We start from the raw sequence: 60,948 nt of genomic DNA, 5'->3' as shown, positions 1-60,948 counted from the left end.
TGCGGTTGTGGTCCCCATTTCCACCTGATTGGCTGCGGTGGTCTTATGCTCCGCCTTCTTCACCGTGTTGGTCTTCTCCTCTGCCGGCTCTATCCTGGTTCTCTGAATCTCCTCAATCTCCAGTTCCACCACATTGGCCTGGCCCTCTATCCCTCCTCCAGGTCTGCCTCCGTTCCTCCTCCCTACTGGACTTATGTGTCTGTTAGTTGAGGAGCATCTGGAATCCACTCTTTAAAGGGGGGGAACCAGATTTGGGATCCTCTGTAATGATCCCTGCCTATGTTCCCCTGGTCTTGTCTGAACTTTTATGTTTCCTGTTCTTTTATATTTTTCATTTTTCATGTTTTGTAGTCGTGGCAAACAGGACGAGGCGGAGGGCCATTAAAGAACGGCACAAGGCTGGTGGCGTGATAGAAAATGAGCATCACCTGCGCACTGCACTGGTCTTGTATCTCTTACGGAGGAGCTATGTGAGCATAAAAGGAGGCGTGACGACAGTGAAGGGCGAGAGGCCTGGACTTTACGCTATGTTTTGTTTATGTGTGTGCGGAAGCCATCCGTGAGGGGCTGCCTGTTCTACTTTCATTTTGTGTTTATTTATAATTAAAGTTGTAAAACGGTCGCCGGTTCCTGCCTCCTTCTTCCCGTAACAACATACCGTGTTACGGGAAGGTGCCGAAACCCGGGAGGAAGGAGGGACATGCTGTCTGAGAGCCCTCGCTGCTGAGGGGGATCACAGTGCTGAGAAGGTCGGGCTCGCTGCCGTGCTCCTGGGTGGAGTTGGGGTGGCTGTCGTCCAAGAGGGAGTGGAGGAGTCGCCCCCATTCACCGTGGGCCGGAGCCTGCTGCCGTCCGCCATGTTTGGGGAAGAGCAGGGAACTCGCTGCCGGCTGCCCTCAACCGGAGGAGCCATCGCCGGCCACCAGGAGGTGGAGGAGTATCAAGCCGTCCACCATGCGTCCAGTACCATCCCATCGAGCCGTCCACCGTGTGTCAGTATCATCACATGGCACAGCGAGTGAGAGCCTCTCGGCTGGTTGAGGACCGAGCGGCAATGAGTCTGGGAACCGGACCAAGAATATTTTTTTCCTCTCTCCCCTCTCATATCGCTGTCACTCCTCATGCTTCCGGCTTCTTTCCTCTCGCCTCTACTGTCCTTACCGCCAGCGAGGGGAAATAGGGGCATGTGGCAAGCAGGACAAGGCTGAGGGTCGTGAGAGATCATCGCGATGCTGGTGGCATGATTGATAATGAGCATCACCTGCGCACTGCACCGGTCTCATATCTCTCATGGAGGGGCTACGGAGGTGCACAACTTTACGTTGTGTTTTGTTTGTTTTGTTTATGTGTGTGCGGCAGCCATCCGTAAGGGGTTTTACTTTCATTTTGTGTTTATTTATAATTAAAGTTGTTTGATCCTTCTTCCCATTATTTCCATGTGTCTTGTTTACCTATTACCCCTTTGTATTTAAATCCCAGTGTTTCTTGTGTTCCTTGTCGAGTGTTGTCCTTCTTGGATGTAATGTTTGGTGAGCTCAATCTGTTCCTGGTTCTCTGTTCTCTGTGTTTGATTTGTTGTTATTTATTCGGTCAATAATATTCACTGCGTTTTGATCCAGCTCTCCTTAGTTTTTGAGCTCCCCCTACGTTACAACTATACACCCAGGCTTTTTTCATTCAGCCAAGTAATTGTCAGAAGGGTCTTAGGTTTTGAAGTTATGTTCATAAACCTTATGTTGTTCAATCAGAATTAAAAAATAATGTCCATTATTAAGAAACCATTGATTTTAGGGGCCTTTTAAACATTAAAGTCCATAAATAATTGAAGGCTACCTGTGCTTTCCAAGAGGTTGTTTGTCAAAAATTTTATAAAATATTTATGAACAATAATAAACCACATATTTGTAACGCCTTGGCCTTTGGTTTTCCATTACTCCCTTAAAACTTTGTACAGTAAATAATAAGTGAAGTGACGTGAAGGACAAGTATGGTAACCCATACTTGGAATTTGTCATCTGCATTTAACCCATCCAAGTTAAAGCACACACAGAGCAGTGAGTAGTAAACACATACACAAAACTGTGGACACACACCCGGAGCAGTGGGCAGCCATTCACTGCAGAGCCTGGGGAGCGATTGGGGGTTAGGTGCCTTGCTCAAGGGCATCTCAGTCATGACCTTCGGTTAAGTCCAGCTCTCTAACCATTAGGCCACAACTGCCCCCCTAGATATATTATTAGTTATTTTCTGATAACATAACCATACAGTATCACCCTTTTATTGAGCTTTTGGCTGAGTTGATTAATGTAGATGTACATTAGTCAACTCATGGACTTTGTTTTGTTTGGGTAGATTAACTTAGTTTCACATGTCCTCTATATTGGGCCATTGCAAAGCAATCTGCTTTACTACTGGAATATTTTGTAGACTAAATATTTTTGTTTTTGACAAATTATGTTTTCAGCTATGTACTGTACATGCATTTAATTGCATAAATATTATTGTTTAATATATATAAATAGAAATACATAACAACTGATATACCAACATCCCAATCTTCCTCTGATATGGCTATTTAAGGTCAAATAGCTTGGCTAAAGATGCCATCTCACTTTTTAAGACCAGGCAGTACCAGAGATGACTGGGTTGTTATATTTTTCTCAGTAGCATTTGTGCTTACATAGTTTGCATGACCATGGGACTAATGTGGTCTTTCTAGTCCTTGCCAAACTGCAATCAGAGCCCCCATTTCCAGGAGGTGGCAGTACTAGCTCAGAAACACCTCTGAAGTGTCAAGTCTGCAATCTGCATAAAGCAGCGGGTCAACATTAACTTTCCTTTTTCATCGTTTTCCTTTTATAATTTAAACGACACGTTTAGTTATACCTTGCGTGGTTAGTAAGAAGCCTATCTTCAGAAAAGCTGTTTCACGAGTTCACACTTACATCAAATTAAATAGAGTAAATATTATGCGTATTTGGCGTGCTGTCCGGGGGAGGGCTCCGGGCTCGGAATTTTGCCCGAACCCAGAGTACCCCCCCGTGATGGAATAGTCTAGAACTAGACTACATATATTAATTTGATGTCTTATGTGAGTTTAATTAAGTGAGGAGAAGGGGTGGTGGAGTGATGCTAAGAAACAGTCAACGACAGGAAGGTAAATCGGCTGTCTATATACACCTCCTATCGTTGATTTTTTAATGAGCTCCTCTTGTGTTCAATTAGGTTTAATTATCTGGGTCTGCTCCACTTAACAGTTTTAATTTCCTGAATGTGCTCCTCCCGAAATTTGTTTATAAAACATCAATTCTTTATTGCATTAAAACTTTTGTTTAGTGTTATCAATATCTAAAAATCAAATATCTACAAAGACTCGACTCTAGATTTTCTGTGTTAATTCGTTTTTTAATGTTAAGATGTACTTAGGCTGTTGTGGTGGTGGTGGTGGTGGTGGTGGGAGCCGTTTAAAATGAATGCATTTGCACTACAAGGGAAGATTATGACTTCATTTAGCTGCTGTGGCCATGGGGCGCCGCGGTTTACAAGGCAATGAGACTCGGAAGCACTTTTAACTGCTGTGGCTTTGTGTTCAATGTAGTACATTTACATATATTTATTTAACAGGCGCTTTTAAGCGACTTACAAACAGCATAATATTATATCGTATATACAATCAAACCAGTCCCACCTCATACTCAGGATATTTTTATAAATACAATATAAAATTATAAATAAATATATGTGTATATGCCACTTTTTTTGCAATAACTAACTTACATGATGCGACTGATTAGTTTATTCGCTAAATGCCACCATAAAGCTTTATGGTTGCATTTAGCGTAGCAATAAAGCATGATCATATTTTTTGTGCCTATAATGTTTAATACCTTACAGTATTTCCGTAGACATCGATACAGGCGCTAAATTGAGTCTCAATCAGGACTGCAGAGGCACCTTTCGTCTCAGACCACGCTGTTTTATTCCTCATATCGTTGCTATATCACATTATAGGCTTGTGGATACAACTAAACACGTGCGTGTACACTGCAAGACTACTGTCATGTCATGTTACTGGCATCGACTGCCGTGATAAATTGCTTTTGGGTGGAAAAACAGGAGCTAGATGTTCAAGCAGGAATAACGAGAAGCGTTTTCGTCCCAGCCCTCTTTTCTCCCTCCCACACAGACACACGACCCCCTCCTTCTCACCCACCCGCCCGCCCGTCCGTCTCTCCTTTCCATCTACTCTCTTTTCTACAACAAACATGGCCGCGAAATCAGACGGTACAGCCGTTTCTTTGCAGAATGACATTCCGCCGACGTGCCTCCCCGGGCTGGAGAAGCGCTCGCCCCAGTGGCGTCCCGTCGGGAAGGAGTATTCGCTCCTGGACTGCTGCTGGACCCTCTGCGCCCTCTTGATCTTTTTCTCGTACGGGGCTTCAGACCTGTGGCTGGCTGCCGACTACTATCTCAGGCGGGACTACTTGTGGTTCGCTCTGACACTCGTTTTTATCATCATTCCGTCTGTGGTGGTGCAGGTGCTCAGCTTCCGATGGTTCGCGTACGATTACTTGGACGCCAACGGGAGCGACACGGCCGCGGCTGCCATGGTAGCGGCGTTCAATGCGGAGAGCCACTTCAGCACCAAGGACAGCGATCAGCGGGGCGCTGGCCGCTCCGCTGCGGTCACCGGAACCCGGAGCAGCGCTCAGAGCTTCTGCAGAGCCTGCGTGTGGTTCTTCCAAAGCATCGTGCACGTTCTTCAGCTGGCTCTGGTCTGGAGGTACGTGAGTGTGTAGAACTCAATATAATGCAATAGTAGAGTCCTTTAACGTGTCACATCAGCAGTTCATTCAGCATCATTGTTCTGTCATCCTGTGCTTACCCTCTCTACAGCAAATCCACACCCACGTCTAGAGGCATTCAGGGTCATATGCTTAAACTACTGAGATAGCAAGGCTTATATAAAGAAAATATTAGGGGTGACTTTTTCTGCAGTTACTATTTATTTAAATTCATCTTTGAAAGCACATATTTGGATTTGAGGGGACCAGATATATAAGATGGAAAATACATTTCATTGGCCACTATTATAAACAGTGGTGTCTATGATGTGGAAAAGCTATTAGAACTCATGCAACATATCACAGTAAGTATTCGACCTCACTGCTGTTAGTTTGCATTGCCAGTGAATGTCCTGCAGTGATGGTGAGGAAAAGGGATCCTCCTTGTATTTCCTGCTGTCCCATGCCAGTTCATCATTATCTCCGATCCATTTGGTTGTAAGCCCCTCCTCCTCTTCCTCCTCCACCTCTCATGAGCTTCTGGGTCAATAATCTCCCGGAGAGACTCCTCCACTCATCCAGTCATTCAATCTGTCCACCAGAAATCGCCTTATGCACACACTCTGAAATCCCTTTGTCTTAAGAGCAGAGCAAAAGAGTTTTCTTTTTCATATTACTTATGAAATATGATGAATGAAAAAGGCTCTTTTTCTTCATCATTCTTTCATTCTGCTTGATGGGGCATGCAGTGTTTATATGCAGCAGATTTTACCTAAAGTTGCCGTAAAGCCATAAAGATGCCATTAGCGCCATCAGATTTCGCTTCTTGACACTCCTTTTGCTCAGTGTGTGCTAAATGTGCAAGTGCTAAGCGTCTTCATTTCTGACAGACAGTGTGCTGCAACACACAAAGCAATTTCCATAATAATGCAGAGAAGAAAATTTGCAGCCCACAATCACGTCCAAAAGTTTAATCCACTCACATATAAATCAATAGAAACCCACCCACACATATTAGAGGCATGTGTAGTGAGTGAGTGCCGTGTAATTGTGGTTGTAAACACAGAGGCGGTGACGTGCTCGTCTTTCAATGCCGGTGCTGATCAGCAGTGACAGGACCGAGCTTCTGTGTGACTGGACACTGCTGCCGGCTGACCTGCAGGGTAACGCGGGGTTGATGCTGTTTGCTGCCATTGATATCACAAAGCTGCCAGTCATTTCCATCAAGCTTCATTTATGCTTCTGTCACAACACACGCGCTGCTCTTCTCATGCCGCCCGTGTCATTCTCTGTTTGTCACTCATGCTTTTCCTCCTGACCTTTTTATTAGAGGATTTCCTCTATTTTTTTATGATAGCATGTTTTTCCAGAAAGAGAAGGTGGATATTTGTAATTCAAAACAAGCCAGCCAACCAGCAAATAAGGCAGAATTGGGAAATAATTTCCATCTCATTTGAATACATTGAACCATTATATTCACAAATTAGCCCTGATAATTTTAGCCTAATCCTTTCCGAGCTACATTCCCATTAATTTATAATCCACTCAAAATATTTTCAGAAAGGAAAACATAATTGGCACTGCAGGATGATGTCTAATCAAATATGTAATGCTTCATCTCTTTCTGTCAGTATTGCTAAGAATAGCACCTTTTAAGAAGTACATTTTGCCATTTTCATGTTACCTCTATTTGACCTGCAATAAACCCACACAGATTTCTTTCTGTTCTTCACTTTTCAGTCTTACTCTCCGACTGAGTCTTTGCTTAAAAGCTTCCGAGCAGAGCTTTCCAGGCTCTCTGTCTTTGTTTGATTGGAATTAGCAGTAATGCCATTAAAGCTGCCACTGGCACTGAGCTTGTCACATCTCTGCATCACAGGGATTATAGCTGTAGTGTTTACACGTCCTTACCTGCAGACAGCCAGAGAGTGAGAGAGCAGTGAGCTGTTGCAAAGAAGAACAGGTGAGGAGTGATAGCTGGAGAGAAGACGAGAAAATAAAGAGAGAATGATTGGGAGGGGAGAGAATATGAGAAAACTGGGCTGTTTGATATGAAAACGAGCTATTATAAAGCGATTTCCCCTCGTGGCTTGTAATTACATCAGAAATAAAATAATGTGATATGCAATAAAATATTCATTTTCTCTCCGTCTCTTACATTTTCTACGCGTTGTGTAAAAGAGTGTCCTATTCGAGAGTCTCCTCTCTGACCTGGTTCACTGAACACGTTCAAAGACGGTTTTCGATTCCATGTTCCCTGCAGCAAAAGATGAGCAGGATCAATCAGGATCAGTCACCACCATTGGAGAAGAAAAGGCACCTTTACACAGGCTGTGTCGAGAGAAAGGACTTCATGCATTTCAGAAGTGTTCGTTGAACCTAAAAAATGAATTCATTCATTTCCGTATATTAGTTTAATTTAATCATTTTAATACATATCTTGACAACATTTATTAAATCATGGACATTTATATTAAATAACTCTACTCTAAGTTGCATCAGCATAATTGGTAAAAAGTAATGATATTGAAAGTAGCCTATTGAATGCTCAGTAAAGAGCTGATTCAACGGTCGTTCCTGAATCTTTCTGAATGATTCATTAAAAGGACCGGCGCGTAAGAGTAATTGGTTTGTGAATCTGTTTTTGCTGGGTTTTTTTAGGTTCACTAAAACTATTTGTGAATGGGACAACACGCTGTATGTCATTGGCTCACTAAAAAAACAAACACGAGTCATTTGTGTACTTCTCTGTTCTTCTCTCTTATGTTATTGGGCGAAGCTCGATGACAGCTCAATAGATATGTTTTCTTGATAATATTTTGTGGTATACGGACTATGTCATCACATGCAATCCAGACTGCAAACTCAGGTAAAATATGACTTATTCTGCCATGGCAGTTTAGATTTGAAAATAAGTGGCGAAAACGCTGTGGCGAGTATAAGGGACCGTTTTAGACGAGACAGTTTTCAACTAATTTGTGTTTACTCAGTTTGGCGATTCATTTACAGGACAACAGCATTTTGGGCGCAAATTTTGTAAACGGAAAAGTGCACGTTTTTGAAAATGATACATCGTCTCCGTGTAAACGGTGAATTTGTGAAAACGGTGACGTCATGCGCATGTGTATTACGTGTTCAGTCTGTAGAGGATATGCATTGACGTCACTTTCCCGCTGGGACACGCCCCTTCATTCGGACTGAGTGGCAGAAAAGCTGCTGCATGACTGGATTTAAAAGGGGAAAACACGAGTAAAACAAACGGTTATCAGTTTAAACTAAAAGTTGGACTCATCTTTGAAAGCAATCATCTGTTAGGTCTGCGTTTCGCATAAAGACTCTGCATGTCTTCCTCTGAAAAGCACTTTCTAATAAAAAAGATATGCCTGTGTTCCTTACACTTCCTTACAACTTACCAACGATCCTATTATCCATGGATTTGGACGCCGGGGAAATACATGAAGCAAATTTGCCCGTGAACACTTTATATAAACACAATATAGGTAGGTCTCGATCCGGGTGATCACTTACACTCACCTAAAGGCTTATTAGGAACACCATACTAATACTGTGTTTGACCCCCTTTCGCCTTCAGAACTGCCTTAATTCTACGTGGCATTGATTCAACAAGGTGCTGAAAGCATTCTTTAGAAATGTTGGCCCATATTGATAGGATAGCATCTTGCAGTTGATGGAGATTTTTGGGATGCACATCCAGGGTACGAAGCTCCCGTTCCACCACATCCCAAAGATGCTCTATTGGGTTGAGATCTGGTGACTGTGGGGGCCATTTTAGTACAGTGAACTCATTGTCATGTTCAAGAAACCAATTTGAAATGATTCGAGGTTTGTGACATGGTGCATTATCCTGCTGGAAGTAGCCATCAGAGGATGGGTACATGGTGGTCATAAAGGGATGGACATGGTCAGAAACAATGCTCAGGTAGGCCGTGGCATTTAAACGATGCCCAATTGGCACTAAAGGGCCCTAAAGTGTGCCAAGAAAACATCCCCCACACCATTACACCACAACCAGCAGCAGCCTGCACAGTGGTAACAAGGCATGATGGATCCATGTTCTCATTCTGTTTACGCCAAATTCTGACTCTACCATCTGAATGTCTCAACAGAAATCGAGACTCATCAGACCAGGCAACATTTTTCCAGTCTTCAACTGTCCAATTTTGGTGAGCTTGTGCAAATTGTAGCCTCTTTTTCCTATTTGTAGTGGAGATGAGTGGTACCCGGTGGGGTCTTCTGCTATTGTAGCCCATCCGCCTCAAGGTTGTGCGTGTTGTGGCTTCACAAAGGCTTTGCTGCATACCTCGGTTGTAACGAGTGGTTATTTCAGTCAAAGTTGCTCTTCTATCAGCTTGAATCAGTCGTCCCATTCTCCTCTGACCTCTAGCATCAACAAGGCATTTTCGCCCACAGGACTGCCACATACTGGATGTTTTTCCCTTTTCACACCATTCTTTGTAAACCCTAGAAATGGTTGTGTGTGAAAATCCCAGTAACTGAGCAGATTGTGAAATACAACTACCAACAACTATGCCATGCTCAAAATTGCTTAAATCACCTTTCTTTCCCATTCTGAAATTCAGTTTGGAGTTCAGGAGATTGTCTTGACCAGGACCACACCCCTAAATGCATTGAAGCAACTGCCATGTGATTGGTTGATTAGATAATTGCATTAATGAGAAATTGAACAGGTGTTCCTAATAATCCTTTAGGTGAGTGTATATCAATGTTATATATAGTTTCATATCGTCCAGCCCTATAGTTTTTTTTCTGTGTTTATTTAAAAACATCCAATTATGCAGAATATAAGATGGTAAATATTTAATTGATGAGTTGTCAATACTATATATAACAATACAATATATAGGGTATGATTTTACCCTAAAAGTCAACATATTGACACAAAATGATAACTGCAAATCCACGTTTCACTGCCTGGAGTCCAGTTGTTTCGGTGAATTGCAGCGATCCATTTGTTTCTCTTTTCTGTAGCTTTTGGCAGTCTGTAAAAATAAACCTCAGATTTTGTTGTCAAATCTATTTGTACCGTTAATCTCAAAGCTCTTTCCTGTTTTAGCTGTTTTGTGTGTTTTTCGCAGCATTCACGCTGAAAACCAATGCTGCCACTCAGTCTTTTTGCCACTCAGTGGGCGTAACCGCAGTCACTCCGTCCGACAGTGATGTCAAGTGCATACCCTCTATAGGCATGTAGTGTTTCATTGAAAAGTGACGTTGCCAACTACCCCGCAAGCAATTTGGAGTTTAAAAGACGTCTAATAGGCGTCAAAACACAGTGCTCTAGGTTTAAACAAGGCAAAATTTGGGCTGTCAGTAAAAATGTAATAGACGTCTAACCATAGCCCAAGAATAGACTAGTCATCAATTAGCATCATCGCACAAGCTAGACAAAGAAATGAAACCAAACACCTTGTAATCACTGTTGACTTTGCTTACATGGTGGAATATCATACAGCTCGCAAGTTATTTTGGCTAGAAGTGGGTCACTCATAGCCGGACAATATATCGGGTCTATAGATAACTGAGACTGTGAAATGACAGCTATTGCTTGCTGGGTCCTAGCCTGGCAGCATAATACAGTGTTTTTAGTATTTTTTCGCAGATCCGTGTGGTCATTTTTGTGGATCTGTGTGAATGGTCATCGTTTTGACTGTACCTGAAAAGAGCAAAGAAAAAACATTTCTGTTTTTAGTATATTTTTGTATAAACACCCTCAGATCAATGAAATTTTAAGAATCAAGATTAAGTTATCAAGATAAGTTTGTGATTAATTGTAAAAATGTATGTGTTTACACAGCCCCAGTGTTGTTGAAGTGAAGTGACGTCACACGTGAAGGCCAAGTATGGTAACCCATACTTGGAATTTGTCCTCTGCATTTAACCCATCCAAGTTAGTGCACACACATTAGGAGCAGTGAGTAGTGAACTCACACACACACCCGGAGCAGTGGGCAGCCATTTACTGCGGAGCCTGGGGAGCGAATGGGGGGTAGGTGCCTTGCTCAAGGGCATCTCAGAGAATAAAACCTGCCTCTCTAACCAACTGCCCCAATTCTTCACACTATTTAATATGTTACTGTTAAATTTCTCTATTACAGGATGTTTTAATGTTGATTTGAGGGTTGATTATTATTATTGTAGTCACTGTCACACAATAGTCATTATTGTATAAATCGCTCCATCAGTGGAACGTTTTTTTGTTTTATTTTTTTAGATGCGATGCCCTATTGAGCATGTCAAGAGTGTGCTTAAAACTCTGGCTCTCTTTCAAAAGATAATACACGAGACATTTTCAGCTGGGACTCAAACAGAAATAAAGTGCGAGTGAGGCAGAAAGAGGGAAGGCTAAACAGCCTCATCTGTGACAATGGGATAATTTGCAAGCCCTGCGTGATTGATTCACCCCCTGGATATCAAAGTAAAAACCCTGCCAAGGAGGACCGAGGACACATTCTAGAGGAGAGATAGGGGATGTCTGTTGCTGTTGGCCAAACAGCTTAATGCCTATATTCCTGAGAGAGGGTGCACTTGGATTAACTGTGACGAGAAAAGGAACCTAATAAAACCTAAGCTGTGGTTACTGTGCGTTTGATAAACTGCGGGAAGCTGTAGGCAGTGTGTGTTTTAGTGTGATTTAGGTTTGTGCTTGTTTGAAGGTATGTCTGATATGAAGGCATGAGCAATGCAAGTACTAATGGGTTTTTCTCTATTATGCAGTGACGAAATATCAAGCTTTAATTATTACATCACCATATGTCTAAATTGATTTTTTGTACTCAACATAAAAAACTTTTTCTGGAGATGACAGAGCCTTCAACCATTAGTTAATATTTTTGCATATGCTAAATATTAATTGCACAGCTGTGTGTTCATTGAATACATTAACTGATTCAGTTATTGAATATGTAATATTTAAACTATAAGGATATTAAGCATTAGTTTAAGGAGTGATGCAGGTAGTGCACTTTTGCGTTCTCTCTGGCTGGTAGTTGGTCCTACATTGATTTATAGTCAGCATGGTCATAAAGCTTTTTCAAATTTAAAAGGACCCAGGCAAAGACAAAAGGATTACAAAAAGAAAGAAATGTACTGTATATGACAACAGGAAATAGAAAGCACTTCCATTTTCCTAATTCTGTTACATGATGACATGATCCAGTGTCTCATAACCACCTCAGCAGGGCTTTGATATTCAATAAAAATAATGACAGTCTGATTCTTGCCAGCTGGAAATCTGATATAGAACATTCGACATTGATTTTCTTTCTTTCTGCTGCCATTTTCAATGGTGTAATTTAGCGGGGTGGGGGCGAGGGAAATGTAAATCCCCAGGAACCCTTACAGGAACCCTGCCAGTTAATAGCTGAGGGCTGATTTGCTAGCAGTGCCATCTGAGTAACCGAGTAGGTCAGTTAGCCATTCTGAATATTGCTGAATTCAAAAGGAGTTTAATGGCAAGTGAACAGAAACATTATCAAGGTATTGAGCCTGTTCTGCCGGAGAGGCATATTTTTATTTGAAAGTCCTTTTCAGAGGAAGTCTTTATGCGAAACGCAGACCTAACAGATGATTGTCTCCAATTGGGTTATGTTAAGTTAAGTAATGGGCCAAGCTTGTCAGCTGCAATGTTTGCCAGTCGTCACCATGGAGACTGATGCATTGCCTGCCGATGGAGGCTGTTTGTGAGATGTCATAGAGCTGCCTGTTTTTGAACCTTTTCTCATTTTTCTTGAAGAAAAAACAGTTTCATGGTTAAGGTTTAAGGTTTGATATTGTTTGATGGCATCCGGTGTGCCCAGAGGGCTGAATTTTACAAGCGAAGAGAGCTTTTCTGTGTTATTGAAAACCCACCCTTTATTTAGAGAAAGAAAGACTGTGTGTTTCTTGTCAAATTTGAGGCCCGCTCGCTGACAGCCATTCTCCCAGGCTCTCTATTGCTTGATTTTTCTTTTCTTTTAGAGGCTGTTTTTTTTCTCGCACAGCAAGTTGTGAGAAGGATGTGGAGCAATTTTATAGACCTCATCAAGTCAGGGTGATTCATTCTGCCAATCTCCTGACATCCTGCGAACGCTCCTATTACTCTCGATACCCTTGAGACAGACTGAAATATCATGGCACTTCCTGTCAAAAGAAACAAATTAAGTCCAGTGAAAGACAGATTTTTCAAGGACTCTCACAAATATGTTTCGAATGCACAGCTGCAGTTTTGCTTCATATCTTCCAAAAGGCACTCTCTTTCATAGAGGAATGATTCCTCTGGCACTTATATCCATCTCAAAGGATAAACAGTGGAGTTCTGGGGTCGTAAATCAGGAAATCTGAAGTAACGAAAGTAAGAGACATTGATCCCTCACATGAAAACATGCTCTCTCTGACATCTCTGTAATCTGAAGAGCGACCTTGGTGTGTCTCACAAGACATCTGCAACAGCCTATAGACCGGGGTGCTGAGGACAGAAAATGACACGCTGGAGCACTCTATAGTGCGCTGGCAGTCTGCCCAGACAAGTCTACTGCCTTTTTCAGCTGGTTGCAGTCACATTATAGGCAGACTCCAGGTCTTTTCAATGTCTGCAGACTGGCATCGAGGTTAACTATGGAATTACCAATTTCAAAATGTTTTTTAAAGTTCCCATTTATGGTCATTTACAAGTTCATAATTTTAGAATTGATTTGCATGATTTAAGTTTAAAAAAGTGTTATTTATCTGGACATTGCGGCAGCACTTCTTTTCACACATTTTGCCTTAAAGTTCCTGTCGCATTAAAGTCATTCCCTATTGTGACGAAAACGACTGGACTTGATTTTGTCAGACGGGGGGATAGATTGTATGGTTGGATTGTTGTGGTCCAACCATACATTGCTGTGATCTCATGTGAGTGACAGGTTGTCCCGCCTTCACACTGAAAAACATGTTGAAGAGAGGTTTGTGTTCAGGGAAGGAGGATGTCCCAGGCCTGGTCCTCTCTCGTCTTGCACTGTCGTCACTCCTCCTTTTATTAATCCGGATCTCCTTCCGGGAGACTCAAGGCCTCACTCTTTCCCACGGCTCTCGGCCTGTCCAGCTTGCCACACACGTCAAGAGTATGCGCATGTGGAGTGCTGTCCAAGGGAAGAGCTTTGAGCTTGGAATTTGGCCTGAACTAGTCGGGTGGCGGCAGGATGTAGAAAAACTGTTGAGGAACATAGGTGTATCGACTATATACATATATAGAGGCTTCCTCTTATGTTGGTTGGATAGATCATTTGAACGTGTTCCTCCCAACCTGTTAATAAAATGTAATTTAGAGAAAAGTTGTTGTTGCAAGTTATTTTGATTACAAGGGCACATTTTTTTTCACCTTAACGAAAAGCATGTTTCGGAAATGTAACTTACCGTAATTGTGTTTAAGCTCCAAAGGCTTCATAAGCATGATAACTATGCTGTCCGTTGGAAGTCCATACAAAGTTTTTTTTCTGCCGTCACAGCGAAACTCCACGTCATTGTGAAATCACTCACCCTACTTTTCTTTGAGGGCGGGCCAAAGCAGCCAGTAGACAGGCATTATACACTTTATGGAATGGACATTGCAGATTGTTTAAATAGACACAGACATTACACACTAAAGGAAAGGTCAAATAATAATAAAAAAGCATAAGAGGTGCCCTTTAAAATAATTAGTATTTTCTGATACAAGTTTTGGTGATCTGTTTAGAAATGATCTAGAGTTCTTATCCTATGTTTTTTGCCCCAGGTGTGTCCATGTCTTATATCTGGGCGTTCAAAGCCGCTGGCGTGGCGACCACGAGCACAAACACTTCTACTGGCGTACAATGTTCCAGAACGCTGACATCAGCATGCTGGGGTTGCTGATGTCCTTCCTAAAGAGCGCACCTCAGCTCGTTCTGCAACTCAGCATTATGGTCAAGACCGACCAGGTCCTCCCTTTGCAGGGTAAGTTGATGACACCTATGATTAAAACCGCTTCACTATGCTAGAAATAGTTGGTCTGGGTCATATTCATTATATTCATACATCAGTAGTCTCAAGCAGCCAGACTTTTGACAGGAAGTCTGCCCCAAATTAGGCCAGGTTAGCTTAGCAAGGCTATTTAATATAAATTATACCACAATAATAAACCATTGTGGAAACAAAAATCATTCAAATAATGGAATGGCAGTGTATCAAATTCATGATTTATACAATGTAAAAAAAAATTGCTCCCTTAATTTTAAGAACAATCAACTTTTCAAATTACATTAAACTGACTTCAAAAGTTAGTTGAATCTTGACACATGTATATAAAACATATGTTGTCATACCTTATTGATCATATATAAGAAGAAAATAATTGAGGTGAAGAATTCACCATGACTGCATTTATTTAATTAAAAATACAGTAAAAACTAAGTTATATTGTGAATTTTATTACAATTTCAAATAACTGTTTTCTATTTGAATATATTTAAAGTTTTAATTTATTTCTGTGATGGCAAAGCGGAATTTTCAGCATCATTACTCCAGTCTTCAGTGTCTTATAATCCTTCAGAAATCATTCTAATATGCTGATTTGGTGCTCAAGAAACATTTCTTATTATTACCAATGTTGAAAACAGTTGTGCTGCTTAATATATTTGTGAAAACTGTGATGCATTGTTTTCAGGATTCTAATTGAAAGTTCAAAAGAACAGCATTTTTTAACACTTTCTTTGAAAGATATTTAATCTCTTTGATTCCACAAACTTATAAATCCACAGATTACCTCTTCTTCAACACAAAGCATTCATTGTAAAAAAAAAAAATAAAAAAAAATTCCCCCTAAAATTTTGGTAAAAAAACGACAGATGTGGTTGCTAGAACTGAACCGTTAAAAATATGGTAGCAACATTTTATGTTTTACAGATTTAGGTGAAATTTACAGTAATTAACCGTATTTCATTAACTGATATAATGTTAAATGACCAACCTATTGAAATACTAGTATCTGTTATATACCTTTTATATATACTGACAATCACTAATCACAGTGGTGATGAAAGTCACATGATGAATAAAAGCTCATCACAAGCAGCTTTTAGGAGGACAATGCTAATATATAGAAGGTGCACAGTGTCATTCACACAAACACTAAACACCATGATGGTAACACACATGAAATTTAAAAAATGCGATAAACATTAATTTAACAACATTAAATGTTACATTAAACCCTAAAGTACATAACTGATTCGGGGGAAAAAACGTTGACAAACTAAGAAGAAACGGAAATACTTCAAATGTGAAGTGTCACGCAGGGAATTCTGGGAATGTCAATTTATGTCAGTTTCTTTCACTGTAAATTACACAACGACTTGTTCTTTTTCACTTCCAAAAACTGTAAATTTAACAGTATTTTACTGTAAAATTACAACAAATGTAATTCACTGTATATTACGGAAACTTTCTGTTAACTGTTTTTAACCGTAGCATTTTCACAGTCTTTTACCGTTAAAATCCCAATCCAGATGAACAAACCTACAGTATGTGCCTTTACTCCCAGAATTTGCATAAAGCCAGCCAGTCAGATTGTAACAGGCGATTTCAGACCATTTTTTGTGCGGTATACATGAGACGGTCAGTAAACACACTGTGGGCGGTCTGTGGGCGTTCTGTCTGAAGCACAGACTACATCTGCCTTGCTATCCACCAGGTCACTGAGTATAAAGTTTGATTCAGTGCCTTCTTGCAGTGTGATTTCTGTGTTGCAATTTCACAGCATGCGTTTGCATAGTATCTCATTACCAATCCAACTGCAAATGAGCTGGTAAATCACTGAGGATGTGATAATTGTGACTGAATATGGAAGACAGTGGGTTATACATATTTCAGGTCATTGTGCATGAGACTGACCATTTTGTCAGATGAATCTTTAAGTAGTTTCATTAATGATTAAACTATCCAGCAGCAGATAAGACACAATTTGTTTCATTGTCCCCTGGAAGAGCACTCTCCAAATATGCAATGAATAATCTTAAAGAGATATGTAATTTAACATGAAAATTACAGCAATCAAATGATCATTTAGAATATTACCTCATTAGATGTTCATGTCATGGTGACATTTTAAAATCGTCTTTAATTGTAGTTTCGTTGCTCCAGTCTATCTTTGGCTCAGTAAGGAGGGAACAGGACACGATAGTTACAAACCCACCCGACAGGTGCCTTTGATTACAGAGCTGCGAGAGCTCGCCGTTGCATTGGTTCAGCTCCATGGGAACAATTGTAGCCACTGTCAGATATTCCCTGAGGAATTTTATCCAAATGTCAAACCACAAACTGTGACTTTTAAATAAAGCCCAGGGCACGTTATCTACAGGATGTCATTTTTGCTTAAAATCTGTCATTTGACGTGATCTCCTTCTGAATAAAAGTTAGAGAGGTGCAGTATTTACAATGTGACAGCCCTACTCATATTACATTTATTCACACTGCTGAAGGCATCTTTTTCCAGAAGGATAAAAATGAACCTGAGGAGAGCCAAAATGTGATTCCATAACAAAGCATAATCCAGTTCTCAGGAGATGACCAGGGCACTCATCCACCTTCCAGTCAGCGGTGTAGAGAATACAGGCATCGGTGCATCAGTGTTTCCTCTTGGTCCGTCCTGACCTGCACTTTTCCAGACTGATATTATGATTTAGCTGCTTTGCTGGGTCTGTCATAATCGCTCATAATCATATTCGGTGCAATGCGAGACGGCTGGAGAACTAGCTAATGATTATGTTTTTGCTGATTAGGAGAGATTTTCCGTTTTGACTGCTCCTGACTAAATGGGTGAGCTGATGAATGGCCAGACAGGAACCTGATTAAATATTCATGAGAGCTTCTAGAGAGCTTACAGCACTCAAAAGAATTTCATTTTTTTCTGTGAGGGATGGTGGGGTGTACTGTCATTCTTTATATACAGAATCATTTTATACATATTGATTTGAAATATTTTACATCTCTGATTTATCTTCTAAAATTACTCAGTAGAAATAAAAAGAAAAACAAATGTGACAATTTTTGACATATAAATAAGAGTATAAAGCTATAAAATTCATCAAAATTATTCATTTAAAAATAATATTGTTTTTCTTTTGGCAGCCCATGTTTCAACAGTAGGAAATCAAGCTAAATCTGTTTTTATAGGTTAACATTGTTATAATAATAGTGGGCTAAAAAAGATACACTAAAAAAATAATAGAAAATAAATATTGTCCACAAAAAAATGTGTTGCCATGTATTTTGGCTTCAGTACAGTGAAAATATAAAAATTTTAATTAAAAAAAAACATTGTTTTTTTAACCAGATATAATAGGCTTAAATATTTGTTATATTCGTCTTATTTTCCTCATTATAATTTGAATATAATTAATTGTTTTATTATTTATATTTTTATACACTCTAAAAAAAAAGGCTCGAAATCATAGGGGAACCTTTTTTAGTGCTATATAGCACCAATTTTGGTGCTTCAGTAGTTCTTCAGTGGTTCTTCAGAGGTGCTATATAGCACCTTAGTCAAAGAACCGGTGAAGAACCTCTGAAGAACCGCTGAAGAACCTCTGAAGAACCGCTGAAGAACCACTGAAGCACCAAAAATGGTGCTATATAGCACTAAAAAAGGTTCCCCTATGATTACGAGCCAAGAACTATTTTTGGTGCCATATAGAACCTTTTTTTTTTTAGAGTGTATTTATCAACCTAATGTTAACCAATAGCCAAGTAGTTCACCCAAAAATAAAAATTCTGTCATCATTTACTCACCCTCAAGTTGTCCCAAACCTGTATGAGTTTCTTTCTTCTGTTGAAGACCAAAGAAGATATTTTGAAGAATCAGACAGTTGACGGTAGCCATTGACTTCCATAGTATTTTTTTCCCTATTACAGAATAGCTCAATAGCTACCATCAACTCTCTGGTTACCAACATTCTTTAAAATATCTTCTTTTTTTTTTCGTTTGTCTGAAGAAAGAAACTCATACTTACTCATACTACATTTACTCAACTTGAGGGTGAGTAAATGATGACAGAATTTTCATTTTTGGGTGAACTAACCCTTTTAAGCCATTCTTCCTAATACGCTGAAACACCATCTCAATTTTTACTTTTATTCTGGCAGCGTAATTCATTTGAATTAATTTACCTCGTTAATTGACTCATTTGTTTCCATTTTCTGTTTGTTACTCTTACTCATTGTGATCCAGGTCTGTCTGCGTCGGCCTCTCTGGTGTTTCTGGGCTTGATGATGGCGTCTTATCAGAAGGTATTACGGGACTCTCGTGATGACAAGATTCCCATGTCGTATAAAGCAATGGTGGTGCACATGCTGTGGCACCTGTTCACAGTGGGAGCCCGTGCCATGGCCTTCGCCCTCTTCGTTTCCATCTTCCAGCTCTACTTCGGCATTTTCATCGTGGCCCACTGGTGTGCCATGACCTTCTGGATCATCCAAGGTGAGACGGACTTCTGCATGTCCAAGTGGGAGGAAATCATCTACAACATGATGGTGGGCATTGTGTACATATTCTGCTGGTTAAGCGTCCGTGAGGGTCCCACGCGGTGCCGTCTGATGCTCTACAGCCTCATAGTGCTGGCCGAAAATGTGGCCCTTACTGCCGTGTGGTACATATACCGCAGCCCGCACACTTCAGATTTTTACGCTGTTGTGGTGGTGTGTGTAGTGGCCTGTAGCTACGCTCTGGGCACATTTTTTATGTTTGTCTACTACTGCCTGTTGCACCCTGACGGCCCTGTGTCTGGAGCCTATCTTGGGTGTTGTGGCGTCCAGGTGGGAGCCGTTTCAGATCCTTGTATCTCGTCACCCACTTCCGTTCCTAATCTGGACGCGGTGAGCAGCCCGCCACGGACCCTGCAGAGGACTAAAGGAGGCGAGTCAGTTCAGAGAGAAGACATTGGAGATGTGTTTAAGATGCGGACCCTTAAGGCGTCACGAAACACCGCGCCTCGCCTCACCCCAAGGACAGAGGGGCCGGTAATCCGTATCGACCTTCCCAGAAAGCAGTACCCAGCTTGGGACGCCCACTTCATTGATCGCAGACTACGAAAGACAATTTTGGTTCTGGAAGATGCTGCTCCGGTCACACCAAGAATCCAGTACCAATGTCTAGGCACACCCAAGGAAGTGATGGAATATGAGACGACAGTCTGAAACTTTCTTACCTTCTAAAAAGATGTAATGTATTAGTGTGCAAAAAAGCCAGTTCTCTCCAGCTTTATTTGGTCAAATCTCCACATGACCTCTTATTGACTCTTGTTGTCTGAGGAGGAACATTATGCACTAGCGTCGAAAAGAGCCACCCTGTGGTGACATTAGACATTACCACAGGTTATTGGGTTAGGAGGCTAGGCAGGGGTCCGTTTCAAACAAGTTTGTGAAAAAGCAGTGAGGCCACAGTAAATGTATCATGAATAAAACAACATATCAGTGTGGTACATTAACAGCAATGGTGCTTAAACACTTCCTAAATACAGTTTCAAAACCATTCTGGGTGTTTTTAAATCTCTTGTGGCAGCTGCTGTAAACCACGATTACTGAATCCACTTGGTCACAGTTTGTTGGCTATTGAGTTTGTAATAGGTACAAGTGCAACGAGTGAGTTGTCTCATTAAAGGCCTTAATCGACTTTCTTACGTTTGGCATTTCAGCATCTAAAAGGTGCATTTCTCCCTTCTTCAGCAGCTAATGTTTAACATTTTAGAGTCTACGGTCTATAAAGAAAGATGGAAGGGTTGAGCTTCTGATAACATCATGAGGCTTTTTATTAAGCACAGAATTGTTGCCTTCAAGAACAGGAATTATACTTTGCTTGCAACAAAGACTCTTTATGTTTAAAAAAAGAAAAGAAAAAGAAACTCTTCACAATTATCAAGGTCTCTTTTCTCTTTCCGCTTACTTTTCAAGGACAATTATATCACTGAATTTTTTTTTTAAATGTTCTCAAAGGACGGAAATAATGGGTCTGATGCTGAAAATGTCTGAGTGCACCTTTAAAGAGAATTGAATGTTCTTCTCAAGGACAAGAACCCTGATCAAGCTGGTTTACATGCCTGTAATATGAACGTATGGTAACACCGCAGTATTTCAAACATGTCTAAGCTAACAAAGATTTCAAATTTTAAAGTAGATATATGACAGTTGAAGAAAATCATATAGCATATGTTTCAAAATTGTTCTCTTTTGTGGATTAATGAAAAGTTATCTGCATTATGATTATGCCATTTCATGCCATTTACATAATTTGGTGCAATAATACTCATAAATGTGTGAATAGTGAATTTGAACATTTTGTATGCCTATGAACAAAACCATGCAGTCTCTTTATCTCATTTAAATTCAGTTGATAACTTTTCTGTGGTTGTTTCTTACATTTGGTCATACATAAGAGCAGAGATCCTGCTTGCATTGATTGACTATTGGGGCTTTTGAATAGAGAGAAGGTGAATAATCCATGGGTTTGTGCTGTTTACACTGATATCATGTTATTGCTATAGTAAGTCCATTGTAACTAATTCACATCTTGGCATAACCATGTCCATTTGTGCCACCATGTTGGTGCTAGCTGGAACACCTCAGCACAGCCTCTGTATGCTGTCCTTTATCAATGTGGATCATACTCGCTCACTCTGGTTAATGCTGGATTTTACCACAGAAACGCTGAAAGACGTCAAGCCTTACACTGCACCTGCAAGACTGTTGCTGTCGACTATAAAAAGGATGTTGATCTTCAGCTATGTGTTTTTATTTGTTTTAATAAAGCAAGCAAAATTGTGTGTTTACTGACCTGACCAAAGCATCAACTGAAAGAGTGTCTTTTCTGTTGCTTGTCCTTTTAAGTTAAATGAAAACTAAGATATTGAAGCACCACGCAGCAGTGTTTTTCATTCAAGAACTCATTCCAAAAATAAGTACAGCCACTAATGGTCCCAGCCAATGATTTATATTTGATGTATACTGCACTCATGTGGAAACCAGCTGAATAGCAACGAGGAAGATAAAAACATTCACATCACAGCTTTTACTGTCACTTGGAAGAAGTTTAACTACAACAAACTTACAAGTAAGAAAATTAGGCATTTTTAAAAAAGAAAATTTTTAAACTGTATACAGATCTACTGCCAAATTCAGAGAAAATGAATTTGTCTGAATTAGAAAATAAAAATATAATCAAATAAAACAAAACTTTTTGAAAAAGTATTTTGAGCAGACTGATTAGTTAATTCCCCACTAACAGTGGACCAGTAGATTATGAAATATAAACTCAATGAGTATTACATCACATGATGTGGAATTGCAAGTTTATTGCAACTAATATTCTCATATTTGTATTCTCAAGCCATTGCCTAAACAATCTTTAAAAAATGCATTTGGATATGTATTTAAACAATATAAAGGTAATTCTTTATTACGTTTTCTTTATTACATTTTATCAAACTGAAGAATCCAGAAATGCACTTTTCCCCTTCCTTTTCTTGATCCTCTTTCCTATGAGCTGTTGCAGATGTCACACTGCATATTTACATAACAGAATAGACTGTATAGATAAGACATTTAACCCCTGTGATGAGCTGTGCTAAAACTTAGAGCTTAGAAAGGCTTATGCTGACCAACATGTTCATTGAATTTTACAGCATCATAGAGCAGACGTGTTAGTCAAACATTACAGTGTGAATACAACTAGAAATTGCATACATGGAAATCCATATTCCCTAGTAATAAAATATAGGGTGAATACAGTGGGGCACTTTCTGATAATTAGCTGAGGGTCAACTTTATGCTTCATTTTAGAAATAAACATTTCATAATTACATATAATATACAAATGTATAAAATGAAATGAGTCTCATTAAAAATATATAATGGATCGAATAAAGCAACAGATGTCTTTCAGATTCCTAGTGTACTCCTGTACATTTGAATCCAAATTATTGTACAAATGTATGAACTAAGAACTCTCGTCCAATCCGCTGTGACAACGTCTCATTTATTATGGAAGTGTCAGGAATTTGAACCAATAAGGTGTCAGAGGGCGTGGCCAAATCCTCAGCCGCTCTAATAGCTCTGTGTCTGCTTTTAGCTTACTCACAGTAGAATGGCGGCTGCTGCCTGCGGTCCTCGCGTCTGTCCGAGGACTAATTCAGCCAAACCACACAAAGAATACCTGCGAAAAAGCCGGGATTCCCGTCGCAGACAAGCAGCACTATTGTTTCTCACCAATATATCTTTAGACGGACGACCGGTTTACAACCTAAGCAATGGAATCGTTGGCCCCAGGGAAGCCGATAGCCGGTGCGTAGATGTCGGTGCGTCGGCGGTGACGGGTCCCCCTCTGTCGACAACCAACAGCTACGGAACCTTCACCCAAGTGTCATCCTCCATCAGCGGAGGAGCTGCGACCCCAATACCGAGGACTAACACGTACCCTGCTCCCCTGAGCCCTCCTCCAGCATTTAACCAAGGGAGCAGCGACGTTTTCACGGAGGATGGACGAGCGGATCCTTTGTCAGTCCAGGCACCCCCTCTTTCACCGACATCTGGACCGCTGAATCCGGTTTTAGGATCAAGTAAACCACCCAGCCAACTCCCGCTCTCCAACCCTGTGCCTGATCCCCGTCAAAGGTGAGTTTTGTTTTTGCACGCAGGTTGAAAACAATGGCACGCGTTCTTTTTCTCTTGGCTGGGTTTGTATGCATAAATTAGACCATAACAACCGTGGAGTACATGTGTGATGTAACCTTTTCTACAGGTGTTATCTGTCCTAAACAACTCTGAATATATATTCCATTTGTTTATGAAAATGCTATGTGTACTTCCAAATCATAGCACGCGTTTGATTTCATGAGGATAGGCCAGATGCAGTAATGACTGTCCGTGTTTACATTCGTGTATGACTTTTGAAGCAGTATTATAAACAGTGCATATTACAGTACGAGGGGGAAAAAACTAAACAAAAACTCATCTATAAGCGGAATTTAGGGGAACTTCCGCCTTATTGTTCAACTTTCATTTTCATCTTTGTCTTGTTGTTGTGTAGGCAAGAGTTTGACAGCATTTTTCTGCGACATTTTTGAGACCTTTTAAAATGAAGGGAATCGAAATATTGGTCCTATCTTTATATTAAATAATATACTTAGCTATAGCATTTTCTAAACTAATTGATATAAATATAGATTACCATTTAATACAACAAAATCCACAATGTCTATCTGTAACTATATTTTGAAAATCAACTATTATGATCTGCATTTCAACATAACATAAAATAAATTATTGGTTAATTTCGAGTCGGACACGAGGAAAGTAATAACTTGCAGTTCAGAAAGTGTCAAATTAAAGGCACGATTGTACGATTTTTGGATTAAAATATCTAAAAACCACTGGAACAATGTTCTATATTTTGTTGACTTGTGTACTTTATACTTACATTATCCCAAATGTTTCCAAGAATGCTTAAATCCAGAGAAATAGGCTATTTTAACTAGGACACGGACCGTGTTCGTGCGTCGCCTATCAATGACATCATACCCGCCTTACCCTCGATTTCCATGGAAACACCAAAGACGCTTTAATATATTATGTGTTTTGTTAGACAGGTGAGCAACTGTGTGGAAACATTCATTGACTGAAAAATAATCATTGTTATATAGCTCAACATTCGACCTCTAGCGGCGAAAAATTACTTATTTTGGCTTTAGTTAAATTACTGCTCTGACTGATTAAGTGTTTTGACTCACTAAAGCGAATCAGCTCAAATGAGTAATTTGTTCTGTAGTCAGCCTCTTCTGTATTGCATATGTTTGACTCCCTAAAAAGAACTGACTCATTAAACCTATTTGTCTGGAAATCAGACTATTTAATTTGCAATCTATATTTTTTTATTAACAGTAAAAAACGATGTATAAGAGCCATTTGTTCGGTAATCAGACTACTCAGCTCACGCCATATGTTTTGTGATTCACCTAAAATAATCGGTTCATAAGAGTCATTCATTCATAATCCTACTCTAGGCAGAATGAAAAGACCTAAACAAAGATGTTTCAGTGATAAAGTGTTTGTTGTCTGATTTAACAAAGTTATTAATTAATCATAAAGATTAACAAATGTGTCACTGTATTCTGTCTAATGAGTGAGTTGTCTGTGAGTTGCTTTTTCATTTGACTAAAAGTAAAGCAAACATTGATTAGGGAAGACCAATAGGACAGAAGTAAGGTTTGTATGGTGATAAGATTTCACTGCTGTCAGTGTTGATAACTGAGGGCAGTTTTAATAAGGAGACTGAGACTGCTGAGTCAGTCAAAGAAGTATAGCATAAAGGCCATCAACCAGTCACAACAAGCTTTATCTGCTTGGGGGATGTTGCTCATGTGAACCGAGCCTCATGATCTCACTGCAGTACATGCACATCATATCCTGTTTGTCTTCTTTGCTGCTTGCCTCTTCTGTTCCCCTCACCCTCTGATCTCTTTATGTAAGATCTGCTGATAGACTGATGCTGGAAGGGCGAGCTTGAAGCCTTAATTTATAGTCAAGGGCCAAAATATTAAGCCTGTAGCCCTGTACTTTAATTTAAAGCTGCTCTAAGCAATGTCACGCAAACAGTGCTCCAGCCAATAGCCGACAAGAATGATTTCCACCCCCAAATCATTCTTGTCGGCTATTGGCTGGAGCGGAGCACTGTTTGTTGTGCTTCATGGTCCAGCCTGCACCAGTTTGTTTTTGTTGCAGTTTGTGGAGCTTAGGCGGACTACAGAGACCGCGTTTTTTACAGTGTGTTCAGGGGACAGGCAGCTAACGGATAGCATGTTTGCTTGTGACAAAAAATGTTTTGGCCTAAAAAACGTGTGACATCGCTTAGAGCACCTTTAATCCATCAAAATATGTCTCTAAGCTGATACAAATTAAAGTTGCATGTATTTATCTCTACATTTTGTTACGCTCTTGTTGCAGGACACGTAACCTTTCTGGGTCTCCAGGGCCAAAGGTTTCCAAGAAAGTTCACTTCATCAAGAATATGAGACCGTATGATACGCGAGGTAGTAGGTGAGTTGGCGGGTTTGACTTTGTTTTTGAGAAATGTTTTCCCCTTAAGGACTTGTATTTGTTTTGTTTTCGTTTTATTTATTTCCTCCTTTTTTTTCGTAATATTGTATACTGTACATGTATGCAAGTACAACATGTTCCTGGATCAACATCTTTGTTGATCCTGGAACAACATTCCAATTAACCAATCAGATTTAAGGGACAAGTTTACAGTTTATGTCAAGTTTAGTTTTATAACTAAGGTTAGGAGCTTCTACATCAGTGTTTTTCACTTATCATTTCACTCTGATTTTAGGGATAACTTATGGTTAGGTTTAGGGGTAGGGATAGGGTTAAGACCATTTTTGGACAGAAATGTTGTTCCAAGATCAACAAAATATGTTGATCCAGGAACATGTCTTACCTGGCAAAATCACGGTGACCATCAGTCTAGACCAGGGGTCTTGAATCTGTTTGAAGCTTAGCAGACCTTGGTGGACGCAGAGACAGAACTCAAATAAAACTAAAAAATTGCTTTTTGAGGCTGGCCAATAATTAACATGCATATAGTACTATAGTAATGTATTTACATACTTAATGATGCTTGCATTGCAAAGCCAATTTGACTATTATGTAATCATTATTGTCAAATACTTATACATAATACATTTAATGAAGAAGGGACAATGAAAGCATTTAGCTGAACTTTATAGAAAATGAAGTTAACTTAATAGCAAATAATTTTGCTGAACTTCAGCTTCTTAAAGGGATAGTGCATCCAAAAATTACCCCATGATTTACTCACCCTCAAGCCGTCCTAAGTGTATAGGACATTCTTCTTTCAGACGAATACAATCAGACTTGTATTAAAAAATGTCCTGGCTAATCCAAGCTTTATAATGGCAGTGAATGGCAAAATTTGAAACCCCAAAAAAGTGTATCCATCCATTATAAATGAAGAAAGTGTAATGCCTCTCGCAGTTCAAAATGTCATTGTCGCACCAGTTATGCTTTTTTTTCGTAAGTTGAATACGGAAGGTGGTCCGCTGGAAGCTAGATATTTTACTTTATAATTAGGGATGCACCGAAATGAAAATTCTTGGCCGAAACCGAAAACCGAAAAAGAGGAAACCAAGGCCGAAAACCGAAACACCGAAAGAAATTATGCCAATTATTAGTACCATTGCATTTATGGCTATGACTGTGTACTAACTTTACTAAAATCAAGACATTGCAATTGCATAAATTAATATTAAAGTTTCAAAGAATAAATAAATTACAAATTATGCCAATATTTATTTAGCACATTGCAACAATGCACAGTATAAAATAAAATTCAAACAAAAATGTTTAACTTGACCCCACTCATTTGTGCATTAAATAATAATTTACAGGCCTACAGAAAGGTTTTAAAATTAAATGTTCTCTCATAAAAACAAAGTGCATTTAGGTCTAGTGCATTTAAAAATGTTCTCTGTAGGACTACTACAAGAAAGTGCATTCAGAACAGGTGCATTAGGTCTAATAATCAACACTCAAATAACATAGTACGCAAACATGTAAACTTTACATAAGGCAGTTTTTGCAATAACTTCTAAATCTGATTATAAAATAGTTTTTTATCCAATTGGTTGTTGAAATATAATCATTATATACACAGTGTCTGTAATTTTCATGACAGGTTTATTTAACATGCATGAAATAATCAAGACATCACTAACAGGTTAAGTAGAATGTAATGAATATAACGGCTAATATAGAGCATATATTTAGTGAAAGAGTTGATTTACTTTAGTGAATAAAATTTTGTGGACACTGAATGACTGCCTGAGGTAAATGTGATGCTAAAGTTACATGACATTTGTTTGGTTTACAGCAGTTATATTGACGTCTTTTCGCCGTTGAAACACTGATTGAGCGATTACACCACATATGATACGTGACAGTAAGTTGTAATGTATCCTCAACACATCTTAGATGTTCATTCATGTTTATTCTTAATGAAGAGATGATCGATCGCGCTCACAGATGATCGCGTTCACGCGCGCGCCGCCGCTTGAACTGTGATGTGATCAGTGATGCCACATTAAAGAGCGTCAAAACGGCATTTATCGTTTGAATTTCGTGATGCATGTTGATCGATGTTGGTGTGGGAACTCGGATTGAAGTGTGTTCCGCGCTTAAAACATGCCCACTGTTAAAGATTGCATTGGGAAACCGTTGGGTTTCACAGTGAAGTCTGGTCCTCTTCTCATCGAGAACATGAGCTGCTGCACTACAGCTGCACTGAACACTAGCTCTCGCTGGAGCAGACGTGGGTGTTTCTCAGATATACTGAAATACGTCCACACCGCAGACATTGCTTCAGACAAGCACGTGCAGGTCGCGGTTTCTGTTTACGTCATCACAACATTTCGGCCATGTTGTTTCGGTGATAAAAGTCTTTCGGCCGAAAACCGAAAATGCACTTTTGGGCCATTTTCGGCCGAACATTTTCGGTGGCCGAATATTCGGTGCATCCCTATTTATAATGTGTTAAATATGGATATTTTTCTTACACAAATCCATCGATTCACTTCAGAAGGCCTTTATTAACCCCCCGGAGCTTTGTGAATTACTTTTTATAATGGATGGATGCACTTTTTTGGGCTTCATATTTTCCCCATTCACTGCCATTTTAATGCTTGGATTAGCCAGGACATTTTTTTTAATATAACGATTGTATTCGTCTTAAAGAATACACCTAGGATGGCTTGAGGGTGAGTAAATCCTGGGGTAATTTCCATTTTTGGGTGAGCAATCCATTTAACTTATTTTTGTTTAATACATATTTTATTTTTCAATAAAGAAAAAGAATATTAATTTAATTTTAATATTTAGAAATAATTTCAAACAATAATTAGTCCTGGTTCTTTATCAGCACTTTCTTATCAACAATTAGGATGAAGCTTCCATGACTCAAGACAAATAGGGTGGATATATAAAAATGGATGCTGGTAAAGGGGATGCTGAACTGTTTCCTCAGGCAGTAAAGTTCTGTGTTATATAACTGCAGTGTGCTCTCATGCTAAGTGAAACAGCAGCTTCAGACAGACTCTGTGATTCCCTCGCTAACGTAATAACTGGGATAAGTACTCACTGGGATAACTCACTTAGGTTCTTAGACAGAAGAAATAGTGGGATAGATGCGGGGAACAACCGGGCTGAATTAAATCAATGGAACCTTATAGATTACTGGCATCTTCTGAAAGTAGAACTAGCTACACCTCGGCAAGAGCCGTTAAAATGTAATGAAACTCTTGTTACCCAAGATAAATGCTTCCAAAAGTGCTCTTCCTCTCTGATTCCTTTTCTCCTTCTAACTTTCCTCCTTTGGTAAACTGTCATTTTTTTACTTTTGTAAATCTGCATCAGTAAAGTATTCTTTTCTTTCTTTGTTCTTATATTATTTTATTGCAACATAACATAACATGACTTATATACAACCTTATTTGGTGGTTAATTTTACACAGGTTAAGGAAAGAAAAAAAACAAAAGCAAGAAAAAACATGGTACAAAAGCAAAACGCATAGTGAAGAGATTCTACAGCCTTTCAAAAAGAAAAAGAAGTGAAAGAAGAAGAAGTGTTATTTTCTGATATTACGCAGAACACAGTTTTACCCCCTGGCTTAATGTCGCATTACATTATCAACAGTAAAATCACACCTTCACTCATGTGCACATTCACCCCCAGCCTCATGACATCAGCAGTAATGTTATATGGGCCCTTCGACCTCATTGAGCACAACCCATGTCACAAGCTGCTGACCTGTTAATTGTGATGCCGTTCAGCCTCCTGGGAAATGTGACAGGGTTTGTTGTAATCAGATTTGGTCATGCTGACCAATCAACTGTGCTTTTAATCGACTACTTATGGATCTGAGGTTGATGAATGGATAGATTTGTCTTTTTTGGACTCATTTCGTCATCAATGTCATTTCCAGTGCCATTAGATCTCCCATTTGCTTTGTGCTGCATGTTGTTGTGACCCATATGCACTTGTTGTGTGTAAACATGGCTGGTGTACTGTGATGGTTTAGGTGACTGATGTTGTCTGTTCTGTGTGCACTTGCCATCTGTGTCCTGCAGGGTTGTGCTGATCTGTGCCAAGAGATCCCTGTGTGCTGCTTTCTCTGTATTGCCCTATGGAGAGAGTTATCACATCAGGTACAGAGTCACCACAAGTCGGCCAAACAACTCATTTCATATCATGCAAATCCACGAGGGATGGACAAATCAACTGTGTTTTATTTTTTAAGTAAAGCTGGACTAAATGACGAAAGACTAAATTATTAATTTGTAATGAAAGATAATGTGTTGAGGGATTTTCTCAAAGCTGGATGATGAGTGTGTAAATTTGTGCTGATTTATTTTAAATTATACTACCGTTCAAAAGTTTGGGGTCAGTACGATTTATTTTTTATTTTTATGAAGTTTATCCTTTTATTCGGCAGAGATGCATTAGATTTTGCTTTTGGCAATCCAGAGTTCACAGTGATTTGTCCACCTGTCATACATTGGCCAATCACATCATTCATATAATTTTTTCTCTGTGCCTTTACTTTCTTTTTCTTCTTTACTTTAATATAATGAAATCATTAACTTGTAAATGAAGAATGGCTTATTTGCAAACAGACAAGCCTATAAGCAGTCTGGTCTGCCTGATGCTGGTGTATTAACAGGCTCTGCTGGTGTCTTTTGCAATCTTTTTATCAATATCTGAATGGAAGAGAAGTTATTAAATTCTGACTATTAATAATTTATCTACCCTCAGCAGTGACTCTAAACTAGAAGCTCAGAGACAGAGACACTCTTCTGGTGGTGGCGTTGAAATGGTCCCTGGATTAGAGGGAGTGGAGGTGGACTTTGGAAAGGTAAGAAGGGATATATTACTCTAAGAAGAGTAAGGCATGATTATGTGGCTTAGAAACCTTCTTGATGGTGCATTGCTATCTGTTTTAAAGGGATCATAAATTGAGAAATCAACTCTCCCTTGAGCTTTTGATATATAAAAGGTCATAGTAATATAATAATATCCTGTAAGTTTCAGAGCTGAAAACATCCTTCTTAGTCAAAGAAAAGCTTTTATATACACCAGGCCCAGCAAACGATCGATTTCAGAATATGCCACACCTTGACATCATCGTGTGGTGAAGCACCATCTCAACAGAAAAAGAACAACGCCTGATTCTGTAGCCCCGCCCACCGTCTCATGCCACTTACATGACAGCTAAAAGCAGCATAGAGCTAAACCACATCAAATTTCTAAGCAGTAAACATACCACATACGCTTCATTCGGATTCCAATATTATGAATGCATGGATGAACTTTATTTTTAATGAATATCCAGCTCACGTGGGGAAGACATTGCGCGTCTGTTCCTTCATTTAACCACGGATTCGTTTGTAAACAAGAGACTGGATTTGCAGACAGGATGAGATAACATGAATGAATGAATGAAGCAACACTAATGTGAGTAAAATGTTTTTTTATATGTGAGAGTATTGCATTGTTAGTATTGATTATGTGTACATGTCTAACTGAACATACCTTAGTGCGCTGTTAAAAGCTGGAGAATCCTTTATTTGTGGTTCGTTGCGATTCGGGATCAGACTCTGACATGTTTATGGGCCAGTGCTCATAGATGAATCATTGCGTTTGTTTGATAAAGACATTTTGCGAGCCCTGTGGGTGATTTATTCCAGTTGCCGTTTCCCCACGGACCACAGGGGAGCTGAAGCTCATTAAATATGCAAATCTTATTCAATCATAGCCGTGGGCGTTTACTTCCAAGTCTTCAATGCGGCACGCCCATCAAATCTGAGCGTTTCTTTAGAGAGCCTCAAAACCAGGGCAGAAAATAGCCTATTACTTATTCATTATGATGTTTTTGAATGTAAAAACCACGCAAACGTCATACGTTGACCTCGGACAACAGTATAAAAGAATTAAAAAAAGCCAGTTCATGGCCCCATTTAAAGCATGATTGTGCAAGGTGCAATATTGGGTTAGTGGGTGTGTTTTTTGCGCAATGTGTATGTTTGTGTACGCTGATAGCCCTGGAATTTTGTGCGTTGCAGACAGTATCATATGCCCAATTTCTGCTCCCAACTAATGCCTTGGTCAGGCAGAAGAACAGTGGCCCACCTGACATCAGTACAGCTCAGACGCCAATGTCTCGAAACCGTATCAACGGGCAGAAGAACTTCACCCCTTCCCGAATCAACAGCACCGTTATACAAGATACTGGTGTGTTACATGTGCAGATTCATTATGTGCTCATTAAAGCATTTGTATGTTTATTTATTGAGGACTGTTATCCAATGTGCATACATTTCAACTATTTGCACTACCGTTCGGAAAGATTTCTTTTGTTGTTTTTGAAAGTCTTATGCTCCCCAAAAATGTCTCAATGAACTTCAAGCTAACTGAATAGTCTAATTTCCTTCAGGTATTCCATCCTCTTCAGAAGTCATCAATAGTCCAACTGCTACAATGACTGGTACTGTGTTTTTATTAGGGCTGGACAATTTTCACGATTCGATTTCTATTCGTTAGCTTGCAATTCGATTCTGATATAGATTCAACTCTATTCAATTCCATTTTCATGAGAAAATGGACCTGTGAGTCTGAATATATGGGTGTGGCAGCCCTCTTTTTTTTTGTAATTATGTTAAACTTTCCAAACAAAGACGAAACAGCGCTTCAGAGTGAAAACGAGTTGTCTTCTTCTATTGGATTGCATCTAGGAAGGCTGCATTACAGTATTGCGTTACAGCGCCCTACTGTTCAAACCACGTTATTGCAAGCCTTTAAAATAGGTCATATGAGATCAGAAGACTATTTGACAACAAAAAAATTTTCGCCAATTTTTTGTATTGTCGAAGTTGTCAATAATGTCGACTTAACATTTCAGCCCATTTATCAATGTTGAAACAACGTGAAATTTGTTTCAATTTTGAATAAAAGTATTAATTTCCTTCAAAAATGTTTAATGTTGTAACTCTTTCTAGGTGTGGACGAGCAGTCAGACTATGACCCCAACTTACTCAGCGACCCCCAGTGGCCTTGTGGGAAGCACAAACGAGTGTTAATTTTTGCATCTTATGTGGTAAGATCCTTAATTGAACCAACACAGATTCAATAATCTCTTGTAGCATGAGGCTGATGAAAAGGTTTTGAAAGGACAACTGCATTGCACTACAGCATGATATTGATTCATAATCTTTGAACCCAGCTCATTACTCTATATCAGATCACATCAGCATGTCGTATGATAACCCTAAGGCTCAGTATGGTCTAACCATAGCTAAAGGCATGAAGCATGATATCTTATGCATCACAGCTGACTAGGCTTTAGCTGTAAAAGTTGAATGCTCGAATCCATGATTGTGTTTAAGTAGCCATAAAAAGCTATACATTCTTTTGACACCTATAATAAGTCACCTTGTCGCCTCCAGACAACGGTTATTGAGTATGTGAAACCGTCTGACTTGAAGAAAGACATGAATGAGACGTTCAAGGAGAAGTTTCCTCACATAAAGCTGACGCTCAGCAAAATCAGGAGGTAAAGTCACTTTTATGTCAAATAACAGTGTTGCTTTTAGTCCATGTCTGTTAGCATCATTAGATATTGTAAATTTAACTGTGCATGCTCATTTCTCATATTTAAGATCTGCTTTACCATCATCTAATGCACATTTTAAGCTCATCTTTAAAAACACATCTTGCAAATCTCAATCCATTTTGCATTCTGTACATTATAATATTGTGATGCCTAAATTCGCTTTAAGGATTGTTTTATTTCTTTATTTTTATTCTTTATAAGATAGAACTCAATTTTAATATTGACCATTTTTTGGTTATTGGCTACAGCCTGAAAATAATTATTGGCTTGTTGCATCAGCCAGAAATTCGCTATGAATGCATCCTAGTTTAATAGAAAAGGTCAACACAGGAAAGAAATGGCACCTGTTAAGCCATTTCATGTGGTCTTTTAGCACACAGAATTATCACACAATTATAAACATTTAAGGCTGAATGAAATAGAGTAGCTTGAAATGTGATTTATATTTTAGCTGTATTTATAGGCAAGTTGTAAATTGGTTCTAATGAAGTTTAATTTGCACCACAGTTTGAAAAGGGAGATGCGCTCCGTGAGCGAGGAGTGTGGCCTACAGCCGGTTACCATAGCGATGGCCTATGTTTACTTTGAGAAGCTGGTTCTGCAAGGGAGGTTGAACAAGAACAACCGAAAGCTGGTGTCTGCCGCCTGCGTTTTACTAGCTGCCAAGATTAGCAGCGACCTCAAGAAACAAGAGGTCAAGCAACTGATCGATGTAAGTGTCTTACTGATTTGTATTTCATTATCCGTTATTATGATTTATTTAGTAACTTTCTCTCACTCCTTTGCCCTACCCATTTCTTCTTCTTTTTTGGGGGGTCTGCCTGACTCTGAATAGAGGTTGGAGGAGCGTTTCCGAATTAATCGCAAAGAGTTGACTTCCCTGGAGTTCACGGTTCTGGTTGCCTTGGAGATGGCACTCTATCTCCCAGACAGCAAGGTCATGCCTCACTATCGCAGGCTGGTGCAGCAGGGCTGAAATGGAGAGAGCCCTTAAAGGGATAGTCCACCCCAACATGAAAATGAATTTACTCACCCTGATGTCGTTCCAAACCTGTGATTTACTTTCTTCTGCAGAACACAAAAAAATATACATATATATTGAAGAATGTTGGACATTCACTTCTATTGTATGGACAAAATACTTTCTTATGTGGCACATGCAATAAAAGAAAGTTGTACAGGTTTGGATCAACATGAGGGTGAGACAATGATGACAGAATTTTCATTTTCTTTAGGGATCCATTCTCTCAACAGCTGTCTGTAGACCAGAGAGATGACATTCTTTTCTTATGGAATTTATGGAAGGTTATTTGTATTATTTATTGATTATTAGAATTTGAATGATTTAATTTTCTCTCAGCTATTTCCAGTGGTTTCGACACTCCCATCTTCACTCGTCCACTTCATGAATCTGATTTTATAAATCATACATGTGTAGAGAAAGGCTTACTTGAAGCACTGATTTACATCTCCATTTTTCATTTATTTAGATTTTGTGCTGGGCAAGGATTAACCGCATCCAAAATAAAAGTTTGTTTACATATAATATATGCGTGTGTTCTGCGTATAATTATGTATATATTTAATATTTTTTAATATTTATTTATTAAATATTTATATACAAGATTCATTATATAAATGTATATACAGTATATACATGCAAATATTTATATACATGACGTGGGTTTTTATATATACATAATATTTATACACAGCGCACACACACACATATTATGTAAACACAAACTTTTATTTTGGATGCGATTTATCGCAATTAATCAATTGCCCAGCACTATTTATAACACACAAGCTTATCATGTCATTTATCAAAGCTTTTTCTTAATGCATCACTTTATTTATGTAATATTTTATTTTTGAATTACTTTAATTTTATTCGAATTCATAATTTATGAATAATGAATATATTTTTGATGATGCTTTACATGTTTTTTTATTTCTTTTTGATGATTTTTGAGGTGTGTGTGTGTGTGTGTGTGTGGCATTCCGATGCGTATCCAGCCTGGCACTCTATGTTAGAGATGACATTTAACAGGCACATTAATTGTGCTTTTCTTTCTCTCTCTTTTTTTAATTAATTTGTTTATTGTCATCAAACATTTAACAATTACTAGACTGTGGTTTAACATTGATACAATGTTCTTTAAAGGGATGGTTCACCCAAATATGAAACGTTCTGTTATTTACTCACCCTCAAGTTGTTCCAAACCAGAATGAACCTGTTTTCCTTTCTTCTGCTGAACACAAACGATATTTTGAAGAATATGGGTAACCAAACCGTTGATGGACCCCATTAACTTACATAGTCTAGGGCAGGGGTCTCCAAACTCTGTCTTGCAGAGTTTAGCTCCAACCCCAATTAAACACACCTGAACACGCTAATCAGTGTCTAACTAGGCCTAATGGGGTCCCCTGGTCTAGGGGAAAAAATGGAAGAAATTCAAATAGGTTTGGAACAACTTGAGGGTGAGTAAATGACCATTTTCATTTTTGGGTGAACTCTGAAAGGGTTGAATGTAAAAAGTCTTTTGAATATGTGGGTGCCATTTTAACAGAAACTGAACCATTTACCAGTTGTTTTTTCAATGTCTTGACAGAACTCTTATGATTTTGTCCGTTTTAATGTGCTGCTGTGACAATTACAGTGCTAAAATGTAACATTTTTGGCATTCTGTGTCCTAATCATCTTATGTGCAATGTTGATTGAGGATGTTTTAAACGGTACAGTAGGTGTTACAAATAACTCCACACCTGTATATTCAACTGTTGTGTATTTGGTCACAGACACGGCAACGGCACCTCCTTGACAGAGTGAGTCTGTTTCGTGTTGTGCAGTGTTGAATACGACCTAACCTTTCTGAATCTTCTTGGTTAGTGTCCATACAATATCGTCTTATCTTTTATCTCTGATGTAATTGAATCGCTTGGAAATGTTTATACACCATATAGGAGTGGCCCATGTTTACTTTCAGAGCCTGGACAGTATCACAGTGTGCAGCATAACCAGAAATATGCAACTTTGTTTTTACATCTTTTGTTTTGACTGAGAAGCAGAAGCACATATCCACCATCTAGTGGTGGCTTTTTTTTATGGAATGGCTCCATGTGGGGCACTTGCTCCTTTCCCTCAGGAATCCAGACTGGTCAAAATTCACATTGCTAAGACAAATGATCAACTGTGAGAGGGTAATTGAATTGGGGAGAATACTTCACTATTAGTCTTCACTGAGCGTTGAAGAATGAAGTGCCTTTTCTATTACATTTGTCAGTACGGTTCTGTTGCCATAACATTTTCCTCACATCCCGCCTATTTGATCTTTTTAATACAGAGTCATCTCACACTTTGACACGTTATGAATGTGACTGTTGACCCGGTTGAAAAAAACGTGTGACGTGTTGAATGAAATCTCACTATGTGAATACATTCACTCCTGTGATACTGTCGTAGCTTTTTGAGGAGGTAGAACAGCACAAACACTGTGAGGGGAATCCTGTGACATTCTGCACGAGAATACTGTATTTTGTGATTAAGTGTTTAAAATTTCCAAAAGATTTATTTTTCAAAATTGTCTATTTTAGCAGTTTGTCATGGAATGATGTGAGGCTGGTTTGCACTGCCAGATTAAACGCCAGCAGGGGTAACACTGAACCAAAAACCATTGGATGTTGGTGTTTATTGGGTGGTGTGAGACAGCCTTTAGTTTGGACTGAACTGTTCACAGGGTCCTATCTGTTGTGATGTGTAGATGCTGTGTTTTGTCGTTTTTTTTCTATTTGCATTTATAAAGATGTTTTTTAATTGTTCTCCTTGTCGGTGAAATTTGTTCTCGCTGTTTATACATGCCAAGTCTCTTTACTTGGAAAAGGTTTTTACAAGCGATAAAGAGATCTCTTGATTAAAAGAGAAATGTGAAATGTCTGTTGTTCAGACTTGCAGATAATCTCTCACCCTGCCATTAGTTAAGCAAGAAGTAGCTATGTGAGACTGCTCAAACAAACATTAATGTTGAAAGCACCACAATGCACATTTAAGTCAGAATGAAGGGTAAACTTTCACCCAAATTTGTGAACAATTCATCCATACAAGTTTGATTTAACATTCTGATGCTTAATCAAAACTCAATCATAACTCTGAAACGTCAGACTTCTCCATTTAGTTGGCTTGAACCCCGTCCCTCAGCAATAGACTCCAAGCTCACATTCATTAAGTGCAGACTTTTTCAATTGTCTGTTACACTCCGATATACGCCACAAAATGAAAGAAAATATCTGTTGCTACGGTTTTATTGCAACTTTAATCTAGAAAAAACAAGTGTTCAAAAAAATGACACGCATCACCTTTAACATGAAATTTAGCTGACAACATGAAGCTCTAAAGGGCAGGGGTAGTAGGGAACATTGATCCTGGAGAGCCACTGCCGTGCAGAGTTTAGATCCAACCGAACAAGCTAATCAAGGTCTCCAGGATTACTAAAGTTAAAGACAGGTGAGTGTTTTTTTCAGGATTGGAGCGAAACTCTGCAGGGCAGTGGCTCTCCAGGATCAATATTCCCTACCCCTGCTCTAGGGTAAACTGATGAAGACAAAGAAACTCGTGTGGAGAGTTGCCTAATCCAGGGGTTTTCAAACTTTATGATGCAAGGACCCCCAAATATGAGGGACCCCCTTCCTAAAATCCATCTATATATTTTTTTTATGTATGGGGGAAAAAAAAACATTTAAACTGTTAGATAAATAGTGTGACATGAATACAGCATTGTTTCCAAACTTAAATTGGTTATACTTCATGTTGGATGTATAAACCTTAAATTATTTGTATAAGCAATTTTCACAAATTAATGTAAGCAGCTTGCGTACTGCGTTAAGAATACTGCCTTACAACCCCAGTGAGCAAGATAAAGGGGACTATAGGGAGAGAAACTCACTAGAAAGATGGCCTAGTCCAAACTCATGTCCTCGTCTCCTTCATTTGACTTGCCTTCACCTTCCATGGCCTTGGCAAACACTTCCACATCTACAATGTTGGAAGTTTCAGTTATTTATTACACAATGTAAATCTAACCAAAAACAATTGTCTAGCTACAATAGAGTACATCAAGTTTTGCCCTTGTAAGGCCATTTCGTAAACTACCGACTTAATAAAAGGATGTCTGGGAGAGGGGAATGTGTATATATAGGAAAGTATAAACAAGTGTGTTTAGAAAAGGTTCCAGCAGGGGCCCGTTTCAGAAAAGAGGTTAAGTGAAAACTCTGAGTAGGTTAACCCTGAAATAATGGAAACTCTGGGTTTTCTGTTTCAGAATGGGAGGTATGTCAAACCCGAGAAAGCAGGGTAAGTCAAGCCCGTTTCTAAAAGAGAGATAACTTATACTCAGAGTCAGTTACCAGGGTAACTTACTCTGTGAACCTAACCTGGTCAGGAGCAGGTTTTCTTTGGTAAACCCAGAGTTTATTTTGTTCTCCTCCCCCTTTTTAAAGCACCAGCTGTGTTTAAATACTTTATTCATTCATTCAAACACCACAAATGCTTTTCTTACTGAGTATTTTGGTCGTATTTCAATAAATATAAAATGTTTTATAAATGTAATCTAAATCTAAAGTAAGCAAAGTTTACTTAAAACAATTTAAATTATCTGCCACTTGACAAAAATACAAAGTAAGAAAAGCATTCTTTGCAGGAACATTCATTGCTCATATTTTCATCATGAGGACACTGTCAAAGTGACAAAAATGGCATGTCCTTTTATACAGGATCCTGATGTTCACTTGATAATCCTCTAGAAGTAACCTAATAATTAAAATTTCCTTTAGGATTTCCAGTGGTTGGACGCATTTATGACACTCATTTACCCATCATCACACTTTCTGAAAACGGATTATTGTATGGAATGGAAGGATGCTGCCAGATGGTAGTACGAGATATATGGCATAACTACCACCACAGCTGTTAAAAACATTTATTTACATTTTTTATAGTCATCTTTATTTCCTACAAATACTTTATTCTTTTTCCTGTTGGGTGTTAATGTTCTTCCTCCATCTCCTCTTCATCTGTCAGTGGTGCTGGAGTTTGGCTGGCCTGAGTAGAAGTCAAATGTTAATGTCATTACCCTGATTAATAAATGTAAATGATCAGAGAACATTTCATTATGTGAAAAGACCATAGACCCTTTTCACATTTTTGGGTTTCCGAAGCTGAAGTCGTCATAGTTGGGTTAACTCTTATAGTGGTGAATGAGAGAATACATTAAATATATATTTGTGTCTCCATTTGCTCAAATAGCAAAAGAAAAACTCCACATTAGTGATTTCACAACTTTCAAAAAGATGGAAAAATTAAAGTAAGATTACTGCAGTGAAAAGAGAGAAAGATGTTAATTTTAACTATCACTCCCATAGACGCTGTATTAGAAACACTCTCACAGCAGCGGTAATTTGATTTTTGTAATTTGATGCAAAAGTAATATAATACAAAGTATTAGTGTTATAAATGTACATACAAAAAAATACAAAAAACGTTGCAGGATTTACGATATTGATGACTATTAAAACACGTCCTCACAGTCTGTGAAAAGGGTCTATGTGGGAAAAGCTGCTGCACATTGGACACTGAATGACATTTATTTAATGTCAATGTATGTAAAGTCATTAAACCTACACCCATGAACATTTTATGCTTAAAGCTTTTCCTGATTGAATTATGTTTTTTTTTTTTTTTTTTTTTTTTTAGCTGCTGCCACATTCTTTGTTTGCCTTTTGGATTCCCAGAAAATTAAACTTAATTAAAATAATGAAGAATTAAACTTGTGTATTGACCCGGAAGTATGCAAACGTCTTTTTGTTGGGTGCTGTTGCCATGGTGAATCGTAATTTCGGAGCTCCATTGATCGTGGCTTTTCATAGTTGGAGTGCATGAGCTTAACTCAGAGTCAGTCTACTCAGAGTTGATTGAACTACCTCAATTCAGCTGTTCTGAAACCCAAAACTCAGAGTTTCCCATCTCAGAGTAAGTCAACTCAGAGTTCAGGTTTAAACTCAGAGTTGGTTGAACCTCCTTTCTGAAACAGGCCCCTGGAATGAACCAGATCAGTTTGTGTACATTTTAAAGATAACCTTTATTGGCCACAGCTTCTGTTAGTAATCCAAACTGATTCAAAAGGTCCCAACTACTATAGCCTAGAAATCTAGACGCACCCTAGCGGCAGAAAATCTTGATGTGGGTCTGGCTTGTCAGGCTACCCAACTACCACAAAAAGTGCTGAGGAACCTTAGATTTATTACTGAAATAAATGTCCAAAAGCATATGCTAACAAACTTGCTCTTGAAATTATGCATACACATTTAGTGATCATTTCTGAAATAGAAAATGGTGTCTAAAAGGGTGATGTTTTCCTCCGAGAAGTGTCATTGACTCATTTGTCCTTTTCATGTGCAGAACATAAGCTACAGGCAAACATGTCAGCAGTGTGGATGCACTTCAGCATGACCAAAAATGCTAGTGTAGTAATATGTAAAAAAAGATTTTGGTTGAATAACTGAGAGGTGACTCATTGCTGAAAACCTTTATGATGAATGATTGAATGAATCACCTGAAAACATGGCACCCTGAACAGCATAAGTTCATTTACCCAATTAACCAAAAATAATTACTGAAACTTTATTTTGGTTTTGTCCCCATTAAATAAATTGCTTTATGGAATATTGCAGTATTTATTAGAAAAGATTTATCATTGCACATCTTTATTTTTTTTATTCATAAATCACTAATCAAAATAACTTACCCTCCCTTTTCAGCAGGACAACATGATTGCGGGTCATTGAGTTGGATGGGCTGATAGTTCCAGCAGAGAAAGCAGGGCCTATATATAGTTATGTCATGAAACTCTAGATGTCACAAGTTGATAGGTCCTTTATATGCAACCTGCAAGCAATCATTTCATAACTATGTGGCAAGTTGATTGGCCTCTGCTGATTCTGCCACCAATGAGATTGCTTGCTGAACATTTTAATAGTCTGGTTCAGAATTTGCTGTAGGCTAGTCCTGATTCAGACAGCAGTCCTCTGAAATGAGACCGCTTAAGATAAGTGAACAGTCTTGAATTTTTCGAAATCACTAAACATATACACATTCAACTGCGTATGATGCAAGGAGTGGAATAATTAAGCTTAAGCAAGCTAGCACATGCACCCATCCATCACACTGATCATTAATGTGAAGTGCGAATATAGTTAGCTTCTTCCAATCCACCTTTTGGTATCAACCAACCCCTTCTAACAGAAAGGGCAGGCCTTGTCTTTGATTGGAGGAGGTTTCTTCATCCTTTGTTCTGATTGGTAGGTGCATTTCAATATATACCCACACAAATAATGCTGAATTATTGTGCAGTTATGAGTTTGCAAATGACAGACTGGAGTGGTTAAGTCTAACCTTTTAGAGGTGTGAGATTACATTCAGGCCTGTATTGAGGGCATCGATTCAACATGCGCCACAGTTAAAACATTTGAGATCAAATGACTTGCACTTTGCTGGGCCAATGCCTTCCTTTTACCACTGTCCAATGCATTTTCTTGCTTGTTCTGTCTTGAACAATTCAACAAATCAGTTGATATCAGGATAATTGTCCTCTTAGTTGTATTTATGACTAGTGTACTAGGAAGATATCTGTAATAGGTATTATGGGATTGATTGTCCTTATCTGAACTATTATTTGCCTTTGTATTGAGTGTATAAAGCTAGACAACCTGTCACAGTCGAACATCTTTTTCTTTTTTTAACCCCATTTGTCTGACCGTGGAGCTATTCAGCCACCCTTTACAAGGTTTGTCTCTTGAGCATTGAGCAAGTTTTTTTTCAAATAAATGATTAAATCATTTTATAACCCCATCTTATAAAATCAGAACCAACTTGGTCAATAAAGACAGAAAGCATGCTTTTTCTGTTAGGTGTTTAATTAGATCCTCTTTATCACTGACATTGACTGATAAAGATCAGTTCACATTTTAGGTCAATGCAGATAAACGTAATGATTCACAAACGTTCTCACCATCTTACATATGAAGAAAGCTTCTCCCAAATGGTTTGTCAAAAATTCCAAACTGATGCTTGTCCCTTGAGACACAAAAAAGCAAACTGAACTTTCTTTTAATTAGTTAGGTCTCACATATATCATTAATATTGCTAGTTTACAAATGAGCAGATTCATTACAGTTTAAGTGCATTTCACATGATCTATACAAATGTAGTAAAAAGTCACAATACATCATGCACAATTACGTAAAGCCATCATAGCACCACAGTGGTATCATTTGGGCTTCTATCTGTGAAGTAGTGAGTTTCACAACAGAAACAGTCAATCCCTAGTGTCACGACTAAAATAAACAGCTTACAAAGAACACACAGAACTACTTAAAATTGACATTTCTGAGTGTATGTTTGCTTTACATAGTTGCATTCAATGTGACCAAGTTTACTTGTATTAACATACCTGATGTGATTGCTACAGATAAAGATGGCGCAAAATCATGAGACAATTGGGGATAAGCTGTTTTCTAATGTCTCAAGATTTAAAGGACATTTAAAGCCATTAAGTTAGCAGCTGGTGGGATAATATACTGATATTTCTAACAGCTAGTAAGCATCGATAGTGAGATTAAATCATTTATGTTTAGACATGCCACAATATCTTGTATAAAATACAGAGGGAATTCAATTTCCTTTAAAGTATGCCATGGCCCAAAGCTTGGCTTTTGGAAATGTGCGCACTCCATGGAACATATTAAAGATAAATATTCTTGTGCTACACAATAATTGATGAACTCCCATTAGGTGTAGATGCTAAACATTTCTAATATTTTAAATAAGAGTTATTAATCACTGCAGTTACATACACCTGTCTCCATCAAACCATACATCAGCCCAACTTCAGGCTGTGCAAAACAGCCAAAAAGAGTGTGTAAAACCATCAGCAAAAGTACTAGCATGCTTGACACCTCTGAACTATAGGCCAACCGAAGATTTTACATAAACAGTGAAGCGTATTGACACATAAAATTGTACAATTCAAAGAGAGACAGACACACATTCCCATCAATGTTTGCATAGCTTCTGAGATTTGTGAGTGTTAAAATCACAGTATTGTTTAAAGTTTCAAAATAAAAGACAGTGGTGTCTTTTTCGATCTCTGAGGTCATCAAGTCTATGATTTATATGTGTGGGGGAAAAAATTTGTCCTTGCAGGATGAAACTTGCTTTATGGCAAGCAATGAAGCACATTCTGAGCATTTTTGGTACATGTGAGTTTTATATTACGTGGGCTAAGGTGAAGCACCTTGACATTCGTGAGCCATGAAGTGGTGAAATCAAAAGAAACGGATTAGCACCCATCTCCATTTCATTCACCAGGATGGATCACTCTACATTGCAGTCCTGACGGGTTATATGGCTTTAGTTTCTACAAGAGAAAAGTGACTTTGGCAACCATAAACACTCAAAATATCAATGCCAGGATGTAATAGGAATTTAGTTATTAATAAGAGCTTTTTTGTAACAAATAAAAAACACTTTTTTTTCTCTTTTTTTTTACCAAGTAAACATTTTTCATAAGCAGCTTTAGTTTTTGTCTGTTGAACAAAAACAAAACAGATCTAAAATATGAGGAATGAGAATATTAGTTTTAGTAAACTCCCCTGTACCATGGAGGAAACGGCCTTATCAATGAGACACAACCGGGGTTTCTGAACATAGATGGGATGATTCTGAAAAATAAACTCCTTTTCCTTCTCAGGTACTCAAAATCAGGCAGAATCTTTATCTATATGAAGTTCCTGCACATCATGCATACCAAAAGAGGTCATGTTTCTGAGATAAGGGGGGAAAAGCAATAGAGATAAAAGCATTAGTTTGAACAAAAACACAAAATGAAGCTCTCCTAATAGGTTCTGAGCAACTGCACAGTTCAATAATCACACAAACATTGGCTATCTTCACAGATGGCACTGCACTGACGCTTGTACCCATAAAATGAATACCTGAGTGTAACTAGCGAGACGCATGGAAAGGTAGGTTAGCACATACATAAACTAGCCATTTCTAAACATATTCAGGTTTGCACAGAATGACTAACTCAAAATCTAACATACAACAAAAAGGTGAATAATTTAAGGCATTCCCTACCTCTCGAAATAAATAAATAAATTCACACTGAATTTCCAGATTCTAGTGAAGGGCAGAACTTGTGGAGAGGCTTTGTCCGAAAACTGTTCACTTGAATCTCACATTTCGATGAAGGAAAAAGAGAAAATTGAAAAGAGCTTAAGGAGAGGAGATGATATGGATTGAGTGAAGGAGAGCAAAGGATGAATCTCAAGCCTCTTTCAGTTTTCCCAACCGAATCAGTAGATGTCTGGAAGGTCAGAGTACTTCCTGTCAAAGTAACCACCCTTGAAGATCCAGTCTGCAGCCCCAGTGTATGGATTATTGCCTTGCTGGAACCATCTGAAAGATGGGAGGCCAAAAATAAAATTAACTTTTTTTTGCACTAGTATTTAAATCTTTCAAGACCTACCAAAATGACTTTAAATGATGGAATGTGATTCTGTAGAAACTTTAAGTTAGTGTGATTATAAAACTGTTGTAATAGTCAATTTCTCCTTATAATTTAGCAATCATTTACTGTATAGTTCATTTTCTATTTTTCTATTAAAAAATAACTAATGTTACAATTTGCAGTTTCAGAACAGGCTGGCTTGATTCAACACTTAATTCCAGAATTTTTTTATAATGCCTACGGACAAAATTAGTAAATGTGCAAAACAATCCAAGAAAACAAACCGCTGAAATAGTGGGCGCTCCCGGTTGTGCTCTTAATCCAAATACTCACCTTGTAGACCATTCTTCCTCATCTTTAGCACGGTCTCTTCTGGCAGCTCTCTGCTTCTCTTCCAATCTCTCTTTCTCTCGACTTGCAGTATCTGGATTTTAAGAAAAGCGTCGAAATTTAGCTGTAAAATATGTAGAGCAACATCCAAGAGATAGCTTAAGCAAGGAACACACCAAACCGACGCCGACAAACTGCGGAGTCGGCTCATGTCAGCAGCATCTGGGTCCAAAGTTGCCCTGACACACCAAGCAGACGCTCGACATCCGACGGCCAAGTAGCACGTCCGACGTCCGTTCTGCACCTGCGTAAGAGTAAATAGCTTTCCATACCAGCTGGTGGCAGTAGTCTGTTTTCGTTATTCAAAGCGGGAAACCGGAAGAGCTACAGGGATATAAACAAAGCACCTCATAGGGTGCTTCTCAATATCCCTCCTCGTTTCCTCGCTCCTCCGTCCTGCATCCTATGACCCGACCGAGCTCAGCCATCTTGTAGGATATCTCAATTCTCGAATTACATCGCGAGGAGTGAGGAGGCTTCCTGAGGATTCATGAGCGAGGATACACAGGTGTATCCTTTGTGGAAGTGTTTTATTGACAAAACGTGACGTGCGTATTCATTCTCCTCCCCCTTCACATCTTGCCACGGTTTATTCATTATTATTGGGCTATTATATTTACATGTACAAGACACAAATATATGTCAAATAACAACAACTGAAAGATGCAGAATTATATCAAAGCACAAGAAAATGAAAGAAAAAAACTGTAATATAAAAAGCAGTTAATAACTGGTAATAATTTGTTGTTAATAATAACTGGTAATATTAAATAAAATATGGACAAATGTGGTATTTTGTGGTGGTTGAAACTATTACAATATAAATAATTATCTCTAATGTTCAAGAATCCCGACATGCAAACTAAACCCAGCGGTGTAGAGTCATCATTAATTGACGACGCTTTGAAGTGACGCTAAAGGGAGCAAGGATATATCATTTCACTTATTTCAATTCCTCCGTCCTCGCGTCTTTTCCTTTCGCCCTTCCCTCGCATCCTGAAGGGGTGGAGATAAAACGCGAGGAAAGGAAGCTAGGAAAGGAAACGAGGATGCACAAATAAGGATTGAGAAGCACCCAGAATCTCGCCCACCACAGACGATCACTTGTGTTTTTTTTCTAGTGCACTGGTTCGCTAGCTGAACAGCCAATCAGAATGATCAGATGGCCCGACTGACTGACAAGCGCCGACACCGATTCAACATGTCGAATCGGCTGAAAAATGGCCAACGAAGACAAACGTCAGCCGACGGTGCGGAACACACTGAGAAAACTTAGTTGGCCGACGCACGAAAACTGCCCGTCGGCTTGGTGTGTTCCAGGCTTTACAGGACAGATGGTAACAGAACAGGCCAAAAGAGAGATTGTCCATACCTATATCCCCATTCTCCATAGCTCTGATGTCCGGCCGCAGGCGACAGTCTGTTGGTGCTAGGACTCCAGTCATGCCAGGCTCCAGCTCATTAAGCGTCATTGCGAAGTTAGTAAAATTGTACATCTGAATAGAATACAGGAAAGAGGAAAAAGAGAGAACAATTACTGTTTTGCAAAACTAGCTAGATGAAGTGTCTGCATTTGTAAGAGTGAAAACAACTGGTATTATCCTCCGTCTCGGGAGATCCAATTTCATTTTGTCCGGCATGCTTTAGCATTTGTACTGCAGATGCAATGTGGTCGCATGCAATCACCCAATTATGCTTTTTACACTTTCAAATGTCTTTAGTGTGTAATGTTAATGCACAACGTCCACTCCATAGGGAGTTATTCTCTATATCAGTAAGCACGGTTTCTGAACTCCCTGAAACACCTCCACTGTAGTCTTGAGTTTTCTTCTGTTCATCACAATATTCCTCATTTAAATAATTCCTACCCAAGGCATGCAAGAAAATGGGTGAGGGCTGGTTGCGTTGCGTAGTGTTTTGAAACTCGTAGTGGTAAGGGCCGTGATATTTCCAAAACACGCTCAAAGTGTTTGACCAATCACAACACACTTGTCCAGCTGACCAATCAGACCATACAGCGCTTTTCAGAAGGAGGGGCTTCATAGAGACAGGAACTACTGGGGCAGTCGTGGTCTAATGGTTAGAGAGTCCGACTGGTAACCCAAAGGTTGCGGGTTTGATTCTTAATACCGGCAGGAAATGACTGAGGCGCCCTTTGGCAAGGCACCTAACCCTCAATCGCTCCCCGGATGCCACAGCGAAATGGCTGCCCACTGCTCCAGGTGTGTCTCCAGTTTGCAGTGTGTGTGTGTGTGTGTGTGTGTGTGTGTGTGTTCACTACTCACTACTCCTAATGTGTGTGCACAAGCTTGGATGGGTTAAATGCAGAGGTATAGGTTACCTTACTTGGCCTTCACATGTCACTTAACTAAACAGAGCTTTACTGACAGACTTGGAAGAGAGGTGCTGCAACAATATAAAATATGTGAAAAATAATGTTTTTGAACATTCAATCATAAAAACCTATTCTTATAGACCCCAAAAACAAAATCAAGACTTTGTAAAAGGGCATAATGTAATGTGTAAGGCCTCTTAAAAACCATGTGAAAGTCCAAGGTTGTGGTTACCTGTGTTGAGTGTGGCGGTCGAGGGGCTACTCTCCATAGCAGAGTACTGCCTGGGATCATAGTGACTGTCTCCTGGACATCTGGCATTTCGTCTGCATCATCACCCCCTGTACCCTGTTCCTAAAATGCACCATGTTCATATGAGAGCTATTAAAGACTAAAGACATGGACTACTAGGATAACTAACTGAACAACAAAGTCTACTATGAAGGTGGATCAGTTACTGTAGCATCACTGCTAAAATCCACTGTCTTTACCTTCACCTCTCACTGAAACTGCATGTTAATACAAAGGAGGGAAACAGAAAGTGATTTCCAGGGAAAATGCACAGCAGAGATTTTTCAAAATTATATACATTTTATATTTATAAAAAATAAATACAAAAAAAACGCATTTTATTTTTCATTTAACACTGCAATTCAAAAGTTTGGGATAAGTGAGATTATTTTAACCCTTTAAGACCTGAAGGCATTTTTAGTTTCTGAGTGACATACACAAAACTATAGCATGGAGGGTCAAAAGGTAGGTATCATTAGATAAAAAACTTTTTACATTTTTAGAAAATATACATTACATTTGGACGTGCTGAGAAACTGCTGATAAAAGACAAAAAAATATATAATTTTAATTATAGTTTTACATATTTTTCTTATTTGACACGCAATAACTCAGGAAGGAAATAAGGTATGAGGACTTTTTTTTGGTGATGCTTCCCTACATGTGAGCTGCATCTGGATAAAATTTTGTGAAATTGTCAAATTTTGTGGTGATAGCATAAAGTACTCAAAAGTTACAGCATTTGGAACCAAGGTAGCCTTTATGTTTAGCCCTTAACGCCCCCTAATGGGCATTTTTTTTTAATTGTTCCTCCATGAGGAATATCTTGTGATCAATACAATGCATTTTAATCGTGAGAATCTGCCATAAATAATGATGTGCCATTTTATACGATCCGTGCATATTTCATGAAGTTATGAGCGAAAACGCCATATAAAATCTATATTTGTTTTTAGTAAGCGACTGTGCGCATATTAAGCAATTTGTGCAGACTCATCAGAGCTCTAAAACAGAGACACAAATGGGAGTGTGGGTCATAAAGGGTTAAAGAAATTAATAGTTTTAACTTATATATAAATAGTTTAATAATAAATAGTTTTATTCAGCATAAATTCTATCTCTCTCTCTCTCTCTCACACACACACACACAAACACACACACACACACACAAAAGATCAGAGTTTAAACAAAAAAAAATAAACAGAACTGTTAATAAAATTAATAAGAAATGTTTCTTGAGCACCAAATAATAAAATTATTTCTGAAGGATCATGTGACTGAAGACTGGTGTAATGATGCTAAAAATTCAGCTTTGCAATCACAGGAATAAATTACATTTTAAAATATATTAAATATAACGCGATTTTTAAATATAATTAAGATTTTAAATTATAATAATATTACTGTTTTTATCGTATTTTTGATCAAATATGTTTAAACATAAAAAAAAACATACAGACCCCAAACCTTTGTACAGTAGAGTATATTTGATATGTATTCTAGTGAAATAAAATAAAATAATCGATTAAATATCATAGAAAAAAACTGACATAATTTGTGAATAGTGACATAAAAAACAAAACTCCAGAGTTACACACTGAAAAGAACTTGCTCTGGTTGATCTCTCTTCTATCCTTTTCGGTCGGCATAGTGGTGGAACCTCTATTGAGGATGCGTGTGGGACCTTTTGGACTTTCATGTGAAAACAGAGCAGAAAAGTACAGCTCTGCAGAAAGAAATAAAACAACAACTAACGCCCATTACCTGCTTGTGTTTCTTGGAATCTCCGCTGCTTTTCTTCTCAGCTTTCTTGTTGGCTTCGTAGACTTTTGGCTCAATGCTATATACACACTCTGTCCACTTCCCGTAGATAACATGATGCTTCTTTTTACTGAAATACACCCAAACACAATGAGTCATAGATACAAGCATCAAATCCATAAAAAGTGTAAAATAAAACTACATTATACAATCCAGCTGTGAAAGACATTGCTGATGCCTTTAGTGCTACAGACACAGAGTGGATGTGCAGTGTGAACACTACAGGCCAGGAGCCAGATATACCCGCTGACATTTGATACGAATGGCTGCTCACCTCTTGTCCTGGATATGTCCCTCAACCCTATGCAGCTCTTTGCCAAACATACCGCATGGCTTAAAATTCAGCACACACTTGTCCCCAGTGCTAAAATGAACAGAGAGAAGGTTTCCCAGTCAAGAATAAGGCACCAAACACAGAGGGAACGTTGATCCACATGTGAATCAGTAGCCTATACGACAACAATATATAAATTCTGGAAAATGGTATGAAGTGAAAACGCAGGCCGAATATTTAGTGTCACAAAGGAAAAAGATGAAATACCTGTGGTTGACAATCTCCAATGTCCCATACTGCTCAATCCACAGTTTACCCAGAATAACATTATGCACACAGCACATTGGGTTTGTCCATGTGTAAGCTTCTCTGTGCCTGAGAAAAAAACATATTAACATTAGTTAACATGAATTAACTATGAGAAATATATTTTTACAGTTAAATACAATTGCTACTTGTATGTTCACATTATGAGAGATTCCAATCATATCAAGCAATTAAAAACCATCATGGCGAACAGTGCGCATCTGAGTGTCTCAGCTGAAGGAAATAATCCGGATCGATAACGATAAAATTAAAAATGACCATTTATCGGCCGATAACGATATGGTGGCAATACATTGTGTATAATACTTCACAATGCATTAACTAATGACAACAGATGACTTTTGATTATAAAAGTATGTATTAGTAAATGTAGAAATTAACAAATGCTATAGAAGTACTGTTCATTGTTAGTTCATCTTAACTAATGTTACCAAAAAGTTACCAAAATCTCTTCCATACACATACAAAACATGCTGAATAATAAATCAGTCCCTCCTGTTTTTCGCGATTGCTGAATACAAAGCAAAATCAACAAAATGTCGCATTTTTTTGCGATCCTGCATAATTCGTAATTTCTCGCAAAAAAAATTATATTATCTAATAGACCTCTCTCTAATTTATTTAAAGCTGTAATGAATTGTTTTCATGAGCTTACATACGTCGTGCTTGCACAGTGGCTATGGTCTGTGTGAAAGTGAAATCGAGTCTTTCTCACCTGCCATCTCACAAAAGTGCCAAGGACCGGGGGAAGTGATTACTTAAGATGGATGAATGACCAAACAAAATTATGAAATGCCGGATAGCACAAACAAAAAACCCAGTAAATAAAAGTGCTGTATACCACGAACTCAATTCGCTACTGACACACGGACCGATGTAAGATTGGCTGCAGATTCTATGCATGCATGCGTTTGCCGCTTGTCAGCGCTCGTGTAAGTGTACCGAAATGGGTTCTATTTCTAGGCTCATTGGCCTTTGTACGATCAAATACACACATAATTATGCCTAATTGTCCATCTTGGCGGTTATGTCTTGAGTGAACAAGTTTGGAACGTGTCTGTCAGTTTTTAATCTGTGCATTACTGTAGGTCTTAAAGTGAAAGCAACCTATATAGTCCATACTCGCTCCTGTCTGTGTCGTTAATGTTAATCAAACAACAACAGGGGAAAAACAAACAGTAGCCTATTCAAACTTAAAGCTGTATCTTTATGTTGTACTATTTACTTGTCCTATTGTCATTTTGTTTATTAGTCATTATTTTATTTCTGACTGTTTTCTTGATTAATTAATTACATGAAGATTTTGGTCATATTCCCCACTCTAAGTTATCATGTTATTAAAGCTAGACAGTATAGCACTGGACTAGCCTTTTTTAGTAAGATGGCAAAATAAACAAGATTTGTGCATTTAGTTTGTTCTATTGTCATGTATGACTTAGTGTTGACACGATACTGGAATTTCTAAGTTCGATACGATACCTAAAAAAGTTTTCGATATTCGATACCATTTTCGATACCACGGGGAAAAAATGCTGCATATACTGGCAAATCGATATTTTTAATATAATTCTTTTTTTTGTCTGTCTATTGAAAGTCTAGGCAATTAAACATTTCTTCTGAAGAGATCACTTTATATGATAAAGCTTTTAAGGTTTTTCTCATGTATAAACGTTGATCAATTATCATTACAATTATCTCACAAATATTTGCTAACTAATTGTGTTGCAATAGCTACAGCACAAGGAAGCTTGATTTCAAATTGAATTTAAAAAGACGAGTAAACAGTAAACACGTGTTTGCCGAATGAATGAGAGGAGGCGGGTGTGTGTCAACTTGCTGTCGGTCGGAGAGGAGAGCGCGGCTGGAATCGATTCTGTAGAAAAGGAATATCGTATCGTTTCAGATATTTCAGTATCGATCCATTTCACAATATCGATATTTTTGACAACACTAGTATGACTATTGTGCATCTAACATAATACATAATATGGTAAATGTATTATCCTAATTATTTTAAAAAGCGTTGCAAATTTTTCGCAAATTTCGGGAAATTACCACCACAAAATCAGTCATTTTGATCGCAAAAATCACAAAAAATTATCGCAAAATCCTGGAGGGACTGATAAATGGACATTCCAGAATGTTACTTATCTAGCAAATAAAGTTATGTGCCTTGCTCAGGGGTGTGACTGTGCTTGAGGATCTCAGTGACTCTCCAGCTCCAATTAAAAAAGTGATCATACTGTACTTAGTGATGTCACAAGAATATAACTTACTTGGACAGCTCAAGTGTCATGGTGCCTTTAGGCTCCGCCTCCACACTCTTCCCCCAGAATTTCAGTTTAGGGTAGATGGAGCCGTGAAACGAGAAGTCCTGATTGAGTGACTCTGCGTAGAAGGTGCTGATTGGTGGATGGTGGCTCACCTGTTCTGAGATCATGCGGTAACACTCATCCTCCCTGAACACATGTATGCAAATTATTAGTGCAAGCTCATTTTGTAGAAGATATACAGCGTTTGTCTCCAGATGCTCTGCAGATTTACCTTGTAAGCTCAAAAGTCTCTCCTAATAAAGGGTTAAAAGGTTTTCCAGTTCTGTCCCACTGCGAAGCAACTGCAGAAACGGCAAACGCGGCAACAAGCTGACAAATGAGAAAAGGATTAGTTTGAGCCTTCCATGCACGCACACATGTGAGAGTAAATGATAAAGGAGGCACTAACCTGCATACGCTCAATAGAGTCAGAAAGTGTACAAGCTTTATGGATGAGGTATGTATGTTCCATGTACTCTGTAATCCTCTGCAAGAAGCTCAGCGGTTCGTTGAAAACAATAGGCATTGTTATCTTGGATAACTCCTGCAAAGATAAAGTATTCCCAGATAGAAATGGCTTGGCATGAGGACAACAACACCACGGTCTAAATAATATGTCTCTTTTACTAGTTCATATTTCATGCTTTGTTTGAACGGAGCACTTTAGACCAAGCTGTTGTTTGGTCAAAGTAGCTTGCGCTCACCATTCCAATGCACTTCTTCAGGAAGCCCCATACACTGAAGTCATTTCTGGAGAACATGGGCGCAGGAAGAGTTGTTCTAAGCACATGGACACACACATTAATACATTACACAGTCCAACAGATAAAGATCTTCACTAATATTATTTCACATTATTCTGACACCTTACCGCCTCTCCCACACTCCATTCTCACACGCCATTTTGCCATTCGCGGTCTGCTTGCTGGAATAGACGCAGGCATCTTTAAAGCTGACTTCACACGAGTCGTCTGATTCCAAACCTGAGGCAGAAAGTGAGATTTAGCCGTAGGTGATGAGGAAAATGTGATGTACCGTACTAAACTTCATTACGTACCTGTCTCAGCATCATAGAACTCTTCCTCGCTGTTCATGATGGACAGTTGTTGCTGTTGATGTCAATCAGAAGGCATCGTTTCACAGCTTGAATGTGTTCTGTAGATCAAACCAGAGAACAGTAGGTTTGAAAATAAAGCCATATAAGGACCTGCAGCTGGACATATTCAGTCCAACTAATAAAAATGAATCATTAATTGTATGTAAATTACTATGCCGTGAACCTGGAACATACTGGACACACTCATGCTGGCCCACTCTCCATCTATTATCTTATTGAACACACAGAACAAATCCAATCACCTCACTGCAGTCTTTAAACAGCTGTGCTTAGCAAAAGCACCTAATGAGAGTGTCCGACCAAGCTAATCCTTTAATGGCCAATGACAGCTCATAGCAGAGAGAGAGAGAGAGAGTCAGCATCCGATTGTCATTATTGAAAATGACTTTACCTCTTCACAGTGTGGGCTTAATTAAATGGGTCACGAACTGAGAAATGTCCTTGATCTTTTGACATATAAGAGGTCATTGTACAATCAAAAATATCCTGCAAGTTTCAGAACTTAAAACTTCCTCATTATTCCAAAAACTGCTTTTATTGAAACCAAACTGCCAAAACAACTCGTTTCAGATTTTGTCTCAGTATGATGTCATAGTGCGACAAAAGACCCCTTCTACATCATTGCCTCTTTAGCCCCGCCCACCAATTTGCACATGTTGTAGGAGGTGAAAGAGAGTACACCGTATTTACACGGAATTTACTCGAACAACAAACCAATAGAGATGAAGAATTTATGCAGTCTTTGCATTGCCTTCTTGTAATCCTAGCATCTAAGTTCCAGATCGTATCAGTAAGACATTGTACGTTTGTTCGCTTCATTTTACTGCGGATTCATTTTTAAACAAGACTTTTCAGAGAGACTGAAAATTAAAAATGATGCGGAGACGACTATATTGGATCGGACAGTAATGTCGCAACACACAAGTCTAACAATGTTTTCAGTTGTTACTATTGCTTTGTCTGTCATTTGATAAGTGCTCAATTTACTTTCTATTAACTGAAAATGATGAACAATGAATATAAGAACAAACTCATAATTTGTTTACACTAAACTTTACACAAACACTATACCTGTGGTACCTCCAAGTACTTAAACTTTATGTATGGCTTAATTTCACCGGTTTCTATTTTTCAACATTGGAAGTTTTCAAAACAATTCTGCACATGTAATGGCGGGGCGTTGAAAATCATTAATATTCAAAATTGTTACCTAATCATAGCAGTAGGCATTTACTTCCATTACTTGAATGCCTATCAAAGAGAGGGTCCAAAAAAAAAAAAAACTAGTATAGAAAATAGCCGATTACTTCTTAATTATGTTTTTTTTTTACATATTCATGTTGGTTTCATATGTTTTTGTTTGGTATCATAAACTTTAATGCCATTTTCAATAAAAGTACCTAAAATATATTTAAAGGAAAAATATTAAGGTTAGTACTAGGAAGTCTCCAAGGCTGCATTTATTTGATTAAAATACAGTAAAGAGTAATATTGTTAAATATTTTTATAATTTAAACTAACTAAAGTTTTTTTCAGGATTCTTTGATGAAAAGAAAAATTAGGAGCATTTTAAATTTATTTGTATTTATTTATTTGATTTATTTTTGCAACAATGTAAAATGAGATGATGTAAAAGTCCTTACAAAATATTTTTGTTGGACTTACTGCATGATTTTGGTTGCACCATATAACTTTGATTTTTCAATAAACATAAATAATTATGCATGAAACACTGGCTCTTTTCAAGAATTTAATTCTTTTAATAAGGCTTTTTTTCCATTATCATATTAGGAAAAAATGTCATAATAAAGTAAGTGTATTCAGATAATTGTTTGAATTAGATTTGTAATGTACTTTTTAATTTAAAAAAAGGACAAATAAATGTGCATCGCATCAATGACCCACACACAATCAGAAACAGGAATAGAGAGCTTAATGAAAACTCTATTAAATGAAGTATCACATTTCAAGCTTCTCTTCAACAACTCATACCGCTGAGGATCACCAAAATGCAAAGCAGTTTAAAAAACTGTATTGGCCATATAACGGAGGCGGCCACCATGGAACACGGACAGGCAAAGCAGACACTTAAAAAGTTGACAGCTATCACATATTCAAACACCCATGTGGTAAACTGCCAATAGAGGAAGTCTTGGCTGGCAGAGCAACACGTAGCCCCGGTCGTTTTGCAACCACACAAATTCTGGGTAGCTCAACTGAAGTGAATGCAGACTAGAGGTGGCAGTGACTGACCACACGCTTTGGATCAGAACAAAGAAAAACCTTGGACTCTTAATGTGAAGGATAGGGTGCAAGGCAGCAATGGTGTAATAAGACAACCAAATAAGTAGTTGGTTCTCAAACAAAGCTGTACAGTTCCTAGTGATTATACTTGAAGAAAGTCATTTATAGCAGCAATTGCTATGGCATGTCATCATAGATCCCCTAAATAATGCCATTCAATGCAAAAACACCTTTATAAGCTATGGTCTATGACTTGCTGCCAAGACAACTATATACTCTGTAAGTTATTGTTTGTTTAGCTGGCTCTCATTTATCCCAATAGTTTTGGACATATATAGATATTTGACACAGTCTTAACTGATGGAAAGCACTATATGAAATAAACATATTATTAGCAGCAGTAGTGATATAAAACAGTTTTGTCTAGAAGACTAGATACATGTGTGAGTATACACTATCACTCAAAGGATTGGAGTCACTAAGATTTGTAATGTCTTTAAAAAATAACTCACTTATGCTCACCAAAGCTACATTTATTTGATAAAACTACAGTAAGTAATAGAGTGAAATATTATTACAATTAAAAATACTATATTTCTATTTTACTATTCTTTAAAATGTAACTTGTTCCTGTGATGGCAATTTTCAGCAGCCATTACTCCAATCTTGTGTCATATGATCTTTCAGAAATCATGCTGATTTGGTGCTCAACTTCCTTTTTTATCAATATTGTGCTGCTTAGCATTTTTGTGGAAACCCTGATACGTTTTTTAAGCGCTTCTTAAGTCAAAATACTTCCCCAAATTTGTACTGCTGTCAACTAACAAATGGATGGATCATCAGCACGGGTATAATAAGTGTCACTAAATACAGTGGAGCAGATTCAACCCATCAAAACTACTGGGCGAACAGCTGATCCAGATATTACTTAAAAGACACTTATAGTGCACTGCTTACATGATCACATGGTAACTAAGAACCACACAAGCATAACACACAATCCCCCATCCAAATAATAGCCTGGCTAACGTCTATCCATCCAGGGCAGGCTGACATTCAGGCTATGCACTGTTAGATATACAAACATATCTGATACTATGAATAACCTGCCTCGCTCGGCATCTCCAAACGAGATCTACTGCGGGCGGAAGGCACGGAGTGTTTGGCTTTGGTTTTGACCAGCGTTAGCCGCTAGCAATGAGCCTTGACCAATAATACACGCGCATATTACTCAACAACCCGTTTGATAAAGTGAAAACCTCCAATAAGTCACAAAATAGCACGACGTGTAACGTCGATCATGCAGGCAGGCTATATAACTTACTGTGCGTGTGTCGCGTTACCTTTCAATAACGTAATGCTGGATCGCTCCTTTCTCCGGTGGGACAGAAAACAAGCGCCCAGTTTGGGAAGACTGACAGTGGGGCGGATACATTTCGCCAGTACGGGAGAACAAACTGGATTGGCGGGTGAAGGAAGGGGTCCAAACGTAGAGGGGCGGGGCGGTAATTGATTGACAGAGGAAGTAACCTATTGTGAAAGAAGACCCCTCTGCGAACGCACGATAATAACCTTTCGAAGGGGCGGGGCGATATGGATGTTACATAAAGGGGTCGGTACCAAAAAGGCAGGGATGTGGGTTATTTATAACCCTAACAATAAAGATCGCCGTTGGCTATGGCAGTGGCGCTCTTTGATTGAATTTGACGGCTGTCAAATGATAGATAGATAGATAGATAGATAGATAGATAGATAGATAGATAGATAGATAGATAGATAGATAGATAGATAGATAGATAGATAGATAGATAGATAGATAGATAGATAGATAGATAGATAGATAGATAGATAGATAGATAGATAGATAGATAGATAGATAGATAGATAGATAGATAGATAGATAGATAGATAGATAGATAGATAGATAGATAGATAGATAGATAGATAGATAGATAGATAGATAGATAGATAGATAGATAGATAGATAGATAGATAGATAGATAGATAGATAGATAGATAGATAGATAGATAGATAGATAGATAGATAGATAGATAGATAGATAGATAGATAGATAGATAGATAGATAGATAGATAGTTCTGTGATCTATCTATCTATCCATCTATCTATTTTGTTTTATAGGTAATGCATTGATTTTGGGCGTGAATAAGAAAAAGCAGCAATAAGCAATAGAAAATATTCGATGAATTCAGAAATAGATTACGCTGTAATATTTTAACATTAACAGCTACATTACAGCTCCATATAGCTTCATTTCATATTTTGAATTCTTACCAGGGTTAGGTTAGTCTGCAGATTCCCTGTTGTTCTATATGTTGTTATATAAGTCATATGTTGGATTAAATAAAAGGCCTTAGCACACAAACAAGCAAAACAGCATTTTTTTCTTGTTGAACGTGAGCCTTTTGTGCAAGCTGGGGAATGTGGTTTTTGAGTTCTCAGCAATGCACCGCATCATGAATATTTTATGCAGAGTGTGTTTAGTTTCTGCTTTTATTTATGCTATTGTTTTGTTATTTGCTGTTACTTCAATTATTCGGAATCTAGTAATTAGCCAGACCAGAGTTTATATTTAACTTTTACATTTTACATTTACATTTATGCATTTGGCAGACGCTTTTATCCAAAGCGACATACAGTACCCTTATTACAGGGACAATCCCCCTGGAGCAACGTGGAGTAAAGTGCCTTGCTCAAGGACACACTGGTGGTGATCGCTGGGGCCGCTGGGGCCGCTGGGATCGAACCAGCAACCTTCTGCATATCAGTTCCATGGTTTAGCCTACTGGACCACCATCTCCATAACTCCATCTAAACTTTTAAGTTTAGTTATTATTAAATAATCTTGTCGTTATGTTCTACTACTTTATCATGGACCACCTCTCGCCCCCTCCCTAGACGCCCATACAATAATAACCAGCTGCAGAACCGCAGAGCTATACGTCACAGCAATGTGAGGACAGCAGTGCCAGGCCAGCCTGCCTCAGGTCGGTGTTGGGGTGGAGCTTAAAGAATCATTAAGTGGTGGGGTGTTGGGCATTAACGTAGAGGGTAGTGGTTGGGGCGGATACGCAATCGTCAGCGTCACTATAACTTCAGGTCTGAGGTCGTGGCTAGGGATACAGCCACGGCCAGACATGATGCAAAATCTCAGAACACAAGATGTAAGGGGCGGGGTTGGATCCAGATCCAACTCCTCCCACTTACTATATTAGGCTACAATGCTATCATTGCAACAATGGAGCCACGAACTTAAAGGTCCCATGGCATGGCATTTTTCTATTATTTTATAATGTTTCCTGAGGTGTACTTATATTGTTAGTATGATTTTTACATCATAAAATGTCATAATTTAGAAATAAAAGGCATTTTTTCTATACTGCTGTTTGCCCTGTGGCTGAAGGCCCTGTTACAAGAGGCGTGTCTGCTGTGAGACTTCAGTAAAAACGCCCACTGTTGTGATTGGCTGACATCTTTGCATTTGATATGAGCGGAGGGGGCGTGGTTTAACGAGGTCTACGAGGCACGAGCAGGCACGAGCTGCTGCCAGAGAGATGGATGGACCGGAGTTCACTTCACATCGGTTCTGTCAGTCTCAGTTCAGTGAACTGTTTTAGTTACAGCATATACTTCAGGTTATTAGTCTATTTCTAGTCGGAGGGGCTGTCACTCATGTCAGAAAGTTAGTAACTTTAGTAAATTATGGATCAGCGCTGACTGGAGACGCGAACCGTTTAGAACGATTCAGTCCGATTTGGTGAACTGATTCGGTTCACTAAAAAGAACCGGTTCAAAAGAAAGATCGTTCGCGAACCGGACATCACTAATGTACCAGAGACTGAGCTCAGCGATTGCTAACAAAGTTATTTATAGTAACTACTGAGTTATGAGAGCGCTGTCAGTCAGCGCGAGTTTATTGTGTTTGTATTTGAGAGTTCTGAATAAACACGAGTCCCAGTCACACCGAGTCCGTCTTCATCATTATTACCAATTTTGTAACACATGCAAAGTACCATTACAGCTGTCGCGATTAACGAGTTATGAGTAAGTGTTGATAATACCATTATTTTTAGATATGTTCCTATCATATGGAAAGCGTCAGTGACGCGCATTGAGTACACAGCGCAAACAAAGACACAACAGCAGTAATCGAATGTAATCCAGTTTATTGTGGGGATAGCTGGCTAGCCTAGCCCAGATACCCTCACGCTTACCCCCCTTCTGCTTAATCTTGCGCCGCGTTTGGTGCCTCCGCTGTGGGCCAGATGCAGTACTGGGGGTCGGGGATGTTGGAGGCCGACCGGTCAGTGCAGTCCGAGCCTCGGCGTGTGTAAGGTTTATCTCTGAAGATGTTACTCTGCTGATGTTGAGCAGAAACGACTGTATGCACATTGTAGAACAGATAGACGCGACGAGGACGTACAAAAACACTGACTCACAAGATAGAAAACACCACTCTGTCGGGAGAGAGAGAAGCCGCAGCGTGTGCACGAATAATAAATAATTAGCTACACATAAGAAATCACTGATCACAGATCAGAAGGAACTGAAAAAAGACTTCTGTTTTCATTTGTACATCCAAACACTGAGAAACTGCCAGCGTTCACTCGTTCACAATCCATGATCTCTCGAGCGCTTGCATGGGCGTGCCAGATTCTCTGGGCGGAGGAAAGGGAGGTAATCGTTCCTGCTTGGACGTCAAACCAGGAGACTTCAGGATTGGCTAGTCTGG

At 38.7% G+C, this 60,948-nt stretch overlaps 3 protein-coding genes and 1 long non-coding RNA gene across 10 annotated transcripts; 2 read left to right on the top strand and 2 right to left on the bottom strand.

Annotated features, from left to right (window-relative positions):
• Positions 1-4,250: 4,250 nt before the first annotated feature.
• On the top strand, positions 4,251-21,632 carry xkr7a (XK related 7a). Its single transcript, XM_079802182.1, has 3 exons — positions 4,251-4,783; positions 14,554-14,753; positions 19,024-21,632. The coding sequence occupies exons 1-3, from the start codon at positions 4,266-4,268 to the stop codon at positions 19,986-19,988; spliced, it is 1,683 nt and encodes a 560-aa protein (XP_079658308.1). The 5' UTR covers positions 4,251-4,265; the 3' UTR covers positions 19,989-21,632.
• Positions 21,633-22,921: 1,289 nt separating this feature from the next.
• LOC307117969 lies at positions 22,922-37,345 on the bottom strand. Its single transcript, XR_013815490.1, has 3 exons — positions 36,002-37,345; positions 35,317-35,651; positions 22,922-23,037 (listed from the first exon to the last, which is right to left on the bottom strand). It is a non-coding gene; the product is annotated as an uncharacterized lncRNA (long non-coding RNA).
• cables2a (Cdk5 and Abl enzyme substrate 2a) lies at positions 22,927-34,704 on the top strand. Of its 4 annotated transcripts, none has more exons than XM_079803254.1 (10): positions 22,928-23,456; positions 25,785-25,877; positions 29,985-30,062; positions 30,670-30,769; positions 31,977-32,145; positions 32,348-32,398; positions 32,910-33,007; positions 33,357-33,463; positions 34,031-34,235; positions 34,359-34,704. In XM_079803254.1, the coding sequence occupies exons 1-10, from the start codon at positions 22,930-22,932 to the stop codon at positions 34,497-34,499; spliced, it is 1,569 nt and encodes a 522-aa protein (XP_079659380.1). In that variant the 5' UTR covers positions 22,928-22,929; the 3' UTR covers positions 34,500-34,704. The 4 variants fall into 4 exon arrangements, with proteins under 4 accessions (XP_079659383.1, XP_079659380.1, XP_079659381.1 ...); XM_079803255.1 differs by having other exon boundaries at positions 30,673-30,769; positions 34,359-34,621; XM_079803257.1 differs by lacking the exon at positions 32,348-32,398 and having other exon boundaries at positions 22,927-23,456; positions 30,673-30,769; positions 34,359-34,621.
• Positions 37,346-42,667: 5,322 nt separating the features above from the next.
• osbpl2a (oxysterol binding protein-like 2a) lies at positions 42,668-57,650 on the bottom strand. 4 transcript variants are annotated; one of them, XR_013815443.1, is made up of 14 exons: positions 57,521-57,642; positions 53,893-53,990; positions 53,707-53,818; positions 53,540-53,615; positions 53,245-53,379; positions 53,068-53,165; positions 52,800-52,982; positions 50,464-50,571; positions 50,197-50,286; positions 49,866-49,992; positions 48,045-48,164; positions 46,850-47,883; positions 45,421-45,511; positions 42,668-45,035 (listed from the first exon to the last, which is right to left on the bottom strand). XR_013815443.1 is itself a non-coding variant. In XM_079802372.1 (14 exons), exons 2-14 carry the CDS (start codon positions 53,927-53,929, stop codon positions 44,933-44,935), a joined length of 1,404 nt encoding a protein of 467 aa, XP_079658498.1. In that variant the 5' UTR covers positions 53,930-53,990; positions 57,540-57,650; the 3' UTR covers positions 42,668-44,932. The 4 variants fall into 4 exon arrangements, 2 of the variants coding, with proteins under 2 accessions (XP_079658498.1, XP_079658497.1); XR_013815444.1 differs by having other exon boundaries at positions 57,540-57,642; XM_079802372.1 differs by having other exon boundaries at positions 46,850-46,973; positions 57,540-57,650.
• Positions 57,651-60,948: the final 3,298 nt, after the last annotated feature.

The sequence above is a fragment of the Gobio gobio genome (assembly GCF_949357685.1).
Source record: "Gobio gobio genome assembly, chromosome: 21".
Classification (NCBI taxonomy): Eukaryota; Metazoa; Chordata; class Actinopteri; order Cypriniformes; family Gobionidae; genus Gobio; species Gobio gobio.
The sequence above is the reverse complement of the archived record's forward strand: the minus strand, read 5'-3'. Positions and strand labels throughout refer to the sequence as shown.

Excerpts from the sequence above, each read along its gene's own strand:
- xkr7a (XM_079802182.1), top strand. The coding sequence starts at position 4,266 with ATGGCCGCGAAATCAGACGGTACAGCCGTTTCTTTGCAGAATGACATT. Across the intron at positions 4,784-14,553 it reads CAGCTGGCTCTGGTCTGGAG|GTGTGTCCATGTCTTATATC; the intron begins GTACGTGAGTGT and ends TTTTTGCCCCAG. Across the intron at positions 14,754-19,023 it reads CCAGGTCCTCCCTTTGCAGG|GTCTGTCTGCGTCGGCCTCT; the intron begins GTAAGTTGATGA and ends ATTGTGATCCAG.
- cables2a (XM_079803254.1), top strand. The coding sequence starts at position 22,930 with ATGGCGGCTGCTGCCTGCGGTCCTCGCGTCTGTCCGAGGACTAATTCA. Across the intron at positions 23,457-25,784 it reads GTGCCTGATCCCCGTCAAAG|GACACGTAACCTTTCTGGGT; the intron begins GTGAGTTTTGTT and ends CTCTTGTTGCAG. Across the intron at positions 32,146-32,347 it reads CACCGTTATACAAGATACTG|GTATTCCATCCTCTTCAGAA; the intron begins GTGTGTTACATG and ends AATTTCCTTCAG.
- osbpl2a (XM_079802372.1), bottom strand. The coding sequence starts at position 53,929 with ATGAACAGCGAGGAAGAGTTCTATGATGCTGAGACAG. Across the intron at positions 52,983-53,067 it reads GAGACTTTTGAGCTTACAAG|GGAGGATGAGTGTTACCGCA; the intron begins GTAAATCTGCAG and ends ACATGTGTTCAG. Across the intron at positions 45,512-46,849 it reads TATGGAGAATGGGGATATAG|ATACTGCAAGTCGAGAGAAA; the intron begins GTATGGACAATC and ends CTTAAAATCCAG.